Genomic DNA, 53,589 nt, shown 5'->3' on the forward strand with positions numbered 1-53,589 from the left:
ATACCTAGGAATAAATCTAACCAAAGAGGCAAAGGATCTGTACTCAGAAAACTATAAAATACTCATGAAAGAAATTGAAGAAGACACAAAGAAATGGAAAAACGTTCCATGCTCATGGATTGGGAGAATCAACATTGTGAAGATGTCAATGCTACCTAGAGCAATCTACACATTCAATGCAATCCCCATCAAAATACCATCCACTTTTTTCAAAGAAATGGAACAAATAATCCTAAAATTTGTATGGAACCAGAAGAGACCCAGAATAGCCAGAGGAATACTGAAAAAGAAAAGCAAAGCTGGCGGCATCACAATTCCGGACTTCCAGCTCTATTACAAAGCTGTCCTCATCAAGACAGTATGGTACTGGCACAAAAACAGACACATAGATCAATGGAACAGAATCGAGAGCCCAGAAATGGACCCTCAACTCTATGGTCAACTTATTTTTGACAAAGCAGGAAAGAATGTCCAATGGCAAAAAGACAGTCTCTTCAACAAATGGTGTTGGGAAAATTGGACAGCCACATGCAGAAGAATGAAACTGGACCATTTCCTTACACCACACACAAAAATAGACTCCAAATGGTTGAAAGACCTAAACGTGAGACAGGAGTCCATCAAAATCCTAAAGGAGAACACAGGTAGCAACCTTTTCGACCTTAGCCGCAGCAACTTCTTCCTAGAAACATCGCCAAAGGCACGGGAAGCCAGGGCAAAAATGAACTATTGGGATTTCATCAAGATAAAAAGCTTTTGCACAGCAAAAGAAACAGTCCACAAAACCAAAAGACAACCGACAGAATGGGAGAAAATATTTGCAAATGACATATCAGATAAAGGGCTAGTATCCAAAATCTATAAAGAACTTATCAAACTCAACACCCAAAGAACAAATAATCCAATCAAGAAATGGGCAGAAGACATGAACAGACATTTCTCCAAAGAAGACATCCAAATGGCCAACAGGCACATGAAAAAGTGCTCAACATCGCTCGGCATCAGGGAAATCCAAATCAAAACCTCAATGAGATACCACCTCACACCCGTCAGAATGGCTAAAATTAACAAGTCAGGGAACGACAGATGTTGGCGGGGATGTGGAGAAAGGGGAACCCTCCTACACTGTTGGTGGGAATGCAAGCTGGTGCAACCCCTCTGGAAAACAGTATGGAGGTTCCTCAAACAGTTGAAATTAGAGCTACCGTTCGATCCAGCAATTGCACTACTGGGTATTTACCACAAAGATACAAATGTAGGGACCCGAAGGGGTACATGTACCCCAATGTTTATAGCAGCAATGTCCACAATAGCCAAACTGTGGAAAGAGCCAAGATGCCCATCGACAGATGAATGGCTAAAGAAGATGTGGTATATATACACAATGGAATATTATGCAGCCATCAAAAGGAATGAGATCTTGCCATTTGCAACGACGTGGATGGAACTGGAGGGTGTTATGCTGAGTGAAATAAGTCAATCAGAGAAAGACGTGTATCACATGACCTCACTGATATGAGGAATTCTTAATCTCAGGAAACAAACTGAGTGTTACTGGAGTGGTTGGGGGTGGGAGGGATGGGGTGGCTGGGTGATAGACATTGGGGAGGGTATGTGCTATGGTGAGCGCTGTGAATTGTGCAAGACTGTTGAATCACAGATCTGTACTTCTGAAACAAATAACGCAACATATTTTAAGAAAAAAGAAAAAGAAGAAGATAACAGGAGAGGAAGAAAAGGGGAGTATGTCAGAGGGGGAGACGAACCATGAGAGATGATGGACTCTGAAAAACAAACTGAGGGTTCTAGAGGGGAGGGGCGTAGGGGGATGGGTTAGCCTGGTGATGGGTATTGAGGAGGGCACGTTCTGCATGGAGCACTGGGTGTTATGAACAAACAATGAATCATGGAACACTGCACCAAAAACTAATGATGTAATATATGGTGATTAACATAACAATAAAAAATTTAAAAAGAAGAAGTTAGTAATTTCCTGCTTGCAGGGTGACAGGGCAGTCTAGCCAGCCTCAGCAATGACACTCCAACCACCCCCCAAGCCAGCTGTCCTCCGGCCAAGCCTGTAGCAAGTCTATTTCCCTTGCCCATTGGAACAGCTGAGAATTTTTGTGAAGTCCCTCCCCACTCCTAAAGATAAACTGGGCAAATTTCCTCAAAGAGACTTCCTGACAACGCCTGTTATAAATTCAGTCTGCTGGGGGAACTCTGTCCGAGCACTGTTCTGCTTAATAGCATTTAACCACATCATGTCATTAAATATTTATTGGTGTGAATATTTAATATTTATCCCATCCACTAGATTGTCAGCGCTGCGATAGCAAGATCTGTATCTGTTACACAGTATGTGCTCAACGAACCTTGCTACAGCAGGCTCACCATGGAAACCAGAGGTTTTGTGTTGTTTTGGGGGTTTTGGTGTTTTTGTTTTTGTTTTTTTGGAGAGAGCCAATTTACCAACACGTCACTGAAAAATGGGTGCCCAAAGACTTCATGAAGCCATCCAGCTAGCCCCGTCTTAAATACCTCTGGATTCTTTGTACATGAAAGAAGAAACACCCCTCTTTCCTACTTAGGCCACTGTTGCCTTAATTCCGTGGTTCCTTGCAGCCCATCTAATACCCATGGATACATCTAACCCTAAGATTTAAGCAATAAAGTCAAGGATTTAAATGACACTTGGCAAAACAAAGCTTGCATGACTAGGAGGGAGCCTGGACCACACGTAGGTGTGGAGGAATTGGGCCACAGTGAAAATGTGAGCCGAGAACAAGCAAAATCATACCCCAACGTCCCCCCAGGGGGGTGGAAAGTGCTGTCAAAAGTAGGAGATGCGGGATAAGAAAATTAAGAATCCTGCACCTGTTCTTATTCTGTGACTGTGTAGACATCACACATTTTGCATCCAGATAGGAGACAAAAACAAAGAAAACCTGGAACTTTCCTCCTCTCTCCAGGCATTCCATACATCCCAGGCAGCCAGATCGGTTGTCTTGAGGACCACAGGCAGAATCAAAGAAGGAAGAAGGGTGATAGAATTTCTAGCTGTAACCTCTGGCCATAATTCCTCTCCATTTTCACATCCATTTTGCCAGAGTGCATTCCTCCTCAACTACCACTTTTTTCTAAAGATTTTATTTATTTATTTGACAGAAAGAGCACGAGCAGGGGGAGCAGCAGGCAGAGGGAGGGAGAGAAGCAGGCTCCCTGCTCAGCAGGGAGCCCGAAGACGAGGTGGGGCTCAATCCCAGGACCCTGGGATCATGACCTGAGTCTAAGGCAGATGATTAACTGACTGAGCCACCCAGGCGCCCTCAACTACCATTTTTGATAGATTGGAGTAGCTACTCTAAGTATACTGAGAGTTCTGGAAACCCACCCACGCTCCCCAGGAAGGAGTGCTGGTATCAAGTATCGAGACTGATGTTCCCGGGAGCCTGGAATAGAGTGGTGACGGCAGTCTCACATTTGTCTCCCATGCTTACCAGCAATGAGTCTGACTCTCTCATCGCTGAAAGGGACAAAGAGAACTTACTTCTGGTTCAAGACCTGCCCAAAGCACACCATGATCTGCAATTATAGAGGCACAGCAAGATTCCTAGGCTACTTTAACAACATCTTGTTTATTCATTAACCCAACAAATATTTATTGAGGATCTTCTGTGTGACTAGACACTGGACATGGCCCAGAACAAGACAGACATGGCCTCTGCCCTCACAGAGTTCACAGATTATATCTCCAAAATCCGAAACTCCAGCCCATTCCTTGCTCAAGTCGTCAGCCCTCCCTGCTTCCCACCCCCCCCCCCCGCCCATCTCTTCCCTCTTGGAACACACTCAAACTCTCTTCCTCAAGCTCTCAAGCTAGCACTCTCCCTCTCTCTCTCTCTCTCTCTTTCTCACACATACACACACACACACACACACAACTTCATTAGTAAGTTTCCTCTAAATTCCAGTATAGACAGAAAACATGATTGTATGTGCTAAGGTGGGAAAGAGGACTAACAGACAAATAACAGTCAGATCAAATAATTGCTAAAGCCATTCACTCATTCATTCATTCATTCAACATGCCTTCCTCCGGCCCCTGGTCCATGTAGAGCCCTGTGCTGGGTAGTACTGGGGACCCAGGGCTGACCACAGCAGCTGCAGCCCTGCCCTCCCAGGGTTAACCATCCAGTGGGGGAGACAGAACCATCCCCAGCAGTGACAACCCGGAGTAGTCCAGGCTGGGATGTGGGAGCCCAGAGGGGGCTCCAGATCCAGCCTGGGGGTCTAAGAGGGCTTCCTGGGGAAGGGGTCAGCTGTGCTGGAGAATACATTAAGATGATAAACAAGAGCAACCATGCCCCTAGAAGGTATTATTTATGCTAACAGGTTTTAATGCATCATTTCTGTTTATTAACCCAAACCCTGGAAAGTGGGTGCTATTATTAGCTCCATTTTAGAAATGAGGTAGTTGGGGCACCTGGGTGGCTCAGTCAGTTAAGTGTTCAACCCTTGATTTCGGCTCAGGTCAGAATCTCAGGGTCATGGGATCAAGCCCTGAGTCTGGGGCTCTGAGCTCCGTGGGGAGTTTGCTTCAAATTCTCTCCCTCTCCCTCTGCCCCTCCCTGCCCCGTGCTCACTCTCCTCTCTCTCTCTCTTTCAAATAAATAAATACATCTTTAAAAAAATGAAAATGAGGAAATTGAATTCTCACTACCCTGGGCCCTGCCGCCATGGAACTTACAGCTTAGGAGGCTCAGGAACACCAGAGGAGAGATTGCTCAGCATGGAGCACCAGGAAGGCTTCTAGGAAGAGGCACCGGCTCAGTCGCGAACTGAAGTGTGAGTAGCCATTGCCAGGTGGAGAACAGAGGAAACGTGTCCCAGCCTGAAGGTGAGCAAACACAGTTCATTTAGAGGGACGGCAAGGGCTTTGGTCTGGCTGTCTTGTAAAGTGGAAGAAGAAGTGACACCATGCTGTCATCAGGGGCTGCGTCATGTGGGAGCGACAATCCAGGCCTTGTCCTTCGTACGACAGAAAGCGGCCTCTCAGAGGGTATGGCTCTGATTGGTCATCAGTGGTAGAAGTAGGCTGGGGAGGGCAGGCCTCATATCCTACCTTGGGCTGTGAGAGGCCTTCGGGGATTTGGAAGGGAAGAAAGAGGGAACCCCCTTGGGGAGAGGCACCAGTACACCCCTGCACCTCAGTGAACATGGGGGTGGGAGCTGGCCGCAGATGACAGAGAGGAAGTGCCCACTCTGGTGGCCAGCCTGTTCTTGGGGAAGGACAGGCAGGGTGGTGGCGGTTTGGGGGTTTCTTTCCATCTTTTTTCCCTCCTAACCTCAGAGTGTAGAAGATGAAAAGTCTGCCCCGGGACACCAAGAATAGTTTCTGCTAGTTGTGGAACGCCTGAACAAATCTACTTGTTTAACCATATAACTTACTTTCAAATACCTTATGTAACCATCACCACATGGCTTTTAGATTCCCCTATTTTATGGATGAGAAGAAAGGAGGCAAGAGAAATGATCCGGGTTGTTGAGGATCACCAGCTACTCCTAATCGGTGAAACCAGAATTTGAAGCAAAAGAGTCACACTCCGGGCTCCCACTCCCTCCGCTCCCTTCCCTCTCCATGCTCTCTCTCCCTTCCCCAACTCCTCCTTTCTCCCCTCCCTATTCTCTCCCCTCCCCACTCTTTCTGCCCCCCTCCCTCCCCCTTCCCCCCTACCCAGCCTCCAGGTTCCTAGATCAGACCCTTGGGACAAAGCTTCACATCTGAAATTGTAGAGGCTCCAGTTTACTGCCTTGAGGGTCTCTGGGGAGCAAGCCCTGCACTGCAACCCTCCACCTTGCTGGCAAGAGCACTGGCTAACAATTTGGCAATATCCTCCCAAACCACAAATGTGCATGCCCTTGGACCCAATCAGCTTCTAGGAATGCGTGGAACTGATTCCGTCCCACAGTCCCACACCGGGCAAATGGCGTGGTCGTGGTTACTCGTGGAGCCACCCTCTGCACGGGCAAAGCACTGGAAATACCCAAAAGGCCCATGCACTGAGGACAGGTTCAAAACTGATGGTGTGCTCATGCACGGGAACACTTTGACTAAAGGAGAATGGTTTCAAGGAGATCCCAGACCGCCCCCAGGGCTCAGAGGGGGGGGGTGGGGTCCCAGGAGGGGCTGTCTAGGGAATGGTAGAACATCTCGCCTCAACCCACCCATTCCAACTGGCAACAATCTCCCCCCATCATACCCTCACTGAGGTTCATCGAGACCTGAAAGAAGACATTTACTTGAATTCAGCGATTTTGATAGCATGGTACTTTTGGCCTTCCCAAGTATTTATTGACCCAACTTTTTTTGTGAGGGGGAAGGGAGGGCCAGGAATACCAGCCACCGAAGGCCTCCCACTGACCCTCCACTCCTCCTAGCCCCATCCCTGAGACCCTCCCTTTTCTTGACCCCATCTCTTGCTGCATCCTTAACCTTCACCCCATCCCTGACCCCGGGCTCTGCCTTGACCCCACTCTTGAGCTTCTGAGGGCCCGTATCATTCCCTTTATGTGACGTTGTTTAAGACCAGGGTTCTGATGGCTTGTTTTCAGACCAAGGCTCCGTTCCTGTCAAAGAGGAGTCAGATGTCCAGTGGAAAAGAGTATGGGATGAGTATGGGAAGTGTGGTGGGCCCCAAATCTGAAGCTCAAACATCAGTGGAGGGGGGGGCAGCCTCTGACCATCCAGAGCTCTGAGAGGAGGCTCCCTGTGTGCAGTAGCTGGGGAGCACTGGAGGAGGGGGAACCCCGGAGAGTGACAGCATGGTCCAGAGGAGGAACAGAGCAGGGGCCACAGGTTCCGGATTCAGAGATAACTCAGCACCCCAGAATGAGAGTGCCAGAAAATTCAGAGATTTCCCAGAGACTAGCGTCTATGTTTCCATTCAGAAATTCACCTACATCCAGGGCGAGAGACACCAGGCATCATAACCACCCTCCCACAGCCATGCGCCATGAGTGAGCACCCGCTCCAAGTCAAAGACGTCAGCGGGAGACAAAACCCTCCAAACCGACCAAAGCCTAAAAGGGGAACTGTCTAGAAAGATAGAGAGATGTTACAGAACAAGGGTCAGAGCTGCTAGGGGGTGCTGGTGGGGACCATAGCCAGGATGGGCACAGCTGGGGAGCAGGCAGTCTCCCAAGCTCTGTGTCTGGGTCTCTCTGTCATCTCGCAGTTCTCTCACATCTCACTCTCTCTATACTCGCGTCTTCCTCTCCTCTCTCTTGGTCCCTCGAACGCATCTCTTTCTTTGTATCTGTTTCTCTCTCTCTCCCTACCTCCCAGTCACTGCCTCTGAGTGTCTCTATTTCCCCCCCCCCTCCGTCCATCTCTCTCTCATTCTTCTCTCTGTTGTCTGTGGCTCTAGGACCATCATCATCACCAGACAGGATGGTGTTCTCTGCATTAATCTGCTAACATCTGTTTCCCTCCAGTAGAAAGTGGGCTTCACAGAGGCAGAGATTTTTGTCTGTGTTATTTTCTGCGGCCTTCCCCATGCCCGGAATAGTGCCTGGTCCAATAAATTTATGTTGAATGGAGAATGGGTGAATCTTCATTCTCACCAACATTATTACTCGGTGATAATCTGTAAAAACACTGATACTAGTTGTCATTCTTACAGCTACTGTCTATTGAGTACAAACTATAATACCTGGAATTGGGCGAAGCAGTTACTCGTTTAAGCCTTACAAACCCTCCTGTGAGGGGAGTACTGTTATCATGTCCATTTCTCGGAGGAGGAAAGCGAGGGGAAGCAATTTGCCCAGTATGAGCCCAGGCCTTGTCTGCCTTCAGAGTCCAGAGGGTTTAGGCCTGTTGGTTAGGCCCAGATCCCCTCGGGATCTGGGGATGCCTGGGTGGCCCAGTCAGTTAGGCGCCTGTCCGTCTCAGGTCATGATCCCAGGGTCCTGGGATGGAGTCCCGCATCAGGCTCCTTGCTCAGCGGGAAGCCTGCTTCTCCCTCTGCCTGCAGCTCCCCCTGCTTGTGCTCTTTCTCTCTCTGACAAACAAATAAATTAAGTTTAAAAAAAAAAAAAGAATTCGGGATCTGTCCTGATTGTAGGTTGGAATGTCAGCTTGTGGCACTTAGCAGTCTTGACCTTTAAAAAGTGAAGTAAGTCAGTCAGAGAAAGACAAACATCAAATTATTTCACTTAGGTGGAATTTAAGAAACAGAACCCAGGGCGCCTGGGTGGCTCAGTTGGTTAAGCGACTGCCTCCGGCTCAGGTCATGATCCTGGAGTCTCGGGATCGAGTCCCACATCGGGCTCCCTGCTCAGCAGGGAGTCTGCTTCTCCCTCTGACCCTCTTCCCTCTCATGCTTTCTATCTCTCATTCTCTCTCTCAAATGAATAAATAAAATCTTTAAAAAAAAAAAAGGAAAAAAAAAAGAAACAGAACCCAGGTAGCGGGGAGGGAAGAGACAGGCCCTTAAATACAGAGAAGGAACTGGGGGCTGTCAGAGGGGAGGTGGGGGGAGGGGGAATGGGAAAAACAGGTGAGGGGGCTTAAGAGTACACTTGTTGCGGTGAGCACCAAGAAACGTATAGAAGTGTTGAATCCCTATACCGTACACCCGAGATTAATACAACACTGTGCTTGTTCACACGTCACGGAGAGAGAAGAAAGCCCCCGCTAGGTCCCGGGCAGCCTGGGCGGGTCTCTCCGGCGGCGCGCAGGCGCGGAGGCAGCCGCGCCCCGCCCACTCCCCCGGCCGCGGGTGGTGATACAGCAGCTTCCCGCTCGCCTGGTCGCTACTGCCGCTGGGCCGCCGCGGGTTCAAGCCTGCATATCCTGGGAGGCGGCGGCGGCGGCGGCCGAGGGAGAACGATCCCAGCCGACCAGGGAGGAGGCTCGTCGGGAGCGGCGACCCAGCTGCCGGGAGGAACCGAGGATGGTGTGGCCGCTGCTGCTGCGGCTGATTGTGCTGTCGCTGCCCTGGGTGCCCACGGAAGCCGGTGAGTGACACCCTTCCACCCCCGCGGTGCGGCGGCCGCTGCTGCCCCTCTCCCTCCGCACTGGCAGGATGGTCGGCCTCCCCGGGGGCTGGAGGAACGAACGGGGCGGAGGCTCAGCCTCCCAGAAAGCTGCCAGAGTCCCTGCCGGTAGAGCCAGCCGTAGTCTAGGAAAGTCCTAGCCCACAGCCGAGCATGAATGATTCATGCCCAGACACCTCACCTCCCGCTCCTGCTCGCTGCGGCCACAGCCCAACAGGCTGTGCCCGCTGACCTCGTCAGAGAACGCTTTAAGGGGCCGGGTCAAGAGGGCGGGGCACACAACCCATTCCCCCTTCTGACCCCAAATGTGTGGCTCTAAGAGCATGGCCATTCATTCCTTCACGCATGCATGCGTTCATCCCACACTCGTTTACTATGTGTCGGGCAGTGTTCCAGGCCCTGGGGATACAGCTCTGAAGTCAGACGGCCCTGGTTTCAAATGAGCTTTTGGCATTTAATACCTGTGTGAGCTCAGGAGAGTTTCCTAAACTCTCTGTTTCCCTAAAATGTGTTGTGGATGGTGGGGGGAGGTGGAGTGGAGATTCTACCTACCTTGTAAGACTGTGTCTTGGGAGGATGCTGAGCAAAGTCGGATGCACTCAGTAAGAACAATAATGATAATGATAATTCATATGAACATTATTAATACCGAATGCAGACTTGGGGAAGCCACAGTCGCTCATCTCATTTCCCAAAAGGTGATTCCAAGAACACCAAGCACTTCTCCAGAAAAGAGGGGCCTGAGGCTTGAGTTCACGGAGGGCCACCAACTCAAACCTCTTAAGGAGATTCCCACTATGGGTCCTACTGTAACCTCCGTTTACAGATGAGGAGACAGAGGCACAGAGAAGGGAAGCGACTTGCCCAAGGCACCAGCAAGAAGTAGCAGGTCCAGTGCGTGAACCAAAATAGCGGACAGAGCCCCCTCTACCAGGACATTAGAGCCTGGTGCCCAGGAGCCAGGGCGCAGGGTAGACCTAGGCAAGTGGCTTGACCTTCAGAGGTGCGCTTGACCTCTCTGTCCAGTTGGGATGAAAATATGAGTGCACATCTCATGGGGCCATGGAGAGGGTTGCAGGAGGCCACTTGTAAGGAAACAGCTCAGTGTCTGGCACAGAGAAGGCACCTGAGTGTGGCCGTTAAACTTCACCCAATGTCATCTTCATGGCAACCATGAAGGTTGCCAGGGAGGAGACCTGCCGTCTGGTGGACGAAAACACCAGAGAAGGAGCCCCGCATGCCTAGAGCCACGCAGCACATCAGTGGCAGAGTGAGCATTCAAACCCACGCTAGCATGCTCACCACTCCCCGATTGCCTGTGTCCAAACCCTGCCTCCTCCACACAGCACGCTCCTAGCACCCTGGCCCGCTACCTCCCAGCTTCCCCTTCCTCATAACACAATAATATTCATCTTGACAGAGTTGTTGGCACACGCTAAACCCTCTACGTAGATTTCATCACCTCGTTCACCCAGCCACCCTATTATGCCGTAACCACCCGCAGTTTACAGATGGCAAGACTGAGGCTCAGAGGAGTGAAACCCCTACACCCAGACTCAAGCTGCTGAGTAGCAGTACCGGGGTTCAAAGAACTTACCTCCTTCCCACCTTCTCCACTATCTTTATTATTAATAATAAGAATGGATAGCATTGTGTTTGTTTATAGCAGTAAGAGCCAGGACATATCGAGGACCTACTATGTGCTGAGGCCTGAGGCTGAAAGATTTTAATATGGAGCCTGCTGGGTTAGAGGTCAGGACTCCTGAGTGCAGACCACAGGGTTCAAATCCCTCTTCTGCCATTTACCCTCTCTGTGACTTGGAGCAAACAACCGGCAAACAACCCTCCGCCTTGGTTTCCCCATCTATAAAGTGGAGCTGGTGGTAGTAGTGCTTGCTTCAAGGAGCTGTTTAAGGACTAAGTGCTGAGAAATGTGTGAAGCACTCAGAACAGCCTGTGAGTGTTAACTGTTATTAGTCCCACGTTACAAACTAGGAAAAAGAATCGGAGAGGTTAAGTAACCTGCCTGAAGCCTCACAGCAGAGGTCGGAAGGGATCCAAAATCCTTGGGTTATAATCGCCTCGCTTCTTGTGCCAGGATCCCCTACAAACCTTCTCCCAGTCGGGGTCCATGCATAGTAAAAATAATGATAATAATAGTAATACCATAGTTCATGGATCCTAAGACTTAGAATTTCTGCCCCTTTTCCCACCCCTCAGTCAGAGGTGCTGACACTGGGCTGATGAAAACGTTCTGGAACTAGATAGTGGTGATAGTTACATACACAACGTAATGCCACGGAACTGTGCACTTTAAAATGGTTTAAATGACAGATTCAAGTTTTTAACCACAGTATTGACCACAGTTTAAAGCACCAATGGGGAAATACGGTAATCACAGCCCAGCGAAGCTGCGCGGACGCCGGACGCCGGTAACCGCAGACCGGGTCCAGCCCCGGAAGGGCCTCCCGGGCGCCCCTCGGCATCCAGACCCGCGGACGCCCGGGTCTGACCCGCCCCGCCTTTCCCCTCAGGGCCCGGGACGGTCCGCGTGCTGGCGCCCACGCAGGTGCGCGGCCTCCTGGGCGCCACGGTCGAGCTGCCGTGCCGACTGCCGCCGCTGGAGCACGGGGTGCGCGTGACGCAGGTGACGTGGACACAGCGGGATGCGGCGGGGACCGACGTCAACGTGGCGGTCTTCCACCCCACGCAGGGTCCCAGCTTCCCCGAGCCCGGCCGGTTGGAGTTCGTGGCTGCCAGGCCGGGCGAGGAGCTGCGGGACGGGTCGCTGGTCCTGCGGGACCTGCGCACCGAGGATGAAGCCAACTACACCTGCCGCTTCGCCATGTTCCCCGAGGGCAGCAGGAGCGCCAGCACCTGGCTCCGCGTGCTCGGTGAGCAGAGGAGGGGGGACAGAAGGGAGCTGCGGCGGGGGGGGGCGCTGGGGGAGGAGGAGGCGCAGGGGTGGAGCGGGGAGATTCTGTGGGGACAAAAGGAGGAGATGGGGCAATGATAGCGGCGGAAGGGGCTGGAGGCTAGGAACAGAGTTGGGATCCTGGAGAGTAAGGTTAAGATCTTGCAGACTGAGGGCAGAGCATGGGGGTGGGGGCGGGTAGAAGCGGGGGGGGGGGCAGGGAGAATCCTCCCCGGGGACCTGGGAAGCACGGAGGCCAGGGTTTGCCTCCCAGGTGGCTACCACCAGCTTGGCAAATGCTTTCATCTCAGATTCTCCTTTCCTCGCCTGTAAAATACGGTTAGTAACAGGAGTGCTGCCCTCAGAAAGCTATCCCGAGGGTCTCGGGAGTTTATCCAGCTGAACCTTAGAACAGAGGCCCCTGTGAGCTCCTAAAGGCTGTCAATCATTGTTACTCCTTTTGGTAAGGAAGGGAGAGTTGAAATAGACGGGAAGGAGGGCGATTCTTTTTTTTTTTAAGATTTTATTTATTTATTCATGAGAGAGAGAGAGAGAGAGAGAGGCAGAGGGAGAAGCAGGCTCCCAAGGAGCAGGGAGCCCGATGCGGGACTCGATCCCAAGACCCTGGGATCATGACCTGAGCCGAAGGCAGACGCTTAACCATCTGAGCCACCCAGGCGCCCAAGGAGGGTGATTCTGATTCCCAGCAGAGGAGGCTTTCCCCAGCGGTGGCCCAAATGCCCTCCCAGGCATTGCCATGGACTCATGGTTCATGTTCCTGAGAACATTTCCTCTTTGAAACTGAGTAAGTCTCTGTGAAGTGGAGATCCCTCTGAGGATTAGTAAGAGTTGACTCACCGTTCCTGTGTTTGAGTGCATGCCAGGAACTGATCCAGGCCCTTACAGGACTGACTCCTGCACTATTAAGTGCTTGGAATGGTGCCCACAGCACCCAGCCAAAGGCAGCACTTGTCATTTCAGCAAATCTGGGACTTCAGGTCTTCAGGATGAGAGTAACACAGAACCAGTGAGTGGCCCCGGCTGAGGGGGCGGGGGCGGGGGGCGGGTTCCCGGCATCTAGCCTCACCGGCGCTGGATTCAAGGAGGCTGTGCTGACTTTCCTGTTAGCAGGGCTTCAAAGTTGTTTTGGTGGATCTCAGTGGCCCACTTCACACTGAAGGTGCAGCTGTCCCAGGTGCGGGGGAAGCTCTTAAAAGGTTACATGGTACTTCCGTCGTGGTTAGATGTGTGACCAGGACCACCCAAGAGAGCAAGCAAGACCAATTGGAAAGGTGGAAAAAATTGCAGTTTGAGATCTCTGCAGCTGAGATATCATCTTCTCTGGCTGCAGCCAGAAATTTAGTAGAGCAGAGGGGGCGCCTGGGTGGCTTAGTCGGTTGGAGCTTCCGACTCTTGATTTTGGCTCAGGTCATGCTCTCAGGGTCGTGAGATCGAGCCCAGCGTTGGGCTCCATGCTGGGCACGGAGCCTGCTTGGGATTCTCTCTTTCCTTCAGCCCCTGCCCCATCCCTGCTCAAGCCCTCACCTATGCCCATTCTCTCTTTCTCTCTCAAAAAAAAAAAAAAATTTTTTTTAGTAGAGCAGAAACAGGTTGGACCCATGCTACTAGGAGATGATCAGGCGCTACCTGATTTCAAAGGAATCTGAACAAGTCATCCTAACACTGTGGCCAGAGGATTGGCACCAGAACAATTTCATTATCAAAATCTGAATCGAGCACTCTGGTTACTCCCGGACGGGACGCCTCTGATAGCAATCTACCAAGCCAGGTAGTACAAGAGCAGAGAGGGTCTAGCCCTGGGGCCTGGACCGTTCCTGACTGCTTTAGAGTAGGCCGCAGACCCCAAGACCACCATAGCGGGAGAACCAGAGTAAATGTCCCTTTTGGAGGCATCGTGGAGCGCTGGCCATGAACCTGAAGAGACCATCATGATAGGAGATGTTGGTGGGGCTCAGAATGTCAGCATTCTGGGTATCTTAGGAACAACTGGGAAATATGGAGCAGCAGATGAAAAAAAAATTAATCCACCTCTTTACTTTGTGAGAGCTTCCCTTGGACTGTAGGCCACCTTCTGGAGCATCTACCATGATCCCTTAGGTGAATCAGAAGCAGCTGGAAACACAGCTTTTCACGTCTGGAATGAATCCCTCCCCAGTTCCTTGCCAACATAGATAGACCTGGACCAACCCTCCTCTACTGTACATTAATTAGAAAGAAAGGTGTTGAATGGCAGCCAGTCCTTAAGCCTTGCCTATGTCTTTTGTTTTATTTTTGTAAAAGATGATGAGACCCAAAGAAAGGGAAAGCTGAGATTTTATGCCATGCCTTTTAAAATATTCATCAGTTAGGCAGGGCTGGGAGGGAGCATCTATCCCAGAGAGTCAAATTCTCTGCTACCTCCTCGCTGGTACACTGTGAATAAAATTGAATGGCGTTTTGCAAATTATAAAATAATGTGTTGAAAAGCGCATTTGGCTGTAGTTTTAATACTGAGTTCAGCTGTGAAATCCATCACGTGCCAAGTGAAGTACAAGTCAGGAAAAGCAAAATAAATTGACCTTAAGCCCAAGTGATCGAGTGAATTTGCTTTAACAGATGTGGAAAACTAGATAATCTAGATTATTCCCAGCACCTGTGATTTCTTTTTCTCTTCATTAGCCGGAGATGACTAATTTAAATTTAGAAGCTGATTTTAACTTAAAATTTCCATGAATAACCTATTCATTGCAGTTGCCTAGTATATTGTGTAACCATTGTTTTGGAAATTTTATGTAAAATTAAAACTACCAGTATTTTACCCCCCCCCAAAACAAACCCACAACCAGTGAGTCAAATTTAAGGGAAATCTCCAGTCCATAATGACGCTACACTAACAAGTAATAATGAGGAAGGAACTAAGCAGAGCCCCAGGTTTGGGAATCACCAGAATAATGAACAAGAGATGGTCACAGATGGGTTTGGAGTCAGACCTCCTGTGAAAGCCCAGCTCTGTCCCAAAGAACTGTGTGACCTCAAGCCTGCCTCCCCTTCTCAACTTCCAGAGCACTGCTCAGACCTCCTCTCCTCCATGAAGCCCTCCTTCATCACTCCCCCAGCACTGGGGCACCCCTTCTGGGCTCTCCCATCCCAGCCTTGCCCCCTCTGGGTTGCGACTTTCTGGGGAAATCTGTCTTCCCCTTGGACTGTATACCCTCTGACGGCAGGGCTGGGGCTGCCTCGGGCATTGCTGGGTCCCTGACATTGCCCATCCTCCAGCCAGGCAATGTATTCAATTCCCAATGATAATAGTAGCATTTACTGAGCACTTCTTATGCGCCAAGTACCATTTTAGGACCTTTAGTTGCATATTCTCATTGCCTGGGATCCTATCATTATCTCCCATTGACAGACAAAGAAACTGAGCACGGACGTGCCCAAAGCCACCCAAGGGCTTAGGGACAGAGCTGGGATTTGAACCCGGTCCTCCGGGTTGCCCCGTTCTGCTGCTGCGCTGTTTGTTGAAAGACTGCAGGCGGGGACTGACTGGTCCCTTTTGCTCCTGTCCACAGCCCAGCCGGAGAACAAGGCTGAGACCCAGGAGGTCCCGCTCAGCCTGCTCAGCCCGGGGCCTGTGCTTGTGGCCTCCTGCGTCTCCAGTGAAGGTCGCCCACCCGCACGGATCTCCTGGTCACAGCTGGATGGGAAGGCCAATGAGAGCCAGGTGCCAGGACACCTGCCCGGCACATTCACCGTCATCAGCCTCTTAAGCCTAACACCCTCAAGCCAGACAGATGGCAGGACTGTTACCTGCAAAGTGGAACATGAGAGCTTCGAGGAGCCCGTCCTGCTGACCATGACTCTCGCCGTGCCTTGTGAGTGCACCCAAATGTGAGCAAGGACGGGGACCACTCCCCAACCGTCCCCACCCCACCTTGTGTACATGGGGCCCCCTGGACCACAAATACTGTCCTTTATTGTCTGTACCAGCTTCTGAGGCCACAGTCAATGCTGCAGCCCGGCTTGTCTCCCCTGGCCCTCCTGGCCTCTGTCTACACTGACACCCCACACTGTCTCTCCCAGCTCCCTTGAACATGGCCTACACACACTACGTCCACCTGCTTCCCTAGGCAGCTGTCTACACTGGCCTTGCCCACATTGCTACGCTGTTTCCTGCATTGTCTACAACTCCCTTGTCCATTTGCTGCACTGCCTTACCATCGTCTACACTGGGTGTCTGAATATTGCCTCCTGGGCAGGTGCTACACTGATTCCCTCAGGCACTGTCTACCCTGGACACCCTCAACATGGCCACTGGGTCTGAGGGAGGAGGGGATCAACACTGGCTCCTCTCCATAAAAAAACACTCTGTCTCATTGGCCTTCCCCATTAGAACTTTGGAAAGTCTTCCCTGTCGATCGCATTTGGGATGGATCAACAGCAGCTGAAGCAGGGCCATCCAGGATTCTTCCCAGCAGGACTTGTCAGAGCCCTGAATATGCTCCTGTGTGTTATGGGTGTCTAAAAGGCCTTTTCTAAGAGGACACCCATGGCATGCCAGGACCTGGCTACCCAGGAAAATGACTAGAGAGAAACAGGTCCCCAGAAGCCTTCTCAGCACCCTGCTACCTCCCACCATGCCGAGGACTTCTGGCCTTCTGTTCTCTGGGGGAATCCATTGCCCCAGACTCCTCACGGGCCTCTCTGTCTTGGGCTGTTCCTGAAAACCCATTGAGGCCTTTTCTCATTATGACATGATCCCACGTTAACTTTAGGCCCCTGTGAAGGGTCCCTGTCTCTGAGCCTGTGTGTCTGTTTCCTCCAGACCCCCCCGAGGTCTCCATCTCCGGCTACGATGACAACTGGTACCTCGGCCGCAGCGAGGCCACCCTGAGCTGTGACGTCCGCAGCAAACCGGAGCCCACAGGCTATGACTGGAGCACGTGAGTCCGGGGTGGTCCTGGACTCCCGAGTCTGAGAGAGGAGGGGGCTGGGGGCCTGGACCCCTGGGTCTGAGGGAGGAGGGGGCTGGGGGCCTGGACTCCTGGGTCTGAGGGAGGAGGGGGTGGGAGTCTAGATTCCTGGGTCTGAGGGAGGAGGGGCTGGGGGCCCGGACTCTTGGATCTGAGGGAGGAGACAGGTACAAGAAAGTGCAAAGAGAGAAGTTGAATTTAGGCCCCAGTAAAATTTTCTGTCTTGTATGCACAGTTTATGAGGTTTAGTTCAGGTTCACCATTACACCTGCTGTTTTTGGTTGTCTGCTGTGTGCGGGTCGGTGGTCACCTCATCCCGTGTGACCCCCACGCTCCGGGCACAGGCAGCACCGTCACTGTGCCCGGGGTCGAAGATAGGTTGGGCCCCAGTAGGAACCCATCTGCGCGGCTCCCACTGCCACAAGGGCACCCAAGTGGCTCCAAATTGATCCTCTTAACCTCTGAGCTGCGCCACCTGCCCGGTCACCTCATGTAACCCACTCAGTCACTTCTGACGGAGCGGGTGCTGTCACCATTCTCTAGATGAGGAAGCTGAGGTGCAGAGCACTCAGATTTCCTCAAATTCATAGCAAGGCTAGGCTGAAGAGGGGGGAAAGAAAAAGGCAAAGGGATTGATTGTTTTACGTAATTTGTATCAGGCTTTTGTTCTTATTACAAAATAACCTGTGGCCATTGTAGAAACTTTAGACAATCCAGTTATGAGCAAAAAGAAGAAAATAAGACAAAGTCAAGTGTCCATAAATACCCACCGTTACCCTTTGTTATATACCCCTCCCACCTTTTATTCTCTACGCTTCTCAACAAAAGCTGTGCCTTGGGCACCATTTTGAAACTTTGCCTCTGTCTTAGGATCGCCTTCCCACATCACAGCACGTAGGTCCCCACCCCCACTTCCCCCAACAGTTCCTCAGGCGGATCTGTAGACGTACAGAAAAGATGTAAGACTTTCCCAGCGGGCACTCGAGAACCCACCCTGTGGATTCTCCTGCTCACCTTTTACTGGATTTGCCCAGTCACATCCATCGGTCCATCCCTCTCCCCATCCATCTGTCTTCTACCTGTTATGCACGTCAGAGTCCCCACAGCCCCCTTTTCGGTGCTGCTGGGATCCCATTCCATCCAGTGCGCATGCCATCAGTTACTTAACTAACCCCAGACGTGGGATACGGGGCTCGCGTCCCCGCTTGCAACCACGCAGATGCCACGGTGGCGCCCATCCCCCACCGGCCACCTCTGTGGATAGCCACAGCCGGGTCTCTACGGTCAGTCAAAGGAATCGCGGTCAAAGGTTTTCCAGTGGCGTTGGCAGACGCCTCTCCTTGTCCTGCCTCAAAGCACCGTGATCCAGGCTCGTGAGCCGCAGGGCTGGGTTTCCGTGCCGGCTCTGCAGGACCCCCAGAACCCCATGCTTGCGTCTTCTCTGTCCATTAAACCGAAGCGTTTTTGACTGTGCGCTGTGTGCCGGATCGCACGGGCCAACGTGCCCCGGTAAATAAAACAGACCAGGTTCCCTCCCCTCCTGGTGCTTCCACTCTAGTGGAAGAGGGAAACAAGAAACAAAACGCTGTGAAGTCCATGGTGCGTCAGATGGGATAACGGGATAAACGCTGCGGAAGAGGTAAAGCAGAGGGTGGGGGCGCGCTGCAGTTAAAATCGGGTGGCCAAGAAAGGTGTCGCTAAGGTGACATCTGAGCAGAGGCCTGAAGGAAGGGAGGATGAGCTGGGTGCGTACCCAGGGGAAGAGCATTCCGGGCAGAGGGAACAGCATGTGCAGAGACCCTGAGGTGGGAGCCTAACTGGAGTGTTCGAAGATCAGCAAGGAGGCCACCGTGGACACAGAGCAGAGGGGAGAGTCACAGCCTGGGGTCCGTGGTATCTGCAGCCAGCGCGTGGGGTCTGTGGCTGCGTAAGCACTTTGGGTTTATGCTGAGTGAGGCGGGAGCCACGGGAGGGCTCTGAACAGTGAAGGGATGTGAACAAGTTAGTTCTAACAAGATCTCTCCAGCCACTGCCTGTGGGAACAGAGTGGAGTGTGGGGTGGCGTGGAGGCAGGGAGCCCCGTAGGCCCAGGAGCAGGGGGATCAGCCTGGGGTGGTGGCCGGGGAGGCCTTGTGGAGCGGTCAGAGTCTGGAGAGGTTTTGGAGTTGGGGTGGATGGCACCTGCTGTTAAGTGGGATGTGGGTGTGAGAGGAAGGGTTGGGAAATTCCAGGGCTGCTCTCAGCTAAGGTCGGAGATGGCATGCATGTACAGTGAGAGTTCACACCTGCCGCTTCCTCCCCCATCTGTCTCTCCCAGGACCAAGGGGCCCCTGCCGCCTTCTGCTGTGGCCCAGGGCTCTCAGCTCCTGATCCAGACCGTGGACGCGTCCATCAACACGACATTCATCTGCCGTGTCACCAACGCGCTAGGGACTGGCCAGGCAGAACTGAACATCCTGGTCAGAGGTGAGGAGCCCCTTGGGTGGCAAGGATAGAAGGACCGAAAGGGGGGGTCACAGCAGGATTCCCTCTGAGGGAGGAGTTAGGAGGTGGTTCTTGGTTAAGGGAGTCCTCAGACACAAGAATGCTTTCTGATTCCCATCCTTCCCCTAACCCCCCTCATGAAAGGACCAGTGGAGTCAGCTCTACTCTCTGTTAACTCACCATCTGTACCATTGGAACTATTGTGCAGCCCCCTGGATACACCCCCTCTGCAAACCCAGGCTTGGGTAGCTGTGTGAGGCTTGCCCCAAGGGACTCAGGCCTTTCCAAGCATCTGAGGCAGTAGTCTCTATCAATTGCAAAGGATAGAAGCACAACTCAAAATAATCTAAGCAAAAAACGGGACTTTATTGAAAATGCACCTTCAGGTAGGGTTGGATCCCGATGCTCCAGCCATGAAACCCAGGAACTTTCCTTTCCATCTCTTGTCTCTGCTTTTCTCTGTGTTCTCAGGGAGGTGAGATGTCCCTCGGCAGTTACAGCCTCCTGTCTCACCTGTTTAGGAATCCCAGGGGCAAGAATACACCACTTTCAGTAGCTCTAGCCAAAGTCCCAGGGCTGAGTGTCATTGGCTCAGCTGGGGTCCTGGCACCCCCGTGAATCTATCACAACAGCCAAGGAGAATGGAATGCTCTGATCGGCCAGGCCTGGGTCAAAGTCCCATCCTAGGAACCAGAGGGTGGAGTCAAGTCCTCCTGAACCGTGACCAGGAGAGGCCGAGCGGTAACTTCCTTAAAGGATGAGGAGTCATGTTTTGGGGGCAGGTGAAGACCCCAGGAGCCTCTGAACCTAACCCTGCTTCCTTCTTCTCTTCCAGAAGAACCTCCCAACCAGGTGCTACAACAAGGCTTGTCCACCGAGAACATCATTATCCTGACTGTAGGAGTCATGGTCGGGCTGGTCCTGCTGGGGTTCCTGATTTATTTCCGGTTGTTCCGACACCCCCGTGAGTCCCTCCTCTTTGGCATATCTCCTGCCTGTTGGCTGTGAATGAGCATCACCACAGCCACCATGCTTGGCCACCTACTATGATCTAGACTCAGCCCCGCGTACGGCAGCCTCCCGCTGAATCCTCAGCACCATGAGCTTCCCCCATCTGACACAGGAGGACACCAAGTTCAGAGACTCCTGTTCACTGGATCGTTGATTCCTTTTTACAAATGTTTAGGGAGGAGGGGCTGCAGCTGGCGCCCTGATCCCAGCTCTTAAGGGCCTGATGCTCTTGACTGAAGGGCTCCGCACAGGCGGTTCCCCCGCCTAGACCACCCTCCCCACGGCTCCTTCTGGTGAAGCGCTTTGGCTTCATAAGAATCGCTGCAGAAAAGCTGTTTTGCAGAGGACTTTCTGCATGCTGAGCACTGAGCCCCACTGTATAGAGGAGAAAATGTTTGCTTGGAGAGAGGAGGTCTGCCAGTGGGAGGGCAGTTCTGTGGACTACAAAGCTCGTTCCCTCAGCCACTAAACCAAACTGCCTCTTCACGTCCCAGCTGGAGGCCGCCTCCTCCAGGAAGCCCTCCCCGATTTCCCAGAGTGAGCCAAGCACCTGCTCTGGGCTTCCCAACCCCAGCCCTTGCCCACTCTGGGACATGCCCCTGTGTGGGGGCTCGTCTGTCTCTCCAGTGAACTGTGATCCCCAGGAGGACAGAGCTAGAACTGTCATGGTCACAGCTATGTCCCCAGCCCCGCCTACCACTGGGCCAGGCACAAAGGAGGCACTTGAGGAAGTGCCAAGCGTGGCATCTCCAGAGCCAGACTGACTGCCTGTGTCTGGGCCTGCATTCTACTGCTTTATTTTGTCATCAAGGGCAAATGACCTAATCTCTTTGACTCAGTTTCCTCCTCTGTGAAATGAGAGTAAACATACCTGATCGTGCAGGTGAAGCACTTAGTGCAGCATTTGGCACATCGTAAGCCACGCACTAGGTGTATGTAGGCTCTGATTACTGTTGCCGCCAGTATGATTACCATGGTTAATAGGAGCTCCATGAGAACAGGGATTTGGGGCTGTTTTGCTCACAGCTATATCTCCTGCACCTAGAATGCAGCTGGCACAAAGTAGACATTGCCTATTTGCTGAATAAATCCCTGTTTGATGGTTGAGGAAACTGAGGCACAAGGTGTCAATTGCCCGAGGTCACACAGCTCCTAAAGGACAGAGCTGGGGTTTGAAATCTTCTATCAGGTTCCAGAACCCATGCCGAATAAATAAATATTCATTTATACTTGGTAACTGCATGAATAGCTGGGTGAGGCACATACCCCAGTCCTGTTTTACAAATAACCACTGTGGGGAGTGGCTCCCCCGTGTCAATAGCAGAGCTGGGACTGAGAATTCAAGGGGCTCTGCTACCCACATGTGTCTTCTCGTCATGCTGTCTGGCATTGTCATTCATTCCTGACAAGTTCTCCTCCTCTTTCCCTAGGTCAGGACCAACACAGCTCTTCTGCTAATGGCGTAAGTGTGGTGGTGGGGCTGAGGAGGGTGTGGGGGTCTGCATGAACCCCAGACTAATTGCATGGACATTCCCAAGGAGGGGACGGTCATCTCTGGGCACCTGCATCACTTAGTCAAAAGCCAGCACGGTATCAGGAGCCAGGTCCCGGATCTTTGCTTCAGATGCCTTGAGCCGTAGTTCCCAACCTTTCCTGCTGGGCAGACTCCCCTGAAAAGTTTGCTTAAAAACTGCAGGTTCCCAGGCCCTGCCCCATGAGCATCTGGTCTGGTGGGTCTGTGCTGGGTCCTGGGGATCTGCATTTCCATAGGTGCCCCTTCCCCTCCCCACTCATGACCACACCTTAAGAAATGCTGCCCCAATCACTTCTGGGCCTTTTGGCTAAGATCAGCTGAGGAAGCGCTGCCCTGACCTCCAGGGAGAGGGGAAGGGGCAGGCCTGCCCGCTGGGCTCCAGTGGGCAGATTCTGTTTGGAAGGGCCCTGAGGCTAAAGTCTGAATGTCTGCCTTCCAGTATGCCTCCTATAAGGCTGTGGACGTCAATGACAGGTCTACCCAGGACCCACTGACAGAGAGTGAAAGGTGACAACGTCAGGACTGTTGGAGAGAGACACTGTGGCTGGGGAGGACCTGGACCTCGCAGCTGGCCCCTGGCCCCAGGGGATGAAGTCTCCCTCCAAAGAGACTGACCACCCTTCTCGTGCCAGACCTCAAGAATGTCCCCTCCGCCCTGCATTGCACCGGCAGGTGCAAGTTCAGGTGCCCCCATGACCCCTCTCAGGTGCAGTCATTTGCTGGAAGGAATCACAGCACTCGGGAAAGCCATTGTGCTCATGGTTACGGTTTATTACAATGAACAGATGAGGTTAAGGTGAAAAGCCTTAACCTGTGGAAAGCCACATGGGGCACCATCCGGGAGAGTCCCGCCACCAGCTACCAGTCACACAGTATCGATTTCTCCCAGCGATGATGTGTGACAGCACACAGAGTCTCGCTAACCAGAGACGCTCATCTGAGCCTTGGTTTCCAGGTGGAGCCCCACAGACTATTCCAACTGCCAGAGAATTTTTGTAAGAATTTGATTTTCTGGCCTTGAGCTTCTAAATCTATGTATCCGTGGCATCCCTGTGGTTACAAGAAAGAGCCACCGGCCCTTGTCCAGAAGAGAACCCAAGGCTGGAGCTCAGCTGCTCAGGGCTGTTCGAGGAGCAGGAAAAATGGTGGACGTGAACTTGAAGGATGTGAGGTCCTGGCACCTTCTGCCAAGACTCAGGTCCTGGGAGAGCATCTGTAGCCAACATGCTGGGCTTGGTGGGACCCCGGAGAATGGGAGCCAGTCACCCACCAAGGAAAGCAAAGTGTCAAAAACAAGGAGGAAGAGGTCCTGGGGGAGCAGAAGCCACAGCTGTGCAAGACACATGGATGGCCCTCAGACCAGTGAGGATACAGCCTAAGGTCCCGGAGGCAGAGCTGTTCAGATGCAACGGACCCGTTTCCTTTATAACAGACTCTGATCTCGGGATCAGGCACGAGAATTCCTCTTACAGCAAGACCCGTCTGTTGGGGAAGTACTTGGCAGGAAGTAAGACTGTGGGCTAGGATGCTAAACTAGAGCATGAGGCATGAGCTGCTGTGCAAGAGAAAACAAGTCCTTGGGATCTGTTCTGAACAGAAGGGAGAGTGGGAACAGAGAATGGGAAGAGTGAGGGGCAAGAGTGTGGCAAGGCCTGTCAAGCTGCACAGTGTCAGGGAGATCTTGCTGCTACGTAAACCCTTATCCATCCCCATCCGCAAGTCTTTTATTAATAAAGTTAATTTATTACGCCTTGAGTGGCTGTGTGCAAGGGAGGACTTTTGTAGGAATTGGGGAGGGGCTGAGTTTTGTGTGGACTTCCAGTATGTGGGACAGAACCAGAGGGTGTGGGAGCAAGAACGTGAATCAAGGCGGGGGGGGGGGCGCCTGGGTGGCTCAGCCAGTTAAGCAAATGAGTCTTGATCTCAGCTCAGGTCTTGATCTCAGGGTCATGAGTTCAAGCCCCACGCTGGGCAAGGAGCCCACTTAGAAAAAGGCAAAAGAAGACCCCAAGGACGCGAGCCCCCAGGTTTCTCAGATGCCCTGGGGAGAGCTCATCTTATTTCTCTCTAATATTTTTATCTAGGTCCTGTATAAACATCCCCAAATCCAAAGTTATAAAAAGCATCAGGGGTCCACTTTGAGTTAATTTGCGCATAGAGAATAAGGTGAGGGTCCAGCTTCATTCTTTTGCTTACGGATACCCAGTTTTGCACAAGCTTGTGAATGTGATTGAGGCCACAAAACTGTACACTTAAAAACGCCAGAAATGGCCAATTTTTGTCATCTCTATTTTCCCACAATTTTTAAAAATTAATGTAACATACCAAAAACCACCAAATAGTACATCTTATTTTTTTTTAAGATTTTATTTATTTGACAGCACACAAGTAGGGGGAGCAGCAGGGGAGCCCAGGACCCTGGGATCATGACCTGAGCTGAAGGCAGACACTTAACCGACTGAGCCACCCAGGCGCCCCACTATGTGGCTTTTTGTAAAAAGACTGAAGACCCTCAGAATTTCCAGAAACCCTAGTAATAAAAGTAAGGTGCAGAACGGTGTGTCTGAGACGTTACTTAGTATGGAAAAAATATATATTTGTTCTCTGTGCATTAATAACCTCACCTGACAAGCAATGCCATGGTTATCCTGGTAGGAGTGGTAGATAAGATATGTTCACTTATACAGCGAAAGGACTTTGTGGGTGTGATTAAGTTGACCTTGAGATGGGGAGCTTATTCTGGATGACCCGAGTGGGCCCAGTGTAATCACAGGGTTCTTTAAAGGGAAGAGGGAGGCAAGGACTTCAGAGGAGGGAGGGGGGAGCAGGAGGAGGAAAGGCACGTGATGGGCTGTATGCTAAGGAATGCTGGCAGCACCTCTAGAAGCTGGAAAGGCAGGGAACAGATTCTCGCCCCACCCAGAGCCTCTACAGGAACCAGCCCTGCTGACACCTTGATTTTAGCCCGGTAAGACTCTGGACTTCCGACCTCCGGAGCTGTAAGAGAAGAATTTTGTGTCTGAAGCCACTAAGCTTGTGGTAACACAATTCCCCCTCTAAAATGTACTATTTGGGGGGCGCGTGGGTGGCTCAGTCGTTGGGTGTCTGCCTTCGGCTCAGGTCCTGATCCCAGGGTCCTGGGATCGAGCCCCGCATCAGGCTCCCTGCTAAACAGGGAGCCTGCTTCTCCCTCTCCTATTCCCCCTGCTTGTGTGTGCGCACTTGCTCGCTCTCTGTCAAATAAATAAAATATTTAAAGAAAAAATTTTTAAGCCACATAGTACTCCACAGGGGGACATCCAGGACTTTTTCAACCAACCCCTTATTGGACAGGTGTTTGTAGTATTTCTGCCCCTTTACCATTACAGTGATGTAGTGAGTGGCCTTGTGCACTGTCACCCTCCCCCCAGGTCATGCTGACCCATGAGTGTAGGACACACTCCCGGAGATGAAATTGCTAGTCAAAGAGTATGTGCCCCTGTTGTTGCAATAGATACTGACAACTTGCCCCCATAGAAGTCTCTGTTCCCGGCAGTGATGGATGCGACCGCTTGTTTCAGTGAGGGAAGCATCTGTGGATTCCACAAGAGCCAGAGTCGAGAGTGGACCCTGAATTTTGGTGTAGGAGGGGCTGTATAAACTTCACACACGATTGAGAGAACCACGATCATCAATCCTGGACAAGGAAGGGGAGGGGGTCTGATGGAAAGACTAAAACAGCCCAAACCCTCCCTGGGCACCGCTCCGACTTGGAAGAAGAGGCGTTCCAAGCCGATACTATCCCACCTCGAGCAGCTTCAAGGTTCTGGAAACCTCTGGGTGGCAGACGGCTCGGGCTGAGGATCCTGGGCTATTGAAATCCGAGTGAAAAGGGGGTGACCCCGCAGTTTCACTTCTAGGCAGGTACCCAGAAAAATTGAAGCTAGGTCCTCAAATACCTGCACACGAATGTTCACAGCAGCACTGTTCCCAATGGCCAACAGGTGGAGACACCCCAAATGCCCGTCAACAGATGGATGGGAAACCAAATGTGATCTATTCACACAGTGGAATGTTATCCACGAGAAAAGGAGGGAAGCATGCACACACACTACAAGAGGAATCAACCCCGAAAGAGTGAAAGAAGCCAGACACGAAAGGCTGCAGAGTGTAGGATTCCATCTATAGGAACTGTTCAGAGCAGGCAAACCCGTGGAGACAGAAGAGAGATCAGTGGTTGCCAGGGCCTGGGGGAAGGAGGTGACAGGGAGTGACCACTTAATGGGTTCAAGGTTACCCTTTGGCATGATAAAAAAAAAATGGAAATAGGGGTGATGGTTGCACAATACTATGAATGTACTAAATGCCACTGAACTGCACACTTTAAAATGGTTAAAATGAGGGGCGCCTAGGTGGCTCAGTCGGTTAAGCATCTAACTCTTGGTTTTGGCTCAGGTCATGATCTCAGGGTCGTGAGATAGAGCTCCATGTGGGGCTCCCTGCTCAGTGGGGAGTCTGCTTGAGATTCTCTCCCTGTCCCTCTGCCCTTCCCCTCTCTCTCCCTCCCTCTAAAACTAAAAAATATAATGAATATAATATAAAATATGGTTAAAGTGATCAATTTTATGTGTTAGTTTTACCACAATTAAAACTTTAAAATTTTTATAGAAAAAAAAATGTTTCCATTTCCCAGCTCTTAGGGGCAGAATTTTTAGGAACCAATTAAATTCATGAAGTGAAGGATGGGTGAATTTTAAAGAAAAAAATAATATCTTAACTTTTTAAAAAGATTTTATTTATTTGTTAAAGAGAGCACACAAGCAGGGGGAGCAGCAGACAGAGGGAGAAGCAGGCTTCCCGCTGAGCAGGGAACCCAAGGCGGGGCTCGATCCCAGGACCCCGGGATCATGACCTGAGCTGAAGGCAGCCGCTTAACCAACTGAGCCACCGAGGCGTCCCCTATCCTAACTTTTAAAGAAAACAGTTATTTAATGCCCCCCGTTAAAGCACAATAAGGCCGACTTTCTTCAAGGGGAGGGGCCGTTCAATAGAACTACAGCAATGGGATCTTGTGGGGACTGGCAGGGGATTAGACTCAGCTCTGAACACAGCAGGGGCAAGTGAGACTTTATAACCAAGGAGCGGGGCGGGGGGGCAGCAGGAGGGACTTTACTAAGAGGTAACATCAGGGGTAAGGGGGATCCTGGCTAACCTGACCTGACAACATTCTTGCTGAAGGCAGGCCAGGGTGATCAGACATCACCCAGAGAGTGGGGGGTGGAGGGTGGGGGGTGGAGGATGAGTACCTAGTACTCCAGGTCTCTGTTCAGATGTCTCCTCCTCCAGGAAGCCTTCCCTGCCCCTCAGGCTGAGTGAGGCACCCCTTTGGGCTCTCCCGGCCCCCTGGGCTCCTGATCAGACGTGGAGAGCAAGCAGCTATGAAAGGTGGGTTAACTTTCCAGTTAAACTGACTTAGGAGGATACTTCCCAAAACTGGGCAAAACAGACAAGAACACAGAAGTCCAAAACTCAGGCTTCGTAGGAAGAGTGCACGGGGAGCCTAGGTCGAGTCCAGCCAATGAGAGAATCTCCATCAGTATATAAAAATGTGATGGTGAAGATGCTTCAGGCACCAAGAGCAGAGAGCGCCCTCTCTCTCCGACACTCCCCAGGCTGGAATTAAAAACAAGAAACCAAACTGTCTGTTTCTATTCCAGGCACCGTGTGTGGAGTTCAGCCCTGCTACTCTGCTGTTTGTTCCATTTTCCACCATACAGTGGCATCATCCTCAGGCTGGCGCCACGACGGCTGCTGCATTCCGGCCATTGCAACCAGACCCAGACCTGGAAAAACAGACCACCTTGTGCTGGGTGAACTTTCCCAGCAGCCTTCTCTCGGCTGTCATTGGCCGGCATCGCCCACTGCTCAACCAATCCCTAGCCAAAAGAAGGAGACTGCCAGGGAGGCTTTTGGACCAATCAGGACCTGTCCTCTGGGGCTGGAGAAAAACCCAGAGGAAGGCTGCCCAACGGATGACAGAAGTCTGGACCTCTGGTATTTATTAGCAGTGCCTCTCTCTGGGTAGTTGGAAGGTGGGTGAATTTTACTCTCTTCTTTTTGAGATCATCCTGTCTAAATTTCCTGATGAATGATGATTCCTAATGAATCAAAGTCATTATTTGAGACAGAGACAGACAGAAAGAGAGAGAAGCTTCAGCACCCGGAAAATTCAGAATAACTGGGTTTGCTTTATACGCTGCCTAGCACTGCTTACAGAGCCTTTGCTTCAGGGGGTTAGTGGTGATAATGCATCAGAATCCCTCTGACCCCCTAAACTCCACTCCTGCTGCACAACCAAATTCCTACCAGAATGAGGCTGGTTTGGGCAATTTTGTTGCTGCCCAAACTTGGAACTGTCTCCCCTAGGTGGCTCCACTTGGAAACAATGGCTGGGTTTGCAACAATCTCTCTCTCTCTCTCTCTCAAGCAGATAGAGGAAATTTCCAAACTACAGCCAGAAGGACTGAAGGTAAATCCCTGTGAACACTACAGTAAACATCGTACAAAACCTTACAGACATTAGGGACTTTTCAGGAGGTGGGGGATCAGTAACCCCTCCGGAGAAAATGCACTTCCCTTGAGCAGGGTGCCAGAGGGGCAGGGAGAATTCAGGAGGTACCTCAGGTCCAAAGACAAAGTCAGCGCTACCACCAGGAGACAGCTGTTGGGGCATGAGCATCTCCTTACCCCTCCCAGCAGCCCCGTGAGGTGGGGATGCTTGTCCCCATTCTCCAGAGGAGAGATGAAGTCATTTGCTACCAAGATCCCACAGCCAAGTGGTAGCACAGGCAGGCTAAGAGTCAGGCTCACCAGCTCACCGCACGGCTGGGCCGGGCTCTGCAATTGTTCCGCCCACCTGGGCCACGTCACCCCACCCCAAGGCAGATCAAAGTCAAGACTTCTATCTCACTCCAACCTGGGGACCCTGGTAAATGCCATCACCTCTGGCAATCTGGTGACATACCCAGGCAAACTGTTACTGACTTATGGCACCCCAACCTAGCATTCTTCCCATAGACCCGGAAACCTCCCACAGTGCTGCCCCCTTCAGATCCGTAGACAAGCGCTGTCCAACAGAGATTTCCGTGATGGTGAAGGAAATGTTCTGTAGCTGCGCTATCAAATGTGATAGCCACATGGGATAATTGATCACTTGAAAGCGACCAGGTCGAGAAACTAATTTTGAAGGCACTGAATTTTAATTAATTTAAGGGTCTACTTCAGTCACCTTAGGTGACTACTGTCTATAGTATTAGCACAACCCTGGACCCGCCATCACCTAGACCCTGTCCCAACAGAGCTCAAAATTCCAATTAATCCCTCCTTCTTCCCCAGCCTCACCCCCTCCTACCCAGTCCCCCCTCGGCCAGGATTTTTAGCCTCCAAGCCTTGCATGTGCTATTTACGATGCTTGGCAAACCTCATCCCCCGCCCCCACACCCCACCATCTCTCTCATTGCTACTCCTACTCCAGGTCTCTGTTCAGATGTCTCCTCCTCCAGGAAGCCTTCCCTGCCCCTCAGGCTGAGTGAGGCACCCCTTTGGGCTCTCCCGGCCCCCTGGGCTCCTCCATCCCACTGCTGATCACTGTGGATCATTGCCCTGGGGAATCAGTCTGCTCCCCCCAACACAGACACAGAACTGTGAGACCCGCTGTGGACTGAGGACAAAGCAAGAACTATCTCAATCACCACTGTGTCTGCAGCATCGTCCAGCACAGCGCTGAGCATAGGGAGTGTTGTTGGAGTGAATGAATGAATGAATGAATGGTGGATGCTTTTGAAAAACTGTGCTAAAAGCTTTAGAGTGAGCCAGCCACAGGTCAAGTCCCATCTCCACCTACTGGTAGACTTGCCTCCTTCCTCGAGCCTCTGTTTCCTCATCTGTGAACTGGACGCAGTTATGTGTGGGTGGATGTTGGATGAAGCAGTTGTGTTGGGCCTCCCTGTGGGGACCTGCCTGGCCCAGGGGGATGGCTCAAGCAGAGACTGCCACGACTCCCTCCCGTTGTGATTACTGCTGTTGTTCCTGACAGTCACACTGGGTGGGAAGAAGAAGTTGAAGGGGATTAGGGAGGAGGGGGGGTCGGGGGGGGAAAGTCCCAGAAGGTCCCCAGTCACCCTGGAAAACTGGTTCAACCAGTGTCTGCGCCCATCCCAGAGAGCACAGGTGAAACCTCTGAAGGCTGTGGAAAGGGGGTGCTGGGGATCAGCCAGCCTCAGCCACGTCTAGAAGGCACCCCCAGGACCCCCACTGAGCTGGCCTACTTCCGACAGCCAGGGCCCGGCCCTCCAGCCCCACTGGTGTCCGCAGTGGCCCCTTGGCATCTCCACGGACACCAAGATGGAGATTCCCGAGAAGGCCCAGTGCCACTTCTCAAAGGGCCTCCTGCTCTCAGGTAAGGGGGAGCACCCCAGGGCTGAGGGGGGAAGGTGGGACTCAGCCCAGGGGTTGAGGTCTCCTCTCGGAAGAAAGGAAAGATTGCCAGGGAAGATGAAATTATTAGAGTAAGATGGGGGGGGGGGCTGATTTGAGCTGTAGAATCACAGCCCCATAGCCAGTTATACCTATGGAATTTTAGATATACCATATATAATTGGTACTGTAGCACAAATAATATATATATCTGTAAGTATTGGTTAGATGGATGAACGAATAAATTCAGAGAGTCCAACTGTTTAGAGGCAGACCACACATCATCTCAGGGCAGAGAAATCTGCTGGACTAATGGGATGAGAAATCTGTGGCTTTCCTATCTGGGTTCCCACTCCTGAACCCAGGGCAGACATCACTCATCCATCCCAGCCCTGTTGCCGATGAACAGCGCTCAGAGTCCTTGTCCCCAGATGAGGACATAAAGGGAAGAAAATGCTTTGGTCCCTGCCCAACACTTCTGATCTCAGGCCACCCCTGTAACTCCCCACAGCCTCAATTCTGGCTCTCTGGATCCCCCAAAGCTCCGGGCTGCCCTCCACATCCAGAAGGTCCCAGAGCATCCTCAAAAGGACCAGAACCTTCTCCTGTCCGTCCAGGGCATCCCAGGCAACTTTCAGGACTTCAGCTGGTACCCGGGGGAGGATGCCAATGGCGGCACGATGTTATTCACCTCCTTCCCTGACCTCCAGCGGCCCCAGAGGGACGGCAGCGCCATGGGGCAACGTGACATCGTTGGCTTCCCCAATGGGTCCACGCTGCTGTACCGCATCCAGCCCACAGACAGCGGCACCTACCAGGTAGCTGTCACCATCAATCCTGACTGGACCACGAGGGCCAAGACCGAGGTCCAGGTGGACGGTGAGTGTTATGCCGCTGAGGGAGAAAGTGGGTAGGCTCATGCATGCACCCCAACACCTGCCATGGGTCAGGACCACTGCCCTATATTAACTCATTTGTATCTTTAAAAAACAAAACAAGCAAGCAAACAAAAAAGTAGGGGGGGCGCCTGGCTGGCTCAGTCGGAAGAGCATGCGACTCTTGGTCTCGGGGTCGTGAGTTTGAACTCCACATTGGGTACAGAGCTTACTTAAAAATAAATAAATAAACTTTAAAATTAAATGAGGGGTACCTGGGTGGCTCAGTCGGTTAAGTGTCTGACTTCAGCTCAGGTCATGATCTTGGGGTCCTGGGATGGAGTCCTGTGTCAGGCTCCCTGCTCAGCGGGGAGCCTGCTTCTCCCTCTGCCCCTCCCCCCACCTGTGCGTGTGTGTGCGCGTGGACACACACACTCTCTCTCTCTCTCAAATAAATAAAATCTTTAAAATTAAATTTTAAAACCCTATGAAATGTGATATGCCATTTACATCTCAATAGAGCTGGGGGAATAAAATAACTTCTCAACCCTCCCAGGCAGACTTGGTCATTAACCATCCATGTCCCCAGAGGACTCTGATCCTCCCATTACCTCTGTGATTTTCATAATGTGCTCTGATGCGTCACATTCCAAACATGTCTCACTGGGAGAGTAATTCTTCAAGGTGAGAGAGTGAAAACATACTTGTCCTTTTATCATCCAGCATCTACCACGGCGGGGAGTGGAGGGACACTCAGTTAATGTTTGTTGAATAAAGAAATAAATGAAAACTTTCTCTCTTTTTTTGAAGAGAGAGAGTTGGTGGGGGAGCCAGAGGGAGAGAGAAAATCTCAAGCAGAATGTGGAGACTGACTTGGGCTCGATCTCATGACCCTAAGATTATGACCTGAGCCGAAATCAAGAGTCAGACGCTTAACTGACCGAGCCACCCAGGCGCCCCTGAATGAAAACTCTCAAAACCCAAAACTCCATGAGGCAGGCCCCATTATTGTCTTCATTTTACAGTTAGGGAAACTAAGGCACAGAACATGGTATGGCTGGGATTTGATCCCACGAAGTCACAATATCAGAGCCTGGGAGCTTAACTACTTCCTCTCAAAGCAGAGAAAGAAGGAAAAAAAGTCTCCTTGCCTTCATTCATATGTGGGATGCCAATAACGAGCATGTAAATAATAAATTAAGATCATATTTCAGAGACATTAACAATAATAGTTATTGCTAACATTATTTGGTGTTTATTACATGCCTACTGTATGTATAACTCATTTACTCCTCACTGCTGCCCTGTGAGGTGGGTAATATTATTGGACTCATTTTACAGATGAGGAAACTGAGGCACAGAGAGCTTATAATTTCCCCAGTTAAAAAAAATTTAACAGGATGATATGATATGGGATGGGAGGTCATCAAGAAGGAGTGACATTTGAACAGAGGAAAGGAAGGGAGCCCGGAAGATTTCTAAGAGACAGAGTTCCTAGCAGAGGGAACCGCAAGCGCAAAGGCCCTGAGGTAAGACTAGCTTAGTGTGTTCAAGGCATATAGACAGAAGGATGCCATGGCTATAAAGCAGAGAGCAAGTTGGGTGTTAGGCGTTGAGGTCTGAGAGGCACACAGGGGCCGGGCTTGTTGGCTGTGGGGAGCTTGAAAGAAGCCACTAGAGGGTTTGAAACAGAAGAGTGATCTGATTCACAGTTTAACCCAGCCATGGTTAAGTGTGGGCTGAATTTCCATTCTATCCAGAAAGAAGCTGAGGCTCGGGTGGTTTAAGGCATGCCCCGAATATTGGGCATCCAGCCATCCAATCAGCAACGGCATTGGGATTCGAATGCAGGGCTGCCTGAATGAGACACAGAGCTGCCTCTGCAGACGCTGAGCTGCTCATTCACTTGTTCCTTCAGCAAAGCTTCCCCCAGTGCCTCTTTCTCAAGGTTGCCTCTGCGTCCAGACTGTACTGGGCAGTGCTGGGGACACAGTGCAGACTGAGGCTGCCCTGGCCCTGCCCTTCCAGGGCTCACAGCCCAGCGGGGGAGACTGATATTAACTAATAATCACATACACAAAATAGATCATTATGCACAGTGCAGGGACCATGAAGGAAAGGCACATACGGGGATGATGAGAGTGTAAATTGGGGGGCATAAGGGAGGTTGCCGTGGGAAGGTGATCCTTCAACAAAGCTTGAATGATGACTAGCAGTCCTAAGGAGAGGGGAAAGGAGCTTTGGGAGTTGTTTGGGCAGAGGACTTGGTCTGTGCAAAGGGCCTGTGGCAGGAAGCTGTAGGGCTCATGAACTGAGCTAGCAGGAGGCCAGCATGACTGAGGCAAAAGAACAGGAAGGGCATCCTCAGAGGCCAGAGCAGCAGGATGTATTCAAGCCAAGGCTCAGGTTGTAAGGACAGAAGCTCTCGGCAACTGACTCACAATGTAGGGAGCCTTGTAGGACCCCAGGGTAGCCCCTGGGATGTTGGCTCCAGGAGCCCTGGGTTCACAGCTGTCTCCTCCAAGCCTAGAATAGGGACAGACACACTGTTGCATAAATGAATGGGTGGGGAGCCCTTCAGAGCTGATGGGAAATAGAAGTTGTCAGAAAGGCAAGTGCCCCCTCCTCCTCCAGAGGGCGCCACCTCTGGCCTCATCTCGGCTCTCCGACTCCATTCTCCTCTTCATGACCAGGGATTCCTGCCAGGCCTGAACTGGGTGTCAGCCCAGGCTTCTTGGCATATTCTGAATCTCCTCTTTCAAAATGCAGAGACAGAAAGAAAGACAGCTGGAGAGACAGACAGACAGACCAAGATAGAATCTCGTTGGTCTGGGGCGCCAAAGTGGCTCAGTCAGTTGAGCGTTCGACTCTTGGTTTCAGCTCAGGTCATAATCTCGGGGTTGTGGGATTAGCCCCCTACATAGGGCTCCAGGCTCGGCGGGGAGTCTACTTGTCCCTCTCTCTCTGCTCCCTGCCCCCCGCCCCGCGCTCGTGCTCTCTCTCAAGTAAATGAATAAATAAAATCTTTAATAATAATAATAATAATAATAATAATCTGGTTAGTCCAACCTGGCCTGTGGTTTCCTTCGCCTTGAGTGAAGGGTCCACCCCTTGTCCAAGGGGGTGGGATCACGTAGGTCAAACAAGATGGGGAGCCATATGCCAGGGATCAGGGCAGGGAAGATGAGCAAGGACTCAACACCTGCTCTCCTCATAATAATCATAACATATATATCTATTATGGTTTTGTTCACCACTGAACCCCCAGTGCAGAGCGGTGCTTAGCACACATTAGGTACTCCATAAATACTTGTAATTCCTTCTCCCATCTGTGAGCACTTACTGTATGCCAGGCACCTCCAAGCCAAGCACTTTGCTGACCTCACTTCATTGCATTCCCACAAGACCCCCATCAGGCCCTGGGATGATCCCCATTTTAGAGAGGGGCAAACAAACAGAGACCCAGAGGGCCCACCACCACGCAGCTGGGGAAGGCAGGAACCGAGGCCCCCGCTAGGTCTGAGTCCATGTCCCTGGCCCTCTGCCACCTGGCTTTTTCCCAGCCCCAGTGGAATCCACTCCCTCATGGGAAATGCCTTGGCTTCCCAAAGGCTGAACACAGGGAGCAGGGAAGCAAAATGATTCAGCAAAAGGAAGAGCAAAGGAAAAGGCGGAGGGGATGAGGCATAGGGTTGGGCACGTCCTCATGTCAGGTTGGGTCACCTCAGCAGCCAGGGCATTTCTATTTGAGGACAGCTTTGGCCCCAAATCCAGCCCCTGGCAGTGGGGAGGCAAGGGGGTGGGGATGGACTTGGCTGGGAGCTCTTCCTGTGTCCCGAGTAATTCCCACGCTTTACCTGTCTCAATCATGAAGGGATTTGGTATGCCTTTAGTGGCTGCAACAGAAGCCAACCCCAGCAGGCATGTACAGAAAAGGGCTTAATGAAGGGTATCACAGGCTCGCAGGACCCCAAGGAGGCTGGGAACCAGAAACAAGATGCAAACTACTTGCAGAATTCTCCTGCCAAAGCCAGCATTGCCCAAATGTCAGCCCTGGGTCCAGAACACCTGCCTGGGCACTGGGAAGCTGCATTCATTCAACAAACATCTCTTGAGCACTCCTGTGTGCCAGGCACTGAGTGTACAGAAGGAACAGACAGAGATCTCTGCCCTCCCTCGTGGAGTTTATCTGTTGGTGGGCATGTCCCTGACTGGGGACCTGGGTCACATGACACTGCCCCATGGAAAAAGAAGCTAAGAAAGCCAGTCTCTGGCAGAACTCCCAAAGGGGAGGATTCACAGCTCAGGGCAGAAAACACAAGAAAGGCCCAGGACACATAGGTCCCCTGTGTACCGATGAGGAAACAGAGGCTCAGAGAGGTCCCACAGCCAGTAAGCAGCCCAAACCAGGCTTGGAAGCCAGAGCGGGATCACGGTCATTGACAGCTGGTGTCTGTTCTCCTGTAAATCCAGTGGTGGAGACTTGGGGGCCTTCAAGCAATCCTGTGTGGGTTCCCCAAAGCCTTCTGGGCCCTCTGACACCCAAGGCAGTTAATTACAAGCCCAGCACCCCTTTACTGAATATGTGCACAGTGCTTCACACACATTTCTCCTTTGTGTCCTCCCTGCCATGGCAAGATGATCCCTGTTACACAGTTGGAGAAACTGAGGCACAGGGAGTTTAAGTAACTGGCCCAGGTCACTCAGCTAAGGGGCAACAGGTGCAGGACTTGAACTCTGGCCTGTGGGCTCCAGAGCCCACACTTTTAGGACTTTATTCTGCCTCATCATTAACAACCACTAACTGGCTGGTGTCATGGGTTTATGTGACCTTTAGTCAAATGGCCAAACCTTTCAGAGCCTCTGTTCCCCCCAAATATCTGTAAGATGGGGGCAATCATACCTCCCACCATGGATCGTTGTGAGGACTGGCTGGCAAATCCATGTGAAGCTGTGGAAATCAACCACGTCCAGCCAATGAGAAAAGCAAAGGCCATTTACTCAGAGGTTGCTGGAGTAAGGGAGTCAGCCCCTGTCACTTGCATCTGGGCAGAGATTCAAAGGCAGGCAGAAGGATGGGAAAGCTTCAGAGTGGAAAAAAGAGAAGGCTTCAGCTGTGCCCTGATTGGAGGTTGTCGGCACAGGGAAGCTGGAGGCGACTGGTTAGGGTGCATGTTTGGCTTTCTTAGGAGCTGGTCCTAAGTTAGAAGCAGGGACAAGAATCAGGGAAGCTGTTGGTTATTAATCAAGTCCTGGCCATTTAGGGTCAGTCCTTACAGAAGTTACCGTTTGTCTTCCTGGATTGTCACTGGAGATAGCAATCTGGCTTCCTGCAAGTCTGACTCAAAGCAGATTGGCGTCATGGGCTGTTTGTAAGACGGTTGGTCTTCTAGGCAGGTTGGTCTTCACTGCAGGTTGTGGATTGGAATTCTATTTTTATATACAGTCTGACCATTGTCCACTTTTATAATGGTCTCTCAAAGCACTTTTTCAGATGTGCTTGTATCTACTCAAAAATACACATGGATAAATCTGACCCACAGAAGAAGACCCAGATGATTCTTTGTTGGTAGAACTGAGGATAGATGATCCCAGTGCCCAGTAAAGAGAAAAGCCAAAAGGAAAACTTTCAGTCCTGAAAGAAGAAACAGAATATGGGGCTCTGTTCTAGTTACTTCTTGGTGCAGAACAAATTCAGGGTATAGACCAGCAACCATTTTATTATGTTCATGATTTCTGGGATCAGGAATTCAGACAGGGCACAAGACAGATGGCTTGTCTACTTCATGATGTCTGGGGCTTCAGATGAGAAGACTCAAAAGGCTGAGACTGGCTCAAATGCTGGAGGCTGGAATCATTCAGAGGTGTCTTCACTCAGATATGTGGAGGCTTGCCCTGGCTGTCAGCTGGAAACTTAGCTGGGGCTATCCACCAGATCTTTGTCAGGTGCTCTTGCCAATGTGACTGCTTGGGCTTCCTCACAACATGGAGACTGGATTCTTGGGGAGGGCCAAGTGGAGAGCACGTGTTCCAAAAGACCAAGGTAGAAACTCCATGGCTTCTTCTGACCTAGCCTTGGAAGTCACAGAGCATCACTTACATTGTATTCTTTTGATTACAACTAAGCCACTAAGATTAGTCAAAATTCAAGGGAGGGGTAATTAGATCCTTCTACTAGATAAGAGAATGGCAAGATCATATCACAGAAGAGATCCTGTCGCAATCGACTTTGAAAAAGACAGTGATTCACAGGCTCCCTCTTTTCAAGTTCACTGTCTATGATAAAAGGCAGAAAATATAACAGGCTCTAAAAAGAGGACACTTAATCATGTGATTCAGGCAGGGTTCTTGCTACAGCAACAGAAACTGCTTCTCGCTGATTTAAGCAGAAAAGAAATTGATTCAAGGATCCTGAACAGCCCAGAGATTCTCCAGGATAGCAGGGAACCAAGCTTGGGCGGTGTTGTGTGTTGAATGTTGTCCCCTCAAAAAAAGACACTGAGTCCGAACCCTCAGTACATCAGAATATAACCTTACTTAGAAATAGCATCTTTATAGAGGAAATCAAGTTAAAATGAGATCACTAGGCTCAACTCTCATCCAATATGACTGGTATCCTTATAAAATGGGGAAATTCAGACACAGAATGTTGTATGTAAACTTGCCTGGGGTTCCAGTGTTAGCAGCGATGTTCAACACCATGCTCTAAAGGCACCTTTGAACGAGCTAGAAGGCTGCAAAGGAGGCTGGGAAATGTCTGTATTTCTGCCCAGCTCAAGTTCAGGGAGACATGATTAATGCCTTCAAGGTAGCAAGATGGACGGCATGGTTCCCAAGCCTCTAGCTTCCAGCTTCCAGAACAAGAGATCCCTTCTCCTACGCGCTTTGAACCACACCCCTTCACTTCACTCTGATTGGACCAACCTGAACGAATCAGGAAGGCCAAAGGAATGCAGCATGCTGATTGGCTTAGGTCTGAAAGGCGGCCCTTCCTGATGCAGTCAGTGTGACAAGGCAATAAGCTAAGGGAGCTCACCCCGGAGCTGAAGGCGGGATCCATCCCTCCTGAAAGTCTGGAGGCTTCACAATGGTGGAGGGATGGAAGGAGCTGAGGAGACACCTACATGTCTGTAGCTGAGGCACAGGGGTGCAGAAGCACCTGGCTCCTGGGATCCCAAACAGACCAGGTTTGGCCATTTTGCAGACAAAATCCAAAGGCAGAGAGAGGAGGGGTGGTGAATCAAGAAAGGGATTGAAGTGAAGCCAACCCTGGGAAGACAGCGGACTAGCATCCCAAAGACTGCCTCCAAAGTGCTGAAAGTACTTCTAGGTTTATATTAGGAAACTGTGGGACACAGGTCAGCGGATACATGCAGACGGGCAGTAAAGGTCGTCAGGTCAGTCATTGTCTTGGGGTCAGTCGGGAGGGGTCTTGCTGCTCGAGGGGGTAGTTTCGGCTCCCATCACGGGATGCCTTGCACACAGCATCTTTTCCATGAGTTAAGAGACAAGCTGGAAAGAAGAACTTAATAATTAGCAAGTACGGACGGAGGTCAGAATGGAGGTGACTGAGTGCTCTTTTTTTAAAGATTTATTTATTTTTAAGATTTATTTATTTAACCCCCAAGCACGGGGAGGGGCAAAGGGAGAGAGAGAGACTATCAAGCAGACCCCCTGCTGAGCGGGGAGCCTAGCTCAGGGCTCGATCTCATGAGCCTGAGATAGTGACCTGAGTCAAAATCAAGAGTCAATGCTTAACCCACAGAGCCACCCAGGCGCCCCTGAAGTGTTCTTTCATGTCCCGTCTACCAACATGAATCAACTAATTGCATAATTAAGCAAGTAAGCTATGAAGGAAATGCCTATCAGGCACCTCCTTGGCCTGGGATTGTCAGAGAAGGCTTCCCTCCCAGAGGGAGCTGGGAATGAAAAAGTGAGCAGGAGTTATATGTAGTGTGTGGAGAAGAGCATGCCAGGCAGAGGGAACAGCATGGGCAAAGGCTGGGCAGCCCAGAGAGTGAGGAAGAGAGCTGTGGGTGACGGAACTGCATGGGTGGATGGGGCAGCAGGGGCCAGAGTGAGCAGATCCAGGAGAAGGGGCTCTGGATGCTGTAAGAAGACAGGGCAACAGGGTCAGGGTGGGAAGGACAGGAAGTGGGGGCGGGGGGATCCTTGAGTCAGCTGACCTGGCCTCGGCCCCACCCCACCTCCTGAGTCACTCACAGAAGCCACTGAATTTCCACTTGCTGTTGTGGGGATTCAAAAAGGTAGAAGATGGGGGCACCTGGCGGGCTCAGTCGGTAAAGCATGTGACTCTTGATCTCCCGGTCTTGAGTTCAAGCCCCATGGTGGGTGCGAAGCCGACTTAAAAATAAATAAATAATTAAAAGATAGAAGGTGCAAAATTGTTAATTTCCAGTGTCTGGAAGAGGAGCTGCCTTCCGTCCTCTGCCCATGTGCAACCCCTCTGGGCCTTGGTGCGCACATCTGCAAAATGGGCCTGACTTAGCCACCTCCCCAGGCTGTGGGGGCAACGACCACATATGCCCAGGCATGGCCTATCCTCTTCCCCCCAGTGAGAAGAATACATTTTAAAATGGATTTCGGGATGTGCCTGGATGGCTCAGTCGTTAACCGTCTGCCTTCAGCCCAGGTCATGATCCCAGGGTCCTGGGATCGAGCCCCACATCGGGCTCCCTTCTCTGCAGGAAGCCTGCTTCTCCCTCTCCCACTTCCCCTGCTTGTGTTCCCTCTCTCGCTGTCTCTCTGTCAAATAAATAAATAAAATCTTTGAAAATAAATAAATAAAATGGGTTTTGGACACTTTGAACAGATAAACTTTTAGGGAAATGAATGAAATAAGCAAATATTGATTGATTTACACACACACACAAATATATATATGTATACATACGTATATATGGTGACACTCCAGTCCGTTTGGAAATAATGGTCTTCACTCCAGTCATGCAGAGCCTGATACAGTTCCTTCCCATCCTTGAAGGGCTCCTGAGACACAGGCCCCTCTTTTGGAAGCCACACAGAGCAATCATTTGGAGCTCAGGTGGCCCAAGTGTAATCCCAGCACTGCACCTTCTGTGAGCCCTTGGGCAGGTTAGCTCACCTCTCTGTGCCTCAGTTTACTCACCTTAAAATGGCACAGATCCTACTTTGTTGGATAATTGAAAGAACTGTGTGTGTGTGTGTGTGTGTGTGTGTGTGTGTGTGTGTGTATAAACTCATTCAATCTTCACAACAACCCTACAAGGTAGATACTCTTATTGTCCCCATTTCACAAACGGGAAGAGGCACAGAGAGGTTGAGTAATCTGCTCAAAGACTTGAACCCCCAGCATTCTGACCTCAGAGTCTATGAGCTTACCTGCCAAGAAGGGCTGGGATATAACAGGTGTTCAGCTTGATATTAAAGGCTGGAGGTCCTCATGGTGGGGGTAGGAAGTCAGGTAGGCTTCATCCCAAACCTGACAGGTAGTGTTTCAGAACCCCATGCATCAAGACCGTATGTCCCGCACAAAACAGGGCCCAGAACTGCATTCTTTCCCTTAAAGGATGGAGGTGTCAATCAATTGAGGCGAGAAAAAGCAGGCAGGTGGATTGTGGTGGGGGAGTGGGTCAGGAGGTAGGTTTTAGATGTGCTGAAGATGGTAGGAAATCTTAGGAAAGCAGATTTCGAGGTGGGGTGAGCCGAGGAGTTCCATCCAGGGATATTGAGTTTTATGTGCAGCAGAATCAACTGGACAGTTGGATACTCAGCTCTGAAAAGCAGGAGAAAGCTCTGGGTGGGGGAAAGGAAACTGCACATCAGTGCTCTATGGACAGTCACTGATGCAGGGGTGAGAGGAGTGGGGAGATCCTTCCAGGACATCTCACAGACCTCTCTTTCTCTCTCATACCCCTCAGAAAAGCTGAAGGAGCTGCCCATTACACACCTGCCGCTGAGTGCTGGGATCATGGCTGCCATCATAATTGGGTTCCTTGCTGCTGGGTCCCTCTTTGTCGGGTGCATTGCCCATCTCCTGTCAAGAGGCTGGAGGGGCCAGAGCCACAGGTACAGGTGCCCCAGGCCTGTCTCTCCTTCCCTCTTTCTTCTTCCCCACCCCTTAGGTCCCACTGATTGATTCTTCCATGATTCATGTCATCGGACTCATACACAATCTCATCAAATCTTGGAACTCTTGAGGTGAAAACGACCTTTCTATCCTGTATTAGACCGAATTCTGCACTGCAAGAGACAGAAACCCTATCTTTGAACGGGCTTACAAAAAATTAGAAAATTTTTTGGTCCTGCATGAGCTTCAGGTATGGCTGGATCCAGGGACTTGATTTTGTCAAGAGACTCCTCCATACACCTCTCAACTCTGCTTTTCTCTGTGGTGGCTTCATTCTCAGTCAGGACCTCCCCTTGTGGTGTGATAAGATAGCTCCTAGGGGCTCCAGGCTTATATCCCACCAGCTCAGCAGCCACAGAGGGAAGACCACACCTGGCTCCTGACACCTCCAACAAAAACCCCAGGGCTGCTTCTCACTGGCTTAACTCAAATCACATGTCCTTACATGGACCAACCGCTATGGCCAGGTGCTGGAATATCCTGATTGGCCAAACCTGGGCTATTTGCACAGCTCTGGAGTCAGAGAACAACCCAGCCCCACATGACTAAATGGATTCAGGGTGGGGAGGGTTCCCCGCCCACCCCACCCCCAGACCCAAAGGTGGGGGCGCGGGGAACAGACCCTATTGCCAAAGAAGCGGAGTGGATGGTGGGCAGGCAAAGGCATCAGATGGTGCCTACTTCTGTATGGGGGGGAGAGGCAGGGGCCTATTTTTCCAGGAAACAGTCTATTCGTGGAAAATTCCTTCCTCATGAGATCAGCCTCTTCAGAACTTTGTCTCCTGACTTTGGTTCTGAGCTGCTTGCAAATATGTAGTTTTTCTGCTCTCCCTAATCCCTGGGAAATGAAGGCAGCAACCTTTTCTCCTCCACCTCCTCCTTCAGTTTTGCAACTTTTCTATAAGTTTGAAATATTTCCAAAGAGAAATTCCTCTTCCTATTCTCTCCCTTAGGTGCTGTGGTCTCTTGATCTCTTTCTCCCAACACGCTCCCATTTAGGGGTGGAGAACAGCTTTCACTTCCTACTGTGTACCCTAGAGAGCTTGGTGGAAAGGGAGTTGGAGGTGGTGTCTGAGTGCAGTGGGAACGGATGCTGTGATTGATTAATCATGTCTGCCACAGGAGTTGGAGGTGGTGTCTGAGTACAGTGGGTACGGATGCTATGATTGATTAATCATGTCTGCCACAGTTGTAACAGGGGTATTGGAAGCACCTAAGCCATCCCTGTTAGCCCTCCTTCTTAGCTTGCAGGTGGTATGAAAAGAGGCAATGCTGGTCCATAACCCTCCTGGGGGCTTCCCAGGTGTAGTCTGAAACCAGCCCCCAAACACAGAGGGGAGGGAGAGACCAAGGAAAGAGGCAGGCCCCTCCAGGTTGGCATGTGGCAGTTTCAATAAGCAAAGGGAACTTATATACGAGGCTTGTCTCCGGGGGCAGCAAGATGAATGGATCCCCACACCGACCCTCCAAATCTTACAAGTTTATAAAGAAGCCCCAACTGGGCTCAGCCAGGCACACCATGCAGATGTCCTCAGCATCATACACCATCTCAAGGCCACGTCCTTGGAACAGCCTCTGGGAGCGGAAAAGGCAGGTAGAACCCACACTCCAGGGACAGGGGAGGGGGTGAGAAGCTTCCGAGTGCCCGTGTCTGGCTCACGGGTCAATCAGGGGTCACATCTTTTTCATGCCCGTCCCCCAAAACGATGGGGCAGATTTGGCCCTCGGTGGGTAGTTTGCCGTGGTCTCTGGAGACATGAAATCATTTGCCAAATGGCTTAGAACTGGCCTGTGAGTGGCAGCAGGTCCCTGAGCTGGGAACCCACACCTGAGTGACTTGTAAGCTCCAGAACCAAAACTGGAATCCACTCGTCCAGACCCGCTGGCCGGCTTTCCTTCTGCTACTGCCAGTGATTCTCAGAGAATCTCACAGATCCTCAAAGTGCTGGCAGGGCCAGAGGCAACTTGATGTAGGATTCTGGGCCGTAGTATTAAAAATAAAAATAAAAAAGTAAAAATAAACCAAAAAAACGCAAAGTGAAAATATTTCAATAGATGGAAATGTTTACAAATGAAGGGCCGTGATGCATGCACCTTACCCTCAGATGGTTCAGGAAAACAAAATATGCATGGGAGAAACAGAAGGAGAAAGAGAGCAGACACTGAAGCAAAGGGAATAAAAACAATTGTTTGATATGAGGAAAAATTACACAGATGTTCTTTGTGCCATTTTTGCAACTTTTCTGTACGTCTGAAATATTTCTAAAGAGAAATTCCTTTTCCTGTTCTCTTTGTAGCATTCTGACTATGGCAAGAGAATATCTCACTCTGGTTCTAGTCAGACTCTAACGCCCTTCTAACACACGGTACCTTTTCCCAAGAGAAAACTAACAACCCTACCGAGCCACAGATTTAACCCATTGTTTGGCCTTCCTTCATTTTCCCCGTCACTTTCTACTTATGTCCGGTTTCATTACAATATGGCAGCATCCGACTGTGTCCCGCTTCCGCTCCCACCCCCACAGTCTGTTCCCCATTCAGCAGCCAGAAAGATCCTGTGAAAATCAGTCAGCTTAGGTCCCTCAGAGTCGAGGCCAAAGTCCTCACCATGGACACAAGACGGAGCTTGACCTGCTGCCTCCCTCTGACCTCACCTCCAGCCCCTCTCCCCTTTACACTCTCTGCCCCAGCCATACTCCTCTCTTTGCTGTTCCTGTTCCTGCCCCAGGGCCTTTGCACATGCTGTTAGAGGTCTCTTCCCATGATTTCTGCAAAGCTGGTCTCCTTGCCTGCATCAGGCCTTTGCTCAAGTGTCGCCTTCTCTGTGAGGCACCCCCACACCATCCTACTTCAAATTGCACTCACACACCCCCTCCACCCTCTGCCCCTTTTCATCTTCATTTTCCTATAGGACTTTTCACTCCCTGACATTCTCCTGTCAGTCATCTATTGGATCTCTCTCTCTCTCTCTCTCTCCCCCCCCCCCCCCCGCTGCTAGAGTGCCCACTCCAGGAGGCCAGGGGTCTTTGTCTTGTTCCCAGCTGTGTCCCCAGTGGCTTCAACAGGACCCAGCCCATGGTCCATGTTCCGTAAATATGTGTTTAGTGAAATAATGAATTTGCTGCAGTGATGTCAAGTGTACTTTCTAAATAAAGGTATTCAAATGAGCTGAATCAAAGAGAAATATTAAGGAAATCGTGAAACAGGTGGATGGAGCAGAATCATCTAGATGATCTGCCTAAATAGTGACATTGGGGAAACGTTACTCACTGGCATACAGTGGCGGCTGGGGAAACTGAGGAAGGGCTCTGTGGCTGGACATTATGGGAGAAGAGGCGGGGATGGGGCAGGTCTTGTCCTAGCTCACTCTGAATCAGGGATCATCTCTCTCTCTCTGATGGACTGATGGGCTTTCCAGTTTCTCTGAGTCTCTCTCCACCCACCTGAGTGGCTTACTACCCTAATATTGGTTCTCTCCATATGTCCCCAGGATGACACCCACAGAGAAGCCAGAGGTGCACCCCAATCACAATGCCGGTAAGGCAGAGGTCCCTGTGGCTAAAGGCCCTCCTCCAGGCTCCTTCCTCTTTTCCCCACCAGCCACACACACCCTCGCCCTCCCCCACTAGGGGTCTCCCAATCACTTGCCCCACCCAGACCTCTCTGGGGCCCCCCAGACTCAGCCCACAGGCTCTGAGGACAACAGCACTCACGCCAAAACTGCTTTTCCTCCTCTTCTCAGTGCCTGGCACCCCCAGTCCCGGTGGTTCCACTCCCGGGTCCCCCCACACCCAACTCCTTGCTGGGCTCCCCACCTCCAGGCTGGCCTCCACCCCATCCCCAGGCAGAGTGCTTCTAGAACTCTCACCCTGTCACTCCTCTGCTCAGAGACCCTCCATAGCTCCCCAGGGTCCTGAGGACAAAGTCAGCCTCCTTAATGTGGCTCTCTAGATTCCCATAAACTGGTCCCCACTGTCTTTCCTGGCTTCATTTCCCACATGTAACAATCCCATCCTCAAAAACAAAACAATATAAAATAAACTACATATAATCCAGACAGACCAAATATATCACAGCTCCTCAAACATGGCAGGCTATCTCCTGCCAGCCACTCCCTCCAGCATTTGCATAGTTCTCACTTCTCTTTCCAGTCTCAGATGTCCCCTCCTCCAGGAAGCCCTCCCTGAATCCCCTCCAGGAGCCCTCTGGGCTCCCCCACTCAGCCCTACCCCCTCTGGGTCATCCCTATCTGGGGACAGATCTGTCTCCCCCACGGGACTGTGAGACCTGGGAGGCCGGGGCCAGCGCTGCCTCAGTCTCGGCTGTGTCCCCAACATAGGGCTGGGCAAGGAGAGGGACTTGCACAAATGTTAGCTGAATAAAATGACCACTGACAGCAGGTAGCATGGGCCTGTGGGCCACGCGTCAGCCAGTTCCCCCCTTGCCCTCTGCTTCAGGTGACCAGAACATCTATGAAGTGATGCCGTCTCCAACCCTCCTGGTATCTCCCCCCGGTGACCCGAGGTCCGTGAACACCTCCATGGTGAGTTCCACCCCCTCCCCCAAAGCCCCACCTGCCGCTTCCCCAGGAGTTTGCTGTGGCGCCGGCACCTTGTCCCCACACTGCACGAATGCGACTCACCCTGGGATGCTCCCTACTTTAAAACCACCAGGAAAAGAGACTGGAAGGACAAAACATGAGGAGCATTAGTCTCTGGGGCGATGGGGACTTGGGACTGGGAAGCCAGGTCTGTCCTCAGAGCAAAGGTCCAAGGTAGGAGGGTGTCAGGGCGCCGGGGGGCCTGGCTCACCTGTGCTCTTCCCTCACAGCCCCTGCCCCAGCAGCAGCCAGAGCCGGAGAACCACCCCTACCGGGTGTGTGGAGCCGGGATGCGGGAGGGGGTCTCGACGGTGGGGGCAGGGCGGTGGGCATCCTCACCGACGATCCACCCATTCCCCGAGCTGTAGCTCCCACGGAGGCACAGCACAGTCTCTCCCCTCCTGGGGTTGTACCTTCCTCCTTCTTAGAAGGATTCCAAGGCTGCAGGTCCCAGCCCGTCTCCATCCCCTTCTGTCTGCCCCTGGATCTCTGTGTCCATGTGTCTGTCTCTGTTTCTCTGCATTTCTCTACACCGCTCGGGGCATCTCCTGCTCTTGCTGTCATTCTCTGGCTCCCCATGTCCTTTCATCTTTCCCTCTCTCTCTCTGTCTCTTCACCCATCTTTATTTCTTGATGTCTCTCTCACTCTCTCTCCTCCTCTGGGCTCCTGCCCGTCCTCGCTCTCCATTCCCATCGCTCTGTGTCCACCCCTTTCTCTGGCCCTCCCGATCCCTGGTGCTTCCTGCCTCTGCACGCCTCTCTCCTTCCACCATTCTCTCCGGGTGTGTTCTCCACCCCATCCCTCAGCCTCTGCCTGGCTCCCCCGACCCTGACCCCGACCCCGACCCCCACCCACAATCCCTCTCTTCCCCGCCCCCCCCAGGACTTGCTGAACCCTGCCCCTGCCCCTTACTGCCAACTCATGCCGACCCCCCGAAGAGGCCCCTGGAAGAGCAAAAGCCTCAGCCCTCCCCTGGGGGCCTGGGGCCCACAGAGAAGCCACACCAGAGACCCCACAGCACCAGGCCACCACAGCCAGAGGCCGACAAGGTGGACTCAAATGAAGACTCAGCACAGGATCAGGCATGGGCAAGAGATCATGATGGGCCCAGTGCCTCTCTGACCCTCTGAGTATATAACCCGCCCTCAACTCTGGTCTGTCCAGCAAGCTGGCCTGGGCCTCGTGCCTGGGAAAGCTCTTGCCTTCTCCTAACCCAAAGTATGCCCTCACACACACTGGATATTTGGGGGTGAGGAGAGTGGTCTCAGGCCTGCCTCAAGCCAGACCTCACAGGCTCCTACTCGCTGGGCTTCTACCTGTCGGCCCACAATGCCCCACCCCTGCTCCCTGCTTGTCCTTGGAGCCCCTTCCCCTGGGAGTGCAGAGGGACTGTGATTTTAAATAGGAAGGGCAGAGAAGGCCTTGCAGAGAAGGTGATGATGAACAAAGACCTAAAGGCCTCGGAGAAAGAGAGGAAGCCACGCAGGGATCTGGAGGGAGAGCATTCCAGGCAGAGGAAGCAGCAAGTGCAAAGGCCCTGAGGCAGGAGTATGCCTGGGGAGTTCAAGGAGCAGCAAGAGGCCAGGGTGGTGGGAGTGCAGGAAGGAAGGGGGAAAGGGTGGGAGGTGAGGTCAGGGAGATGGGGAGCAGCAGATAGTTCAGGGCACAGAATCGCCCCACGTAAGGCACAGCAGACTGTCGCTTTTGCTCTGGGAGCTGAAACTAAAGACAGTGTGGCCGGGGACGCCTGGGTGGCTCAGTCGGTTAAGCGTCTGCCTTCGGCTCAGGTCATGATCGAGCCCCCACATCGGGCTCCCGGCTCAGCGGGGAGTTTGCTTCTCCCTCTGCCTGCCCCGCCCCCCCACCCCCGCTTGTGCTCTTTCTCTCTCTCTCTCTCTGACAAATAAATTAATAAAATCTTTTTAAAAAGACCATGTGGCAGGCTGAATAAAGCTGTGTATGTGCTAATGCCCTGTGAATGTTACCTTACACGGCAGAAGGGACTGAGCAGGTGTGACTGGTGAAGGATCCTGAGATGGGGAGATTATCCCGGATGACCCCTCTGGGCCTGAAATATAATCACAAGGGCCTTTGTGAAAGGGACCCGGGGGGAGAGAAGCAGCTGTAAGAAAGGAGACAGAGACTGGAGTGATACTGGACTCTAAAGATGGAGGAAGGGCCCCAAAGCCAAGGCCCCACGGAGTCAGAGTGACGTGATGGGAGAAAGACTTCACGGGCCCTGGCTGGCGTGGAAGACAGAAAGAAGCCACGAGCAGAGCCCAGAAGCTGGAAAGGACAAGAGCCCAGATGCTCCCGCAGAACCTCCAGAAGGCGACCCAGCCCCGCCGACACCTTGATTTTGGCCCCGGGAGACCCATTAAGGACTTCGGACCTCCCGAACCGGAAGCGAATAAATTCCTGTTGTTTTAAGCCACTACACACTTGTGGGAACTTGTTACAGCTGCCACGGGAAATTCATGTAGGGGATGAGGACGAATTCGAAGGAAGGGAAGTTGCATCTCCTGCTGACTCAATACGCCAATACTCTGGGGATGTTGAAATCCCCAGACCTCTCAGGACACCCTCATCTCCTGCTTCTGAGAAGGTCAAGGCACGGGCAGGGTCGGCCCCAGCACTGGCCACTCTGGTGCAGAGTGTCTGCCTTCCTCCCCTCTTTTCCAGCAACCCCTCGTCAAACCCCAGTACCTGTTCTCTCCTTTTCCTCAGTAATAGGGTTTTGAACCAAGAGCATGGCTGCTGAGCAGGAAAACTACATTTCCCAGATTGCCCTGCAGCTCGAGATAGCCCTGTGACTAATTCCCAGCCAATGGGATATGAGCAGAAGTGATTAGCAGCGCACAGTCCTCAAGTCACACCCTTAAAGGGAGAGCATTCCCCCTTCCCAGAGGCTGAAGATGTGGTGGTGAGAGCCATCTCGGATCACATAGACAGGGGCGCACAGAGCCAGGTTAGAGGGAGCTGGGGCAGGGACAGCAACGGGGACAGAGCCACCACGCCAGGTTAGATAAGTTACCTGGGAGAGAAAGACTCCTCTCTTGTGCAAACTACCATTACTTTGGGATTCTTTGCATCCACATCCTTCTAAAACTTGATTCATACAACCCCCACCTTCATGACGACAGTAGTGGGCGCTTGGGTGGCTGTCGTTAAGCGTCTGCCTTCGGGTCAGGTCATGATCCCAGGGTCCTGGGATCGAGCCCTGCGTCAGGCTCCCTGCTTGGTGGGAAGCCTGCTTCTCCCTCTCCCACTCCCCCTGCTTGTGTTCCCTCTCTCGCTGTCTCTCTCTCTCTCTCTCTCTCTGTCAAATAAATAAATAAAATCTTAAAAAAAAAAAAAGACGACTATTTTTTTCAAGAGTAAGCTCTCTGAGCCTGATTGCTCACTTAGTATCAACCCTGATATGGACGGAATTGCATCCCCCAAAATGTGTGTGCTGAAACCCTAACCCTCCCTGGGATTGTATTTGGAGACAGAACCTTTAAAAAGGGAGGGGACACGGCAAAGCATGCAGGCTTTTAAAGGCTTTCACCCAGAAGTGATACGCCCACCCACATCTCCTTGGCCAAAGGAAGGCGCATGATACACTCTAATGTCAAGAGCGCTGGGCAGGTGCAATGCTACCATATATGCAGAATAGGGGAAATGGGGGTGCCTGGGGGACTCAGTTGGTTGAACGTCTGCCTTTGGCTCAGCTTATGATCCCAGGGCCCTGAGATGGAGCCCCTCATCGGGCTCCCTGATCAGCTGGGAGCCTGCTTTTCCCTCTCCCTCTGCTGCTCCCCCTGCTCGTGCTCTCTCTCTCTCTCTCTCTCTCTCTCTCTCTCTCATACTCTCTCTCAAATAAATAAAATCTTAAAAAAAAAAGAATAGGGAAAACCGATATGCACGAACAGCCCAATCAATGCACCGTCATGACTCACACCAGGGCCCACATTCTCAACTACTATGTCTCCCTGAGAAAACTTCCCAGGAAGACCTGCTCTCCTCCACCTCTTCATTCAATGACTCATTCATTCATTCAGCAGGTGATGGACCAGGGTGGCGGGCCCGGCCAGGGATGAAATGCACAGAGCCAGAAGATATTTAGAACAAAACATTGACAGAATTTGGTCCTGGGTGAGATGTCCAGGGATGAGGGAGGAGGATGTGTCACAAACGTGTTCGTTCATCAGCTCAACAAACATTTATTGATCACCTGCTGTGTGCAGTTGTTATCGCCAAGGACAAAACAGAGATCCCTGCCCTCAGAGAACTGACAACAAATGGCATCAAACATAATTTCCAGGGGAGTGATGTTATGAAGGAGAATGAGCAGGTGCCGAGAAAGCTGGGGGCGGGGCTCGAGTGGGGGACCCCTGCCCCATGTCTGGCTTGCTGATGGAAAGCAGGGGCAGTGGCGGCATTCACAGTGCAAGAGGGTCAGGTTTGCAAGGAGGGAAAACGTGTCCACGTGAAAACTTGTACACAAATGTTCACAGCACTGCTCATAATAGCCAAAAAGTGAAAACAACCCAAATGTCCGTCAGTGGATGAGTGGAGAAACAAAACGTGGTGTACCCAGATAGTGGGATATAGTCCGACCATAAATATGGACCGAAGTACTGGGCCATGCAACAACGTGGATGAACCTTGAGAACATGATGCTGAGTGAAAGTAGCCAGACACAAAAAGTTACATATTGTCTGAGTTCATTGATGGGAAATGTCCAGAACAGATAAATCCATAGAGACAGGAAGCTCAGACGGCTGAGTGGTTGCCAGGAGCCGGAGGGACAGGGAGATGGGGAGTGCCTAATAAGGGGTAGAGTGTTTCTTTTGGGGGTGATGGAAATGTTCTAAAACTGATCATGCAGATGGTTGCACCACCCTATGAACATATTAAAAACACTGAATTGTACACTTTAAATGGGTGAATTGTCTGGTATGTGAATTATATCTCAACAAAACCAAGAAAGAGAAGGGAGGGAGAGAAGGTGGGTGGGAGGGAAGAGGGCAGGTTTGGGAAGTCGGTTGTGAATTCATTTCGGTGTGTTGGCAGGAGGCAGCTGGAGACCCGGGGGGCGGCAGGGGGGGGACAGTGAACATGGGTGCACCCTGCAGCATGGTCGCCCCAGAAATGTCATCTTTTATCACTGGTTGGGATTTAAGGTGATTGGATCCGTCCTTTCTGCCAGACTTGCAGGCAGGACTCGTGTCAACGCAGAGCCAGCAGGGGGCAGCAGAGGACCACGCAGACCCACGGACCAGCACACTGGCTGCTTGGAGGACCTCCCCCACCCCACCTCGGGGCACCTGTCCCCAGCCTTTGCCCCTTTGTTTACCCTTCTGAGAGCCCAGAGAATGTACCCGGCTGCCCAGACCCAAAACCTGGGCTCCGCCTTCCCTCAGGGAGGGGCAAACCCCAGAACCTACCTCCTAGGCCTCCCGAGCTTGGGATCTCTACAGCCCAGCCCTGGGCCAGATCGCGTCTCCCCATCACCTTCCCAGCCTCCTACCTGGTCTCCTGCCCCCTCCTATCCTCTCACCACAAGACAGCCCAAGGGAGCTTTCTAAATCCCAAACTCAGTCCTGCCCCTCCCTGCTCGGAGCCATCCATGGCTCCCCAGTGCCCTTAAAGTCAGGCTTCTCGCGGTAGCCTGCAACTCCCTGGGAGTTCTGGCTCCTGAAGTCCCCTCAGGCTCCCTCTCAACACCCCTGACCCTCACCCACACCCTGTGGTCTGAGGTCTATCATCCACCACTCTGAACCGCTTCCAGGCCCTCCACATTCTGCTCCCTGTGCTGGGAGTGTGGCCACAGGCACGGTGCTCCACCCTGCCGGCCCCACCCCCATGCACCCTCCCCGTCTCAGCTCAGACACCTCTTTCTCCAGGAAGCCCTCCCTGACTGTCAAGCTGGGTCAGGTCGTTCTCCTGAGTTCCTCTACCTCAACCCTGCCCACTCCGGGTGGCCCCTGTCTAGAGATTTGTCTGGCCACTGGACTATGAGCCCTGGAAGGGCAGGGCCAACCAAGGCTGCCTGGGTCAGGGATGGGTCCCAGCGCCACCCAGCACGGCAGGCACAGGGCAAGGGCTCGGGGAGCTGACGCAGGACAAGTGAATGTGTGCGGATTCTCAGGGTCCGTATGTCCTTCCCTCCCTGTGCCTGGCAGTCCCCACTCACCCATCAACAGACGTTCTCTGAGCCCCTGCTGGACACCCAGCTCCCCGGGCTCCAGGGACATAAGAGAAAGCGGACGCGCCCCTACGCTCGGAAAGCTGGCCGTCTCGGGGGAGGCGACGGGACCTGCCGGGCACTGCGCTGAGCGCTTCACGTTTATCAACTTATCTGAGCCTCCCCACGGTTGTGTGAGGGAAGTGCTAGGCCCAGTCCCATTTCCCAGATAAGAAAACTGAGGCACAGAAGCTTCAGGTCACGCGGCATAGAAAACGGACACGCGGGGCAAAGAGCAAAATCTAACACCCGACTTTCGCCTCCACTCATCCCAGTCCGTAAAGAAGGACCAAACATAACCCAAGGCCACCACTCTGGGGTCCGCGTGTCGAAGCAGAGGGGTCTGCCTTCCACATGAGGGCCCATGGAGAAGGCATTGCTCACCCCAAAGAGAGAGGCATCACCGAGGGGGGAACTTGAGGCACTGGGTGAAGTGTTGGGCCTGATTTGGAAGAGACCAGTGTCCTCGGCCGGGACTGGGAGCCGCCCCACCAGTCTTTCACTCTCTCCACCCAAGCTCTGCCCCCCAAGGCTCAGTGCAGACCCCCACTCCCTTCCTCTGAGTCCTGGGCACCACTAGATTCTCAGGGCTGTGGCTGCTCGTTATACAAATGAGGAAGTGGCTGTCTGGGGAAGGAAATGGGCTGGCCCATGTCCAAGACTGATTATGATTCATGGGGAAAACCCTTCCCTCCCGAACTCAACCCCTTTGTAGGCAGAGGGCATTGCCCTCGGAGCATCTGTCTGGCAGGGCCAGGCGGGTGGAGGAGGGCCGTCCGCAGGGGTGTAGCCCCCGAAAGGCCATGCAGCAGGCCTCTCCCTGCACCTGGAGCCCAGCGGGGAGCCCATGAGTTGAGACGGGGCGGGGGGGGGGGGGGATCTTTATCTGCTAAATGCACTGGGGTTGCATGGAAAATTTAGCTTGAAGATAGCATCCCACTGCGGGAGTCAGCATTTCAAAATAACGAACCGTTTCTGGACCCTGGCAGGAGGAAACTTTGGGGTGGTGAAGGTGTTCTCAAATGAGATTTGGTGATGGCTACCCAAGGGGAAATTTATGCTATGAAAATCACGCCTCAGGGGGAGTGCCCAGCTGGCTCAGTCAGTGGAGCGTGCGACTCCTGATCTCAGGGTCATGAGTTCGAGCCCCACGTGAGGCGTAGAGATGACTTAAAAAAGAAATCCTGAAAAAAAAAAAGACAGAAAGAAATTTATGGCCCCAGTGAAGCTAAGCATGAGATGATATTTATGAGACTGGAAATCTGAATACTGACTAGGTATTTAAAGATTTTTTTTTTAAGATTTTATTTATTTATTTGACAGAG

General features: G+C 51.9%; 2 protein-coding genes and 1 pseudogene across 2 annotated transcripts; all 3 read left to right on the forward strand.

Annotated features, from left to right (window-relative positions):
• The first annotated feature begins 8,786 nt into the window (after positions 1-8,786).
• On the forward strand, positions 8,787-23,720 carry LOC114197207 (PVR cell adhesion molecule). The gene is made up of 8 exons (XM_028088168.1): positions 8,787-9,021; positions 11,595-11,954; positions 15,544-15,846; positions 16,797-16,914; positions 19,262-19,410; positions 20,264-20,392; positions 21,870-21,901; positions 22,413-23,720. Exons 1-8 carry the CDS (start codon positions 8,958-8,960, stop codon positions 22,482-22,484), a joined length of 1,227 nt encoding a protein of 408 aa, XP_027943969.1. The 5' UTR covers positions 8,787-8,957; the 3' UTR covers positions 22,485-23,720.
• LOC148163246 (haloacid dehalogenase-like hydrolase domain-containing protein 2 pseudogene) lies at positions 13,594-14,084 on the forward strand (annotated as a pseudogene).
• A 6,635-nt stretch (positions 23,721-30,355) lies between the features above and the next one.
• Positions 30,356-47,154, forward strand: CEACAM19 (CEA cell adhesion molecule 19). Its single transcript, XM_028087877.1, is given in 10 exon segments — positions 30,356-30,410; positions 30,939-30,971; positions 30,974-31,306; positions 41,223-41,370; positions 44,430-44,469; positions 44,472-44,509; positions 44,922-44,968; positions 45,889-45,974; positions 46,262-46,306; positions 46,915-47,154. Coding segments are annotated over 10 exon segments (1,065 nt in total).
• The last annotated feature ends 6,435 nt before the right edge of the window (positions 47,155-53,589 follow it).

Source organism: Eumetopias jubatus, unplaced genomic scaffold (assembly GCF_037043125.1).
Source record: "Eumetopias jubatus isolate StellerSeaLion01/CBP00866 unplaced genomic scaffold, mEumJub1_p1.0 scaffold_10, whole genome shotgun sequence".
Classification (NCBI taxonomy): Eukaryota; Metazoa; Chordata; class Mammalia; order Carnivora; family Otariidae; genus Eumetopias; species Eumetopias jubatus.

What these genes read in the sequence shown, in the direction of transcription:
- LOC114197207 (XM_028088168.1), top strand. Translation starts at nt 8,958, where the DNA reads ATGGTGTGGCCGCTGCTGCTGCGGCTGATTGTGCTGTCGCTGCCCTGG. An exon ending in CATGACTCTCGCCGTGCCTT is followed by an intron (nt 15,847 to 16,796) that starts GTGAGTGCACCC and finishes TGTTTCCTCCAG; the next exon opens with ACCCCCCCGAGGTCTCCATC. An exon ending in CCGGTTGTTCCGACACCCCC is followed by an intron (nt 20,393 to 21,869) that starts GTGAGTCCCTCC and finishes CTCTTTCCCTAG; the next exon opens with GTCAGGACCAACACAGCTCT.